This window comes from Bidens hawaiensis, unplaced genomic scaffold, assembly GCF_021521415.1.
Source record: "Bidens hawaiensis isolate Kalapana, Puna unplaced genomic scaffold, B.hawaiensis_p1.1 tig00042984_1, whole genome shotgun sequence".
NCBI lineage: Eukaryota > Viridiplantae > Streptophyta > Magnoliopsida > Asterales > Asteraceae > Bidens > Bidens hawaiensis.
In genome coordinates this window covers 51,037-123,125 of record NW_027505817.1, presented here as the reverse complement: position 1 = coordinate 123,125, position 72,089 = coordinate 51,037, and the positions used below count along the sequence as shown (strand labels likewise).

Genomic DNA, 72,089 nt, shown 5'->3' with positions numbered 1-72,089 from the left:
CCCCCTAATAATAATAAATAAATAGTCGTGTCTGTAGTTGAGTCTAATTAGCTAGTTAACGTAATTTAAAGAGTCTCGTGGGTTCGATATCCGGACTTACTTAGCTTTTCTAGAGTCGATTGGTTCACTTGCCGGTTAGTAGTTTAGTCGAGTTTTAGAGAGTCTAGAGTATTACTTAGTGTCTATATTAGCGTAATTTAGTTCATAATTATTAGACTACTTTTAGCACATCAAGTTTTTGGCGCCGTTGCCGGGGACTTTTGACGATTGCGTTCATTAGCTTTGATTAGACTTGCATGATACATCCGTGCTATTTGTATTTTTTTCTATTATTATTATTATTATTTTAGTCATAGGAGTCTAAGTAGATTTCTATTTTATTTATTTTTTTATTTTTTTTGAGTCGTATGAGTTAGGTTAATGTAGTTTTGTTTAATTATTTTAAATTTGTTTTTGAGTCGTAGGAGTTTAAGTAGTTTTTGTTTTATTTTATTTTTTAGGATTATATAGTCTAGTTTAATTGCATTAAATTAGTTTAATTTTTTCTGTAATATATAGTTTATTTCACTATTATCTGGTGCCCGTGATCCTTTTCCGTTGAAGTTTATCTTTGATGTGATCTTCATGGAGTGCTACTATGAACCTAAATTTTGCCTGATATATGATAAGATGGGGAATGTTGTTGGTTGTAAAGACTCATCTGGTGCAATGATGGATTACATACCACATCCAGAAAAGATATTCATTGATTTCATGCATGTCATCCATAACATTAATCCAAGTACACAGCTTTGGAATTTTATGGATGAGTTTCGGTCAAGCTTAAAGAGTCGAATTCACTTTAGTGAGCCGATGATAGAGTTTGAGGATGTTGGTTTGCAGAATCATATAGAGGAGAGTATTCCCTCTTGGGAGGATGAGTTTAGGGATGAGTTTAGTGAAGATTTGGGGGGTTTAGCTGATATTAATGAGAGACATTTTAACCCTGAAAGAGATATTGAGGAGCTTGAAAAATTGTTATTCGGGGAGCCGGTTGAGAAGCTAAATGTCAAAGAAGAATCACATGAGATATCCGAAGAATTAAAGAATAAAGAACTATATCTCATTGTGAAAAAAAATTGTTTATTTCACTATTATCTGGTGCCCGTGATCCTTTTCCGTTGAAGTTTATCTTTGCTGTGATCTTCATGGAGTGCTACTATGAACCTAAATTTTTCCCGATATATGATAAGATGGGGAATGTTGTTGGTTGTAAAGACTCATCTGGTGCAATGATGGATTACATACCACATCTAGAAGAGATATTCATTGATTTCATGCATGTCATCCATAGCATTAATCCAAGTACACCGCTTTGGAATTTTATGGATGAGTTTCGGTTAGGCTTAAAGAGTCGAATTCAATTTAGTGAGGCGATGATAGAGTTTGAGGATGTTGGTTTGCAGAATCATATAGAGGAGAGTATTCCCTCTTAGGAGGATGAGTTTAGGGATGAGTTTGGTGAAGATTTGGTGGGTTTAGCTGATATTGATGAGAGAGATTTTAACCCTGAAAGAGATATTGAGGAGCTTGAAAAATTGTTATTCGGGGAGCCAGTTGAGAAGCTAAATGTCAAAGAAGAATCACATGAGATATCCGAAGAATTAAAGAATAAAGAACTGCATCTCATTGTGAAACATCATCCGCGTGTGCGTGGTAAAGCTGACAGGTTTTTAGAAATACTCATTCGTGGATCGCCACGTAAATCAAGAGCCCCAAGAAGGAGGACAACTAGAGTTAGGAATCAAAGTGTGCCAATTTTGTCACATCCTCAGAATATCAATAATTGGGTGATCAAGCCGGATGCTTATTTTTGTGGCCACATGAGTTTGGGAACTAGTTTCCTTCTCAACTAGTTGTAAACGAAGAGTGTTGAAGAGCACTGATGGAAAGAGGATAAAGGAGAAGCCTCCTGATTGAGGTTTTGGGAACGAGTCTGGCTGAAGACTCTTTTATAAACTTAGCGCTTCCCGGGAGGAAATCCGGTACTATGTTTTCATTTTATTTTTATTTTTGTTTTGGTTTTACTTCTTTGCTCTGTCGGGTGTTTCTTCTCTTACTTGCAGGTTATTCCAATGTTGCTTATGAGATGGTCGATGAGATATGATTATAAATAAGTGTGGGGATGCCACTTGCTTCAGTATTGCCGCTTTTGTTCGTGAAAGATGACGTTATTTGAAGAGAGTTTGATGATTGGGTTCAAATTTGATGGGCAAGGGACAAGACTTACGAGGCATATCGTCAATTTACTAAGGGAGTCTGTTCCAATTCATTAATTTATTTTTATTTTTTTTTGCATAATTTTATTGGTAATTTCTTTTTCTCACATTGAGGACAATGTGAAATTTAAGTGTGGAGATGGGAAATTGATGTTTTTCGGCAAAAATAAAAATATGAAAAAAATATATATAAAAGAAAAAACGGGAAAAAAATGTCCCAAGAATTTAACGAATATTTTTTTGCACTATAATGGAAAATGATAGTATAATTGGAAAATGGTTTTTCAAACTATTTATATATGTGAGATAATATAAAAGAAAGCGTACTAAGCTTGGGATGTGTCGGTAGGCCCAACTAGTCTTCATAGGTTTTCCATTGCACATTCTTAATAAACCTAATTAATCTTAGATTTTGTGGGTTCTCATCCTAGGGGGGACAGTGAAACTGAAATTCGATAAGGTATAGGGAGTATTACCATAAGCTGATTACCCTAAGGTGGTGAGAATTGAATGCACTTTAAAATTAGCACGCCACTCCGTTTTATGAAAATAAATAAAGAGTGGTGGTGCCCGCAAATGTCCATTATACGAGCTTTAGTCTTTAGTTATATATTTTTCGGTAAAAGATGCCTAAGTGCACAATAAAAATAAATAAATAAATAAGTATTCCAAAAAGTTGATCTGAAAAGCAAAAGAAAGAGAAAAGTTAAGTAATGAAAAATGCCAAAAAAAAACATTCTCAAAAATAGAAAAAGAGGCCAAAGTGCACATACTAGACGAGACTGAGAGTTTACGTGTTACCAAGGGGATGGCAACTCTGAGGATACACTATTGGGACTCGAGGTTTTTAGTCGATAAATATTTTTTTTAGGGAATAAGTAGGACAAAGTCCAATAATATTTAGGTAATGCTGTCCAATAATATTTAGGTAATGCTCGTACGACCTCACTTAACCTATCATCCATAAATTCCATCTAAGTGTATTTTCTTCTTACCATTAAGGGGTTCTTATCTTACAGTGATATGTTGAACCAGTTTGCTTCAACTCAATTTTTAATTGTCTTCACTATGCTTGAGATGGGGTAGGTGGATCTTAATTCCAAAGGTGTGAGACCTATAGGTTTTTGATATCACATGAACTTAAATGCTTAATGTGCGTAGGGGCTTGATAGGCTGGAGGCTGGGTTTAGGACAACAATATCGGCAATCGCGGTTTTTACGTTTATCTAAGCTTTAAGATAACCTAATATGTTTTTAAGATCAATTTTTCCGATTATGATTCCATGGCAAAAATATATTTTTCAGGGACGAAAAAAGAGTAAGTGTGGGGATATTTGATGTGGCCTAAAATATACATATTATTACCAACACTTTTTAAGTGCTTTTGAGCCAAGTTTTTATTGAATATTATAATTATTTGGTTCATATGTGAGTTTAATGATTTTAAGAGTGAACGAGCTAAAACAGAGTATTTATATTACACATGAGACAGAAAAATAAAACTTCAAATAAAATTCATATATTATTATTGTTAGGACACGGATTTTCAGTATCCTCAGCAAAGATTATATTCAGAACGAATCCAGTATGCGGTATCCTCTTACGTAACTGGTATCCTAATTACATTATATAACTAACACGATATTTGCTACTTTCCATGTTTACCAGGTCAAAGACCGTTGCTTGATCACCGGAAGACTCGCACTTTTAGTTGATAGATCGTGGCATAAAAGGAAACGTGTTGATTGAGAGATTAATGGCTAATTAGATTTAGTCTAAGAGTTTCCTTAAATATAGGGCATATTGTTAGACTTTTTTCATTATAAATAGAGCTCTAAACAAATGATCAAACACACACTCTAGCACTCGAGAACTTACTAGTACTCGCATTCTTTGTAATCACGATCAAGTTTGAGCTCCACAATTGTAATCACCTTTATTATTAATAAACCGGTGGTGATAGTTTTCACTGCCCGGGGTTTTTTTGCTTGTTATCTGTAAGGCCCCGTTACCGGTAGCCCTACTTTCGTGTTGGATTTACTCATAAACGCAGTTCTAAATATCAGAGTTAATTAAAACATTCGTGGAATATAAAAGCTTTCATAAAACATTTCATAACAAAACACATCTTGTCTTAAAACATCATTTTGTCTTTCAAAATAAACAAACATTAGGCTTAAACGTCTTGAGTCTTCCGATGCCAGCTTCTTGTTCAGTGCCACGTGTCTCCTCAAGCGAGCTGCATCATCCTACTCACCTGCATGCTGTAACATCCCGAAATTTCCAAGTAATATTAATTATATTACTTAATATTAGAGAGAAAGTTTACCCGGGTTATTAGGAAATAAATAATAGAATATGAGTTGGTATGGGTCGGGCTAGTGTTGGGTAATGGATGTGGGTTGTGGACTTGGATTAATTGAGATGGGTTAAATAAGAATGGGATTTCAGGGATATAAATACCCCCAAAATCCCAAAAATATCTTCAATTTTACATCTATTTCTTCACACACTCAAAACACACACATTCTAACCGATCAAGATTCGAAGCCGAGACCCGAGATTTTGTTGATAGATCTGAGTTGGTAAGGTAAGAACAAATCCAACAAAGCTAATATTACTGAAAATGGTTAGGATTGGATGGGTTAACCGGACCCGAAACCCAAACTGCCCAAATCGGACCCCTAAAACGTCGGTTTTAGGCCGATTTGATGGTTGGGATTTGTAGGCGCCGATCATACGATTCCGTGGGTACCAAAATCGAGTTATTTGGCTAAGAAACGAAGGATTTATGGGCAAACAGATCTGCAGCGCGATAACTTCGCCTGCAAGATTAAGTTCGCCTGATGAACTTCGCCTTCAAGCGTAACTTCGCCTAAGGATAACTTCGCCTACGGCCAAGTTCGCCTAAGGATAACTTCGCCTGAAGCCAAGTTCGCCTAAGGATAACTTCGCCTGAAGCCAAGTTCGCCTAAGGTTTAACTTCGCCTGAAGCCAAGTTCGCCTAAGGTTTAACTTCGCCTGAAGCCAAGTTCGCCTAAGGTTTAACTTCGCCTGAAGCCAAGTTCGCCTAAGGTTTAACTTCGCCTGAAGCTAAGTTCGCCCGAGGGTTAACTTCGCCTGAAGCCAACTTTGATTAGAAAATAAACTATAAAGCGATAAGTTAAAGTAAGCTAATACTAGGCCACCGGATTAGATCAGACGAGTATTGATACGTGTAACTTGTACAGTCAGCCGAGCTCAGATAGAGAAGGGATTTACAGCTATCAGAAAAAGAAGCAGAATTCGGGTGAGTTTCTAGCCCCATTTCCTTGTTATGTTTTCGGGGCTGTGTGCATACTCGATGTGTTGTTAATACATTTATCCTAAGTGATAAGTGTATGTCATATGTGATATGTGTGATAGATATGAATGATTGTTTGTCGGTACGCGAACGATCTTCGGATATTGCGCGTACTGTCAGGTTAAAAATAAAGGTACGAATATTATATATCGTAGATGTATGAATATTTCAAATGAATACTTGTCGGGGCGTGAACGATCTTCGGATATTGCACATAACGACAAGGGGTATGGTTGTTAAATGAATGAGGTAAAGAATGCCTAGAGTGTTCTTATGTTATAATGTAAGTATGTGTGTATAGGTACACGAATGGCATGTGAGTTCTACGTGTGATATGTATGAATGATTGCTTGATGGTACGTGAACGATCTTCGGATATTGCACGTACTGTCAGGTTGTAACGTTATAAATATGGTAAGTATGATATGTATGTTTATGTGTATGACGTAATAAAGTTAATAAAAGAAGGAAATGACGGTTGTATGGTTGTATGGTTACGAAAAGGGTACCGATCCCTAATAATACTCGAGGTATGATGTATGGTTGTATGGTAACGAAGAGGGAATCGAACCCTACTAATATTCGAAAACCAAGGGACCAGACCCTTATAATATCTGTGATGTTAGGGACCAGACCCTTATAATATCTGTGATGTTAGGGACCAGACCCTTATAATATCTGTGATGTTAGGGACCAGGCCCTTATAATATCTGTGATGTTAGGGACCAGACCCTTATAATATCTGTGATGTTAGGGACCAGACCCTTATAATATCTGTGAGGATAGGGACCAGACCCTTATAATATCTGTGATGTTAGGGACCAGACCCTTATAATATCTGTGATGTTAGGGACCAGACCCTTATAATATCTGTGAGGATAGGGACCAGACCCTTATAATATCTGTGATGTTAGGGACCAGACCCTTATAATATATGTGATGTTAGGGACCAGACCCTTATAATATCTGTGAGGTTATAGGGCGAAAGGCTCTTTAAAACGTATGATTATGAATGTAAAGAAAGTATGTAAGTAAGAAAGAAAGTATGTAAGTAAGAATGAAGGTATGAGTACTTATGTGTGTATGAAAGAAAGTTATGAGGTTAAGTACGTATGTATGTAATAAGGTATTGTATGGTATTATGTGATTATCTAGAACTCACTCAGCGTAGCTGACTTTTAGTATGCACGCAGGTGAGCTTATTATAGAGTTAGCATGAGGATGACACACGGCATGGATTGAACGGCTGGCATCTGAAGAAAGAAGTAAAAATGTTTTGAATATAAAGTTTTGTGTTATGGTATCAAAGAAAAGATTTAATGTTTTGTAACAAATGATTGATGTTTTATATTCCGCGAAAAGTTTTAATAAACTCTGATTTGAAGGACTGTGTTTATGAGTAAATCCGACGCTAAAGTAGGGCTACCGGGTTCGGGGCCTTACAAGTTGGTATCAGAGCATAAGTTCGAGAGATTTAAGCATCCTACATGCTTAGACTCGAACAGAAAATGGGATTTAAGTAAGAAAGGAAAGAAGATGCCAGTCCAAGAATGCCATGTGTCGCTCAAGCAAGATCAGTAAAGGTAAAGTGTATGATTAAATGATATATGTTAATGAGAAAGAAAAGATACGTGAACGATAGGGATAGGAATAATTGATTGTTTGATTTGACTAACTGCTTAAGTAGAACCAGCACAAATAGACTCATAAAGGGAAGCGAATAGGACACGGAAAGCAACGTGATCAGCTAGTCACAGCTGGCCACTGTTATTACATGTTAGCCTTGCTATCCTTGTACTAGATAGTTCCTTGAGTGATGATGTTTGTGTTGTCCATTTAAGAATACTGATGGCTGGAGCTGGAGAAGATGTGGGAACTGGGGGTCGCACTGGACGTCGTGGCAGGCCTCGTCTTGTCCGGCAACCCTCGGTAGAAGAAGCTTCCCACACCGAAGATGAAAGGAGCGCCGCTGGAGGAGACCAGAACAACAACGAAGAAGTTCAACTTAGCCCTGCAGTTCAAGCAGCCATTGTTCAAGCTGTAGTTGCTGCTGTGAAGAACCTGAATCCTGAAGGATCTGCTGGAAGCCGTGAACGAACCGTTGAAGGGGCAGGTGGTAATAATAGAAAGGATGACGAGAGGGAAAGGGATGACTCGAGTGAGGTAAAGTCTGTGAAAGATGATGATAGGAAGAGGGGCCGAGGCGGTTGCAACTATAAGTCCTTCAAAGGTTGTGACCCGCCTAAGTTGACTGGTTTAGGAGACGCAATCGCTACTCTTCAGTGGATAACCGCCATGGATAAGGTTATCCGCATTAGCGAGTGCCGTCCTGACCAAGCTGTCGGTTATGCCACTCAATCTTTTGAAGATGAGGCTATGTATTGGTGGGAGAGTGTGGAGCAGAGGAAGACCCGTGAAGAGATCAAGGAGATGAGTTGGAATGACCTAAAGGACATGGTGATGAAAAGGTTCTGTGCTGATGCTGAGGTTGAGAGGGCCGAGATGAAATTTCTGAATCTAAAGGCGGACAAGATGACACATCGCGAGTACACCACTGAATTCAACCGCATGTCTAGGTTGGTACCTGACATGGTGAACACCGAGGCGAAACGGATCAAGTGCTACGTTAGAGGACTTCCCCAGAAGGTCCGCATGTTGGTCAGGGCCAACAAACCTGTTACCTTTGAGTCTGCGGTCGAGTTGGCGGAGATGGTCTATGATGATCTGGCGGCGGATGATGTGGAAGTGGAAGATGAGGAAAAAGGGAAGGGAACTAAAAGAGCTGGGGATGTCGTGGAGCGTGCAGGGAGAAAGACACAGAAGATGGCAGGAAGGGAAGCATGTAAGGTGTGCGGGAAGATGCACTTGGGGGAATGCAAGGCTGGTCCAAATCAGTGCTACCGATGTGGGAGGAAGGGGCACATCTCCCGTGAATGCACCGAGGACCAGAAGTGTTACAAGTGTGGTAAGTCAGGTCACATAGCTAGGGAGTGTGGAGAAGCCGTGGCAGTGGGGGAAGGAAGAGGAAACGCGTGAAAGGATGGTCTATTAGCTGCTGAGGAGGTTGCAGGAGAATAAGTGGCATGTCACAGTTGTTTTATGTTTAGTAGTTAAAGAGTGTTTTATGATACATTTGAACCTATGTTTGTTTAGCAAGCTTGAATGATTTCCTTTTATGTTATGAGGTACTTGTGACTTCTTGTACTTTTGTATGAACGATCTATGAATTTAACTTGAATGCATGTTGGTTATAATAAATAGTTGTGTGATGGTAAAGCGTCGCCTTAGGAGTTAGCGTTATTGTATAAAACAAGGTTCCTCGGGAAGGCGATACGAGACTTGGTACATCGAGGGCTTCATGGACAAGCTACCGTAATAGCTAAAACACATGATCACCGCTCGATGACTACAAGTCAGGAGTAAGAGGGATAACTCAGAAAGCGAAGGCGATTCAATAAAGCGTGTAAATGTAAGAAGTTTTCCTTTTATGGGGAATAAGTTAGGTTTCGGGGACGAAACCTCTTTAAGGAGGGAAGACTTGTAACATCCCGAAATTTCCAAGTAATATTAATTATATTACTTAATATTAGAGAGAAAGTTTACCCGGGTTATTAGGAAATAAATAATAGAATATCAGTTGGTATGGGTCGGGCTAGTGTTGGGTAATGGATGTGGGTTGTGGACTTGGATTAATTGAGATGGGTTAAATAAGAATGGGATTTCAGGGATATAAATACCCCCAAAATCCCAAAAATATCTTCAATTTTACATCTATTTCTTCACACACTCAAAACACACACATTCTAACCGATCAAGATTCGAAGCCGAGACCCGAGATTTTGTTGATAGATCTGAGTTGGTAAGGTAAGAACAAATCCAACAAAGCTAATATTACTGAAAATGGTTAGGATTGGATGGGTTAACCGGACCCGAAACCCAAACTGCCCAAATCGGACCCCTAAAACGTCGGTTTTAGGCCGATTTGATGGTTGGGATTTGTAGGCGCCGATCATACGATTCCGTGGGTACCAAAATCGAGTTATTTGGCTAAGAAACGAAGGATTTATGGGCAAACAGATCTGCAGCGCGATAACTTCGCCTGCAAGATTAAGTTCGCCTGATGAACTTCGCCTTCAAGCGTAACTTCGCCTAAGGATAACTTCGCCTACGGCCAAGTTCGCCTAAGGATAACTTCGCCTGAAGCCAAGTTCGCCTAAGGATAACTTCGCCTGAAGCCAAGTTCGCCTAAGGTTTAACTTCGCCTGAAGCCAAGTTCGCCTAAGGTTTAACTTCGCCTGAAGCCAAGTTCGCCTAAGGTTTAACTTCGCCGGAAGCCAAGTTCGCCTAAGGTTTAACTTCGCCTGAAGCTAAGTTCGCCCGAGGGTTAACTTCGCCTGAAGCCAAGTTTGATTAGAAAATAAATTATAAAGCGATAAGTTAAAGTAAGCTAATACTAGACCACCGGATTAGATCAGACGAGTATTGATACGTGTAACTTGTACAGTCAGCCGAGCTCAGATAGAGAAGAGATTTACAGCTATCAGAAAAAGAAGCAGAATTCGGGTGAGTTTCTAGCCCCATTTCATTGTTATGTTTTCGGGGCTGTGTGCATACTCGATGTGTTGTTAATACATTTATCCTAAGTGATAAGTGTATGTCATATGTGATATGTGTGATAGATATGAATGATTGTTTGTCGGTACGCGAACGATCTTCGGATATTGCGCGTACTGTCAGGTTAAAAATAAAGGTACGAATATTATATATCGTAGATGTATGAATATTTCAAATGAATACTTGTCGGGGCGTGAACGATCTTCGGATATTGCACATAACGACAAGGGGTATGGTTGTTAAATGAATGAGGTAAAGAATGCCTAGAGTGTTCTTATGTTATAATGTAAGTATGTGTGTATAGGTACACGAATGGCATGTGAGTTCTACGTGTGATATGTATGAATGATTGCTTGATGGTACGTGAACGATCTTCGGATATTGCACGTACTGTCAGGTTGTAACGTTATAAATATGGTAAGTATGATATGTATGTTTATGTGTATGATGTAATAAAGTTAATAAAAGAAGGAAATGACGGTTGTATGGTTGTATGGTTACGAAAAGGGTACCGAGCCCTAATAATACTCGAGGTATGATGTATGGTTGTATGGTAACGAAGAGGGAATCGAACCCTACTAATATTCGAAAACCAAGGGACCAGACCCTTATAATATCTGTGATGTTAGGGACCAGACCCTTATAATATCTGTGATGTTAGGGACCAGACCCTTATAATATCTGTGATGTTAGGGACCAGACCCTTATAATATCTGTGATGTTAGGGACCAGACCCTTATAATATCTGTGAGGATATGGACCAGACCCTTATAATATCTGTGATGTTAGGGACCAGACCCTTATAATATATGTGATGTTAGGGACCAGACCCTTATAATATCTGTGAGGATAGGGACCAGACTCTCATAATATCTGTGATGTTAGGGACCAGACCCTTATAATATCTGTGATGTTAGGGACCAGACCCTTATAATATCTGTGAGGTTATAGGGCGAAAGGCTCTTTAAAACGTATGATTATGAATGTAAAGAAAGTATGTAAGTAAGAAAGAAAGTATGTAAGTAAGAATGAAGGTATGAGTACTTATGTGTGTATGAAAGAAAGTTATGAGGTTAAGTACGTATGTATGTAATAAGGTATTGTATGGTATTATGTGATTATCTAGAACTCACTCAGCGTAGCTGACTTTTAGTATGCACGCAGGTGAGCTGATTATAGAGTTAGCATGAGAATGACACACGGCATGGATTGAACGGCTGGCATCTGAAGAAAGAAGTAAAAATGTTTTGAATATAAAGTTTTGTGTTATGGTATCAAAGAAAAGATTTAATGTTTTGTAACAAATGATTGATGTTTTATATTCCGCGAAAAGTTTTAATAAACTCTGATTTGAAGGACTGTGTTTATGAGTAAATCCGACGCTAAAGTAGGGCTACCGGGTTCGGGGCCTTACACATGCATACTAAAAGTCAGCTACGCTGAGTGAGTTCTAGTTAATCATACACTATACAATACACATAACTTATATCCTTTCATTCATACTTTCATACTTTATTTTATATTAACTTGCTTTCATATCTTACGTTATAAAGAGCATTACGCCCTACATTCCTCGAGTATTATTAGGGCTCGGTACCCTCCTTCCTCGAGTATTATTAGGGCTCGGTACCCTCCTTCATCGAGTATTATTAGGGCTCGGTACCCTCTTTCCTCGAGTATTATTAGGGCTCGGTACCCTCTTTCCTCGAATATTAGTAGGGTTCGGTTCCCTAGTTCTCGAATATTAGTAGGGTTCGATTCCCTCTTCGTTACCATACAACCATACATCATACCTCGAGTATTATTTGGGCTCGGTACCCTCTTTCCTCGAATATTAGTAGGGTTCGGTTCCCTAGTTCTCGAATATTAGTAGGGTTCGATTCCCTCTTCGTTACCATACAACCATACATCATACCTCGAGTATTATTAGGGCCCGGTACCCTCTTCGTAACCATACAACCATCCTTTCCTTCTTTTATTAACTTTATCACATTCATACACATAAGCATACATATCATACTTACCTTATACTTAGCGTTACAACCTGACAGTACGTGCAATATCCGAAGATCGTTCACGTACCGTCAAGCCATCATTCATACATTTCACATTATCCACATAAGGCATACACTTATCTCTTAGGATAAGCGTATTAACAAACATATTGAGTATGCACACAGCCCCGAAAACATAACACATAAATGGGGCTAGAAACTCACCTGAATCCTGTTACGCTCTCTGTTAATAGTTATTCCCTTCTTGAGCTGTGCACGGCTAACTGTATAATATTTACACGTATCAATTAACTACTACTACTCATGTTGTATTTCTATCTTTATATGACCCACAACGAACGGGGGTCCGGGGGCAGCGCCCTCTGGCAACGGGGTCTAATGGCGGCAACCCCTAGCAGGGTCCAAGGGGCAGAGCCCCTGGCTGGGGTCGAGCTGCCAGGTCAGCATGGAAAAATTTTATTTCCATTAACTGTCTTAACACATTTTTCATTAGGTTTTTAATTTATTTTCTAAGCGAACTTAACTTTAGGCGAAGTTAAACCTTAAGCGAACTTAGCTTTAGGCGAAGTTATCAGTTAGGCGAACTTGGCCGTAGGCGAAGTTATCAATTAGGCGAACTTGGCCTTAGGCGAAGTTACCAATTAGGCGAACTTGGCCTTAGGCGAAGTTACCAATTAGGCGAACTTGGCCTTAGGCGAAGTTACCAATTAGGCGAACTTGGCCTTAGGCGAAGTTACCAGTTAGGCGAACTTGGCCGTAGGCGAAGTTAAGCTTTGAAGGCGAAGTTAAGCTTTGAAGGCGAAGTTATCAGTTTGCAGGCGAAGTTGCCCAGTTCGTAGGCGAAGTTGCCCAGTTCGCAGGCGAAGTTGCCCAGTTCAGCTACGGGTTTGGTTTTTATCAAGCATTTTGGCGATTTTAATACCCTTGTTATGGTTCGACATCACCCACTAACGTTCCCTAACCATTTTCGGTCGTATATATATCCCGTATATACTATAAAGCTTGGATCTTTAAGCTTAAGGACATTCAAAAGGCTAAACGTTCAATAAAACGTAAACTTTAAAGGTCAAGAACATACCTTTTATACGTTCGGTGTGGTCGCGGTTTGCTTGGTTATCTCGTATATAGAAGATCTAATAATGGTTGGCTCGATTTTGGTCTTGGACGTCTCTCTCTCTCTCTCGGCCGAAATATGGTGTGTGTGTGTGTTTGGAGTGTGTTAGAGAATAAGATGGAAATGAAATGACGGTTTAGGGTTTTAGCTTGGTTTAGGGGATATTTATATCCCTTAAAGCCCATGGACCTAAGGCCCATTCTCATTTAACCTATCTCAATTAATCTAAGTCCATGATCCGTTCTTTACTCGATATTAATTAATTAATAACGCGAAATCACTAAACGTAACTTTCTTTATTCAACATTATAAATTTTAGGATGTTACATTATCTTAAGGATAACGGGTTTTTTCCTCGCAAGAAATCCTCGTCTTCAAGCACTTTTACGTTCATTTCATACAAGCACCTAGTCCCGATTACTAATTTGGTTACGAAATCATTGTTGTTAGTTTTTGACCAAAGCAATTTGGCGCCCACCGTGGGAACACAGTGCTTTAATCCATTAAATCCGTTTATTTCATTCAACTTCATTCTCTTTACAATGGCCTCACAACCAAAAACCAGTTCAGTCTTTGCTCCGGTGGTCACTACTGCTTCAAGTGTCAACCCAAGACCTCCATCACTGCCGAAGAAAAAAACTCAGCCCAGAGGAGAACTTCCACCATTCGCGGGATCCTCTACACGGGTAGACCCGGTTATTTCTAACAATGATATTTTTGCTTTGATGAAACAGGTCAAAACACACATAGAGCAGCAAGAGAAAACCAACTCAAGGCTATTCAAGGAGATTGAAGTAATCAAAAAGAAACCACGGCATGAGGCAACTCCAATCATGCCCAGGGTCCTTGATTTTAATTCTCCAGGATCATCTATCCTTCAGAATCTCGGATGCTTGGGGACACAATCAGCAAGGATTCCATCGCAGCAGCAATCAGGATACTAGGGAGCTTTTCCTTCGGTATCCTCGGAGTTACCCGGACCAACGAGGCCAGGGTCCATCAACATGCAGCCTCGCTCAATCGTGCCAACCGGCATATTCTCATCAGGATCCCTTATGGTGTCCTCGGAAGTGCATGTTGGAGATGACATCCCTATGCAGGCACCGTCTTATCCTGGGGATACCATCAATGGAGAAGTTAACCACCCAAGCTCAGGATAGCAGAGACCTAACCAAGATCCTGGTAACAATTTACTTAATTCTAATTTATACACTAACCATGGATCTGTGCGGGACAAGGGGATATCCCCCGATATAGCCAGGGAATTATAAAAGATGAAAGATATGATTTCCAGTATCCCCGGGATAATCCGTCCCATAGCTGAAGTTCTGGCGGGCAGTCACAAACTTTTCAGGTTCACGTGGCCCATATGCGACGTGGAGATCCCCAGGAAATTCCAGACGCCCAACATGAAACTTTATGACGGCACTACGGATCCTGAGGAGCATGTAGCTCAGTACAGTGAAAGGATGGAGGTCAACCCTATCCCCGCAAAAATCAAAGAAGCCTGTCTATGTAAAGGGTTTGGTTCAACACTAACGGGGCCGACCCTCAAATGGTTATTAAGTATTCCTTCCAACACTATCACTTCCTTTGCTCATTTAATTAACTTGTTTAATAATCAATTTTCTTGTAGTAGATCTTTTGAGAAAATGACAGGTGATTTATATAGAATTGTTCAACATAACAATGAATCCCTAAGGGATTACATAATCAGATTTAGCAGGGAAGCCTTGGAAATCCCCAACCTTGATATGGCAGCTGTTGTTGAAGCCTTCAAGATAGGACTTAGGAAGGATTCTCCTTTCTACGAAGACCTTGTCATGACTCCATGCAGGAATCTTGATGAAGTCAGAAACAGGGCGTTGAGATACATTCGGCTCGAAGATGATAAGAAGGCTCATGGAGGTTTTGGTATCCCAGAGTACGAGTCTACCAACAGGAAATCAGACTCTCCCTAAAAGTTCTTTAGGCCAAAGCCTTATTTCAAGCAGGATAATCCCAAGATCAACACTGTGGAAGAAGACGAAGATGACGAAGAATATCCTAAAATATCCGAATATTGTTTTAACATAGATATTGGTGGTGTAATTTGTGTCATGCAGGATCTAGGTGACAAGACTAGATGGCCTAAGAAAAATGAGAAGCCCGGATCCAACAAAGACAAATCAAAATGGTGTGCATTCCATGAAGACTTTGGCCATCGGACAGATGATTGTATAGCACTCCGGAAAGAGATAGGATACCTTCTCAGTAAGGGACACCTGAAGGAACTATTTGGAAGAAATAAGAACAAAAGTCAGGATCCTGTCAAGATACCTGAAAGGGCACCTTCTCCACCACCCGGAGCTAAGGTGGTATCCTTCATCTCGGGAGGATCTGACATCTGCGGAACCTCGCATTCAGCAGCCAAGAAGCGTTCTAGAGAAACAAAGATGGACAATGGAGAAAGACCTCTCCATACTTCCAGATTGACAACTCAAAGAATCATATCCTTCGATAAGGAGGATAGATATGACCTTGTGGATCCCAACCACGACGGTTTAGTAATCACTTTATGTATAGCTAACTGTTTTGTGCGCAGGATACTCGTAGATGGAGGAAGCTCTGTAAACATTATCCAGATGGATGCCTTGAAGAAAATAGATACCCCAGAAACGGAAATTATCCCGAAATCCTCAGTCCTTGTCGGATTCAGTGGCAAAACCAAGAACACCTTGGGAGAAATCAAACTTCCAATATATATTGAGGGAACTAACTCCCTACAAAAGTTCTGCGTTATTAACTCTCTGTCTTGTTATAATGTAATTTTAGGCAGGCCCTGGATCCACAGCATGAAGGCAGTACCCTCAACCTACCATCAGTGTGTGAAACTCCCAAGTCCTTGGGGAGTCATCAAAACTGAGAGTGATCAACAAGATGCCAAGGAGTGTTATGCTTCGTCAATGAAATGGACTACAAAGCCTACTCAAGCATAGCAATTACAGAAACAGTCGGGGAAGGTCCTGCAAGCAAGAGAACGGGAGGTAAAGGAAGTATCTTTGAATCCTCAGGATACTGAGATCAAAGTATTGCTGGGATCAAGTATTCCTGAGGATATTGAAATGGAGTTGATATCGTTCCTAAAGAAAAGAGCTTCTACCTTCGCCTGGAAACATGAAGATATGACAGGTATCTCTAAATCAATAATAACTCATAAACTTGGTATAGATAAATCTTTTAGGCCAGTACATCAAAAACAAAGAAAGTTTGCTCTTGAGAGAAACGTTATCATACAAGAAGAAGTGCAGAAGCTGCTCAAGACCAGAATGATAAGAGAGGTCCATAATCCTAGATGGTTGGCCAATCTAGTTGTGGTCCAGAAGAAGAATGGAAAGTGGAGAGTGTGTGTGGACTTCACGGACCTGAATAAAGCTTGCCCAAAAGATCCATTTCCACTCCCACACATTGACTCGATGGTGGATGCGATCGCTGGCCATGAACTACTAACCTTCATGGATGCATCCTTAGGATTTCAACAAATACAAATGGAACCTTCAGACCAGGAAGACACAGCCTTCATGACTCCTATAGGTATATACTGTTATACTGCAATGCCTTTTGGACTTAAAAATGCAGGGGCAACATACCAAAGGCTCGTCAACATAATGTTCAAAGACCAACTGGGAGACATGATGGAAGTCTACATAGATGACATGGTTGTGAATCAAAAAAGGCCGAGGATCATCTCAAAGACTTGGCAACAGAATTTGATATCCTGGATGAATACAACATGAAGTTGAATCCAGCAAAGTGTCAATTTGGGGTCAAAGTAGGAAAATTCCTGGGATACATGGTCACCAAGAGAGGAATAGAAGCAAGCACAGAGCAGATCAAGGCTATCCTGGATATCAAATCACCAAGAAATGTCAAAGATGTCCAAAGATTGACTGGAAGAATAGCTGCTCTCAACAGATTCATTTCAAGATCTTCAGAGAAGTGTTAACACTTCTATGATATCCTGAGGAAGAATCAAAAGTTCTAATGGGGAGAGAAGCAAGAAAGGGCATTGGTATCTCTGAAGAAATACTTATCCTCAGCACCACTTCTAATGAAGCCAGTTGATGGTGAGCCTTTATCCCTATACTTAGCCGTTTCTGGGAGTGCAATCAGTGCCGTCTTGGTCAAGGATCATGAAGGTCAACAACATCTAATATATTATGTAAGTAAAAGTCTACTAGATGCTGAATCCAGGTATTCCTATCTTGAAAAGTTAATTTTAGCACTTATAATGACTTCTACTAAACTAAGACATTACTTTGAAACTCATGCTATACATGTAAAAACTAACTATCCTATTAAAGCTGTCTTGAGAAAACCAGAAATGTCAGGTAGGATGGCAAAATGGGCTGTGAAACTTAGTGCATATGATATCTCATATGAGCCAAGGACAGCCATCAAATCTCAGACACTTGCCGACTTTGTGGCTGATTTTAGCCAGGATATACTTGGAGAAGTAAAAATGGAAGTTCAACAATTTGAGGTCAAGGAAAGTTGGACATTGCATACCGATAGTGCCTCCAACATAAGAGGAACAGGTCTAGGTACCTCTATCTATATCTTGTGAATTTCAGACTACTAATAATGAGGCTGAATATGATGCCTTAATAGTTGGTTTGCAGTTAGCTAAGGATATGAAGGTCAGGTATCTTCAATTTTATGTTGATTCTTTGTTATTAGCTAACCATTTTAATGGCTCTTATGTAATGAATGCAGAAAACTTAGTAAGATATTTAGAAATAGTTAAGAAATTAGTATGTGTTTCGAAACATTTGATATAGTATAGGTACCAAGGGAAGAGAACACTGAAGCAGATGCCTTAGCAAATTCGGCATAAGCTCTCAAAATACCAGATGATGTCAAGATACCTATCGTGCATATCTTGACTCCAGCAACAAAGGAGAACCAAGAAGTCCTGGAGACTTTGAATCCTGAAGATAATCCAATATCCTGGTCCCATCCCATAATGCGGTATCTTCAGGATAATAAGATTCCAGAAGGAGAAAATCCCAGAGCATTCCGAATGAAGGTAACCCAGTATATTATCGTAAATAATGTGTTATATAGAAAATCACTTGCAGGTCCATACTTGAGATGCTTGGAAAATCAAGAAACACAAGAAGTTCTCAAGGATATACATGAAGGCGATTGTGGAAACCACACTGGGGACAGAGCCTTAGCATCCAAGATATTAAGGACAGGCTACTTCTGGCCAACAATGAAGAGAGATGCAATGGATTTCTCCAAGAAGTGTGATGCTTGCCAAAGACATAGCAACATATTACATCAACCAACTGAACCATTATATCCTATCATCTCCCCATGGCCATTTATGAAATGGGGAATGGATATTGTGGGAAAGCTGCCCAAGGCTCCTGGTGGAAAGGTCTTTATGTTGGCGATGACAGATTACTTCTCCAAGTGGATCGAAGCAGAGGCATTCGTTCAAGTTAAAGAAAATGATGTGATCTCATTTGGTATCCCGGCGGAGATTGTTTGTGACAATGGCTCACAGTTCATCGGTAGTAGAACAACCAACTTTTGTGAAAGTTGGGGAATCAAGATGGTAACTTCAACTCCAGTACATCCTCAAGCTAATGGTCAAGCAGAATCCAGTAACAAGATCATCATCAACAATCTGAAGAGGAAATTGGGTCCAAGAAGGAAAAATGGGCTGAGGAACTACCATTTGTTCTTTGGGCCGACAGGACCACTTCAAAAAATGCAACGGGACAGACACCTTAATCCTTGGTGTTTGGGGCCGAAGCTGTTACCCCTACCGAGATGATGATCCCTACAGCAAGAACCAACATCCAGGATACTGAGACCAACAACCAAAGTCTTGCCGAAGACCTGGATACCATTGATGAAATCAGAGATCTTGCCAGGATCATAATGGCGGCGTACCAACAGAGAATAGCCAAGTCCTACAACAAGAATATCATAATTTGAAGATTCCAAGTAGGGGACATGGTATTAAGAAAGGCATTTCAGAATACCACTAACCCAGCAGATGGAAAGCTAGCTCCGAAGTGGGAAAGTCCTTACCTAATAGATTCGGAGGCAGGAAAAGGGGCCTACAGGTTAATCACTATGGAAAGTGTTCCTATACCAAGAGCTTGGAATGCTATCCACCTCAAGGCGTATTTTTGTCAGTATACTTAACTGGTATGTTGGTATCCTCAAGATGAAGGTATGTTTCCTTATCTATTCTTACATTTTTTAACTCTATTATTTCTAAATCAAGTTTACTAACTTAAGCATCGGAGGGGTGTTAGCCAGGCTAACACCCACCCCTCATCAAGAGTTTAGTGTTTTGCAGTTATCCTAAGGATATATAATTTTGACAACAGTCAGAGGCTGATCACCTCCCACACGAGTATGATATCCCTGATATCCCCTAAGGTTTAAAGGTCTTCTCCTTTCCAACGAACGCCAGGGTCGCACGAAAACGATATATCTCAAAGGTTTTAAAGGTCTTCACCTTTCTAACGACACCTGGAGCGCATGATGATTCGGATATAGTTCGAGGCAGGCTGACCAGACCAGCTGACAATCCTTATGTTGTTGGCTATATACCGGATCCTTAAGATAAGTGGCAGACGTGTCACACATATGGTTTATAACATTTTCATGTTATCTAAGGTTTATAACACGTTCATGTTATCTAAAGTCTTGGCATAATCATGCCCATGCGTTTGGGACCTTCCCCAGTTTTATCTCAAGTTTAGACATTTCCATGTCTCTAAAGTAAAGGCCTAGTCGCTAATAAAAAGGCTTTATCGCCAGTTAATGGGCTTTGTCGCCAGAATTATCTAACTTTGTTTTGACAGATCGCTAAATCTAAGAAGGTTACTAAGTCACTTTTAACTTAGTAAAATCCCAGAAGCTTGATACTTAGAAAGATCAACGGTGGGGGACATCACATGTAAGCCCATTAGATTTATAAATGATCTCCACAAAGGTACTCTTTACACATAGTTTTATCACTCGATTTATACTTCAAAGTATAATCTTTTGGTTTGATTGTGATAATTCACGCAAGACATAAGGATATGTTATCCTAAAGTTATTTCATATCAATTCCTAATAAGTCTTTTAAATTGTGTTTTCTAAAAACATAAGAATATTTTATGTTCAGGATATATGGTCCTCAGGACATTTCAATACAAGATCTTAACAAATACCTTTTCTGAAATTATAATTCTCTAAATATTCGAGAAGCTGGCTATTAGGATACGTTATCCTCGAAGTAACTTATTTCAGAAAATTAAAACGACATTCCAACTAAAATTTACAAGTTACTAAACACAATACTTAAAGCCAAAAGATTATGTTATTACTAATCATAAGTGCAGGAAATTAGAAAGGAAACACCCGGGTTTCGTCATGAAAAGAAAGATCCCTCCACCCGAATATTGCCAGATGTTCAAAAGTTAAGATAACATGGGCTTCGTCTTGAAAAGTCAAGATCCCTCTACCCATGTATCCTAATATCCTAAGCATACTATTGTTCAAGACAGAAAAAAGTATATTGTTCAACAACCATTACAACCCAAAATCAATCCCATAAACAAACACATAAAAAATTGAGCTCAAGCCTTTTCTTTGCCACTATCATCGCCCAATTGCACCTCGCCACCGATCGCCTTTTCCGCTCCCTTGGTCACCACATCCACTGCCTCCTCCGCAACCTTCTCCGCCCCGCTCAAACCAGCTTCCTCCACCGTTTCTCCATCAAGCTCAGCCAATATCTTCTCCCAACCCGCTACATCCCAGAAGGGAGTATCCAGACCAACATCCTTCGCCTCTTTAGCCATCCTGAGCCAGGATTGAAATATGGAAACAGCAGCAGACTTTTTCGCCCCCTCCATAGCCTCGTAAACCTTTACCAAGCATTCAGCCTCTTGATGGACCAACTCCTTCTTGGCCAGTGACAGCTCCAGTTTCGCGTCTTCTAGCTCTTTGGTCTTCTTATCAAGAAACCTGGTTTTTGTGACTCCTATCTTCATCAGTTCGGAGATACGAGTGTTGGCTTCATGGAGTTCGAGGCTCATGGTGGAAAACCGGGAGGAAAGATACTCAAGACCCTACAAGGATGGAGAATCCTCAATACAAATTATCCTCAAGAAATAGGAGTTCATGACAAACTAAAAATATACCTGCTGAGTCTTATTCATGGCATCATGGAAGTCAACATCGTGCACGGAAATGGATTCAATGGTCTCTTGACTCTTCCGCTTCGTAGAGCCCTTTGCGTGGCTGCCTTCAGGTCGAGGGATAGAGCTAGGGACATGTTCCTTCTTGATAGTACTTCGGGTGGATACCATGCTGTCAATATCTTCAAGAACAAAAGCAGAAGCCGACTTGCCTACAAATACACAGGTTAGTATCTCTAATCCTTAAAAATCACATTAACATCTCGAATATTTCTTACCAGACATAACGGAACTTGAGGATGGAGATGGTTTTTGAAAGCTTGACTGGAAATGAAACGTCCTCTCTTCCTCGTCAATGAGAAAGAAAGAGGCAAGCTTATCCTCGGTTTCTCCGGTGGGAGGGGCAATCTCGAAGAACTTCAAAGCTGCAGAAAACAGAAATATCGGTCACAAAGATGTCAATGTATATCTTCAAGATAAAGTATCCTACTTTTGGAAACCCATAGATAAAAGAAGATTATCAAACTGTGGGATAGAATCTCTCCTAACAAAAAAAAATTGTCTCTTCCACTGGTCATTGTTCTGGGTGTTTTTCAGAACAAGCAGAGTTCAGCCAGATTTGGTTTTAAAAAGGTATCTTGAAGATCCATGGCTACGAAGATCGTACACGGACGCAAGCTCAGAAAGGGTAAAGTCAAGAGCATGATCAGTGATCAATCTCTCCAAAACGAACAAGGTCCTCCAAACCATCGGCATGGTTTGGGCGAAACTAAGACCCGTTCTAGAAAAGAACTCTGTGGTAATGGTAGGAAATGGGTATGAAAACCCAATTTTAAATGGCAAAAACGGAAAACAGATCCAGGTTTTTGAAGCGTGGTCAGAAGAGAGGGCGGAATCGAAAGGTCTAAAAACTGTTCGCAAAGGAAAACATCCTCGAGACCGCAGATTAGCGATATCGGCATCACCAAAAATTCATATCTAACTCGCTGGACTAGCAAGGAGATTTTGCGACACAAAATCCTCAATACTGGAAGGACGAAGCTTCGGACTCATGATTTGAGAAGAGAGAATAGAGAAAAGTTACCTGGATAATGGAAGAAGATGGATGGAAATATTATTTATCCAAGTAATTAAAAGGCCAGCCTAGGGTTTACCCAAAGAACGGATGAGTGACACATGCATCATCGATCTACCACACATGCCAAAATTTGAAATTCAAATTTCAAAAATTTTACAGCTGTAAGCCATATCTACAACTGTCAAATTTGGGGACAATTGTTAGGGCATGGATTTTCAGTATCCTCAACAAAGATTATATTCAGAACAAATCCAGGATGCGGTATCCTCTAAGGTAACTGGTATCCTAATTACATTATATAACTAACATGATATTTGCTACTTTCCATGTTTACCAGGTCAAAAACCGTTGCTTGATCACCCGAAAACTCGCACTTTCAGTTGATAGATCGTGGCATAAAAGGAAACGTGTTGATTGAGAGATTAACGGCTAATTAGATTTAGTCTAAGAGTTTCCTTAAATATAGGGCATATTGTTAGACTTTGTTCATTATAAATAGAGCTCTAAACAAATGATCAAACACACACTCTAGCACTCGAGAACTTACTAGTACTCGCATTCTTTGTAATCATGATCAAGTTTGAGCTCCACAATTGTAATCGCCTTTATTATTAATAAACCGGTGGTGATAGTTTTCACTGCCCGGGGTTTTTTGCTTGTAATCTTAAGGATAACGGGTTTTTTCCTCGCAAGAAATCCTCGTGTTCAAGCACTTTTACGTTCATTTCATACAAGCACCTAGTCCCGATTACTAATTTGGTTACGAAATCATTGTTGTTAATTTTTGACCAAAACAATTATTGTTATCACTTTTCTTTAAAGTTGATTCTACAAATTATAATGATTTACGTATACTCTAATTGATATAAAAGAAAAACGTAAAGTTAATGTATAAAGGAAAATACAATTTGAAGTTGGGCCTTGGAATTCGTCTAAACCCAACTTGTGAATTTTAGTTGTTTGAACTTATTACTTGCTTGTGTACTAAATTATTTTACATTAACTGACATTAGGCCCACAGGGAATCTTGAGGAAAGAAAAGAATACCTAATATTTTGATATAAAAAGGAATTTTTGGACAAAACAAGGGAGGCCGACATCATATTTTCGATTATTTTCTTTTGAGGGTTTTTGGATGTAGAGGATAAAACTTTGGCGTAAAGAAGTTTTCTTGGAGGTTCTGTTTGATTGGAAGCTACCGCAAGTCAAATATTTTAGAGAGCGTCTGGGTTCAACACCTACTCATCCAAACATCATTATTATTCGGTTTGAATATATTATTTTCGTCATGAATTTATTATTTGAACCTTATTTATTTGTTTTGTTCTTGAGTATGGTTGTTGGTTAAACCCCTAGACCACCTAGGTTTATGATGAACTTTTGTTGATATTAGATTTTTGTTTGGACTTAGTTTTTGTTATGGTTTATGATTAAGTAAGAGGTTTATTGTTATTCGTTCGATGCATATGTGTGCTTAGGATTGTTTGGTGAGTTTTATTGTTTCACAGTTTCCTTGGAGATTGTTTCATATGATAGGATTCTGTTAGGTCATCTGTTGTGTGTTTTTGACTAGTTTGTGGTTGATTTGCAATAAAGCCATAGGAACAATATTAATAAATCAAATAGACCTAAGTGTGCTGCTAATCTAAATAGCTGTAAGGTTATAGATTATATGATAAGTCTTGGTTGTTTAAGATTGCTAGATTTAGTTCTTCGTAAGGAGTCCGTCTAGGTTTGATTTTTTAGCCTTGTTTATCTAGTCGAGTGAATGTTTTAAACTACCTTCAATTTCCGCGCTGTAAGGTAGGATTTCGTATGGAGGTACTTGTCATAAAATAAGTTTGCGACCGTAAGGGAGTCTAATTAACTGGTATTTTTAAGAACTTAATAGAAATCCATAGGTGTCTTCTTGAGAAGGGTCATGGGTCCTGTTCGGGTTTTCTATAAGTGACTATTTTATGATCCCGGTTCCATAACATAGCATTTTCCTACTTTTTGATAATTGATACATTAGGGATTCTAGCCTAGGTGGTTGTTTGTCATCATTTGAATTAAGTCTAGGTTTAAGTCGTCTTTAAGTCTTAGTGATTATTTTAATATTAGTTTTTTTTTTTTTGTAAAACCCCCTAATAATAATAAATAAATAGTCGTGTCTGTAGTTGAGTCTAATTAGCTAGTTAACGTAATTTAAAGAGTCTCGTGGGTTCGATATCCGGACTTACTTAGCTTTACTAGAGTCGATCGGTTCACTTGCCGGTTAGTAGCTTAGTCGAGTTTTAGAGAGTCTAGAGTATTACTTAGTGTCTAGATTAGCTTAATTTAGTTAACAATTATTAGACTACTTTTAGCACATCAAGTTTTTGGCACCGTTGCCGGGGACTTTTGACGATTGCGTTCATTAGCTTTGATTAGACTTGCTTGATACATCCGTGCTATTTGTATTTTTTTCTATTATTATTATTATTATTATTATTATTATTTTAGTCGTAGGAGTCTAAGTAGATATCTATTTTATTTATTTTTTTATTTTTTTAGTCATAGGAGTTAGGTTAATGTAGTTTAGTTTAATTATTTTAAATTTGTTTTTGAGTCGTAGGAGTTTAAGTAGTTTTTAGTTTATTTTATTTTTTAGGATTATATAGTCTAGTTTAATTGCAGTAAATTAGTTTAATTTTTTCTGTAATATATAGTTTATTTCACTATTATCTGGTGCCCGTGATCCTTTTCCGTTGAAGTTTATCTTTGTTGTGATCTTCATGGAGTGCAACTATGAACTTAAATTTTGCCCGATATATGATAAGATGGGGAATGTTGTTGGTTGTAAAGACTCATCTGGTGCAATGATGAATTACATACCACATCCAGAAGAGATATTCATTGATTTCATGTGTGTCATCCATAACATTAATCCAAGTACACCGCTTTGGAATTTTATGGATGAGTTTCGGTCAGGCTTAAAGAGTCGAATTCAATTTTGTGCGCCGATGATAGAGTTTGAGGATCCCGGTTCCATAACATAGCATTTTCCTACTTTTTGATAATTGATACATTAGGGATTCTAGCCTAGGTGGTTGTTTGTCATCATTTGAATTAAGTCTAGGTTTAAGTCGTCTTTAAGTCTTAGTGATTAGTTTAATATTAGTTTTTTTTTTTGTAAAACCCCCCTAATAATAATAAATAAATAGTCGTGTCTGTAGTTGAGTCTGATTAGTTAGTTAACGTAATTTAAAGAGTCTCGTGGGTTCGATATCCTGACTTACTTAGCTTTACTAGAGTCGATCGGTTCACTTGCCGGTTAGTAGTTTAGTCGAGTTTTAGAGAGTCTAGAGTATTACTTAGTGTCTAGATTACCGTAATTTAGTTAATAATTTTTAGACTACTTTTAGCACATCATGGTTACCACATCGTTAATGTCTTGCAAGAGCCTGAAAACTAGAAGAAGCTAAAACAAGGCAGCATGGAACTCATCGTTAGTGATGGGAAGAGAGTCCAAGTTCTTGCAACTGGCACATATCGTTTTGCTTGTCCGTCTGGCCTTGTAGTTACTTTGGATAATTGTTTGTTTGCACCTGGTTTGACCAGAAACATTATTTCAGTTTCTATACTATTTAAACAAGGATTTAAGTACGTTTTTAATAGTAATGCTATTTCTGCCTACTTGAATGATATCGTTTATTTTGAGGCTAACCCTCGAAATAGTATTTATGAGGTTGATGTTCAAATAAACAGTAATGTATATAATCTTTCTAAACGTATCAGATCTGGCATCAATGATACATTTCTATGGCATTCCCAACTTGGCCACATAAGTAAGGCACGAGTTAAGAGACTCCAATCTGAAGGGATTCTTGAATCCACAGGAGCAGACTCTTTTGATAACTGCGAATCCTGTTTAGCTGGCAAACTCGCCAAATGCTCCTTCACTCACAAGAATGAACGAGCAAAGGATCTGCTGGGAATCATACATACTGATGTATGCGGTCCCTTCAGAACCATGTCTAGGAATCATGAAAGATATGCCTATGTGTATCTCATGAAACAGTAGCATGAAACCTTTGAAAAGTTCAAAGAGTTTCAAAACGAAGTGGAAAACCAACTCGGGAAAACTATTTAAAATGCTTCGATCAAATCGAGGCGGAGAGTATCTCAGCTCAGAATTCATACATCATCTGAAAGAGCGTGGAATTTTTTCACGGCTCACTCCTCCCAGCACACCCCAACACATTGGCGTGAGCGAGAAGAGAAATCGAACCTTGCTAAACATGGTCCGATCAATCATGTGTAGAACTGACTTGCCTCACTCCTTTTGGAGCTTTGCCCTTTTGACCGCCACCCACATTGTCAATCTGGCTCCAACTAAAAAGGTAAGCAAAACCCCATATGAGATATGGCATGGGCGAAAACCCAATTTATCTTTTCTTAGAGTATGGGGATGTGATGCTTATGTCACTAATGATTTTGATGATAAGCTCGATCCTCACGGCATAAAAGCTGTTTTCGTCGGATACTATAACCAAAGCGGATATTATTTCTTCCATCCTGATACAAATGTGATTTCTATTAAAAGGAAGGGCCACTTTCTCGAGAAGGAAATTCTCGATCGAGGAACTGGAGATAATATTGTCGATCTTGAAGAAATTCAAGAACTACAAACTACCGCTGAGGAAGTTGGAACGTCTGATCAACAAGTTGTTGTTGTTGATACATCGCACATGAACACAAGCGTTCGCAGAAGTAATAGGACTCGCGTACCAAACTCTAGATACCTATGGCATCTAGATGGTCCCGAGGTCCTCTTAGTAGCCGAGTCAAGTGACGAACCTACTAATTACAAATCTGCTATCTTAGATCCGGAATCTGAGAAATGGCAAGATGCCATGAACGCCGAGATGCAATCTATGCGTGACAATCAAGTCTGGAACTTGGTTGAGCTACCCCCCGATTGTCGGGCAGTAGGGAGCAAGTGGATTTTCAATAAGAAGAAAACCGATATGCATGGAAATATGCAGACTTATAAAGCACGGGTAGTCGCGAAAGGTTTTAATCAAACTCAAGGTGTTGACTATGATGAAACCTTCTCTCCCGTTGCTATGACTAAGTCAATAAGGATATTACTTGCCATAGCCGCGTACTATGACTACGAGATATGGCAAATGGATGTCAAAACTGCTTTTCTTAATGGACATCTTTCTAAAGATGTCTATATTTTTTAGCCTGAAGGTTTTGTCGATCCTAAATATCCTTACAGGGTGTGCAAACTGAATAAGTTCATTTATGGACTTAAACAGGCATCTCGCAGCTGGAATCTTCATTTTGATGAGAAAATCAAAGAGTTTGGTCTTATCAAAAATGAAGATGAGCCTTGTGTTTACAGAAAGGCTAGTGGGAGCACTATATTATTCCTCATCCTGTATGTGGATGATATACTGATCATTGGAAACAACATCCCTATGCTTAAGGAAGTTAAAAACTGGTTGGGATCTTGTTTCACAATGAAAGATCTTGGTGAAGCTGCTTATATTCTAGGAGTTAAGATCTACCATGATAGGTCTAAGCGGCTTCTAGGGCTGAGTCAAAGTACATACATAGACAAAGTAATGGCACGCTTCTCTATGGACAACTCCAAGAAAGGAGCTCTCCCCATGGCTAAAGGAACCGTGTTGAACAAATCGCAATCTTCGGAAACGGACATTGAAAGTAAGCACATGCAAGCAATTCCATATGCTTTAGCGATTGGTTCTATCATGTATGCTATGTTATGTACTAGACCTGACGTCTCATATGCACTGAGCATGACTAGTCATTTTTAGAAGAACCCTGGCATTGCCCACTGGACTGCTGTGAAGAACATTCTAAGGTACCTGAAAAGGAAGAAAGACATGTTCTTGATGTTTGGAGGAGTGGAAGAAGAGTTCACTGTAAGGTGTTACACTGATTCTAGCTTCCAGAATGACCGAGATGTTTCTCGCTCACAATCTGCTTGGCTGAATAAATTCATAGCCCACCTCGATCTGGTTCCAAGTTTTCTGAAACCGATCGACGTAATATGTGACAATACAGGGGCCATTGCTCAAGCCAAAGCGCTCAGATGTCATCACAGGGACAAGCACATTCTAAGTAAGTTCCACTATATACGGGATATATTGGAACGGGAAGACATCATAATAAGCAAAGTAGACACAGATCAAAACCTAGCTGACTCATTTACTAAACCGATGGCTCAGGACAAGCATGATCATCATAGAGATGCTATCGGTCTTAGATTAGCTAGTAGTTTGTTTTGATTTAGTATTTGGATGTATAAACATTTCAAACAGTTATACTTTAAGTTCTCTTTTGATTTAATGGTTAAATGCAAATGCTGAATAATATAACTGTGTTCGATTTTAATACGTTTAATCCATGAATATTGTATTCGAAATTATCCGTAGTCGGTCAGACTCGTGGGAACGATTCCGAATTAAGACTATTCTGACTTTGGACTCAAGGAGTTGACTTCCAAACTCACAGACCTCATTATGAATGACGTTGGATGTAACTCGCATCAAATCATCTTCATGGATCTTAGTCATAAGATGTTTTGATACTGGTATACTCATTTAGTATCCCCAGACATGAGATACATATTAGAACTTTCGTTTACTAAATGTTATTCTTTGATCAGTGTCAACTGCTGTCGCGTAACTGCCAGCTATAAAGGCATTGGTTGGGAATAATCTGAAGTTCAGTGGGAGTTGTATCTATTCAAGATGGGATTCTGTACTCTTACATGATGTGTAATAGTTAGACATCTTGGCGCCTTCGTTGATTCAAACTGGTAAAGTGTGAGGCCTCACCCAAACTAACTGTGTGTTTGATTGGACCACTTTAACTCTTGATCGAGAACTATAATGATTGAACGCCATATGAGATTGAACCTGATCCATGTCTCATTGTTCAATTGTTGTCTTATACAGAAAGGATAGATGACAACGATTACCATAAATTCGTTATCTTGCAATAGTGTATTCCAAGATTATTTTGTTTAATGAATTTAAAATGTTATAACCTGTTGGGGGCAGCTATGTGTAACTAGAGCACCGCTGACTGTCAGTATTGAGTAACTTAACCATAAACCGTCCAAGTGGGAGACTGTTGGAATTATGGACCGGTTCGGTAAGTCAATACGGCCAACCGGGTTATGACCCGTGAGAGTTACACCGTGAGGTAACGAGCCATTGACCCGCTTAAGTTAGTTAACTGGGTTAGATACTTTAACGAGATGAAATAACATGGAGTGGGCTTTTGATCAAGAAGTGGACTTGTTGGCCCATTAGGTTTATAACTAACTAAGTTGGTTAAACCTAAATATAGGTTATATAAACACATGATGTTATGAACATAACTTTAACCCTAAGCTAATAAACAAGTCCATCTTCTTTCTTCCTCCACAGACACCATAAGTTTTTCATCCTTGAGAACAATTATAAAAAGCAGTTATAACTAACATATTATGTAACATCACAATAATGAGTCGTGGAAACAACCCGACCATTACAAAAATTCAGGATAATAATAGGTACACATACTCAAATTAATTGGCCTGACATTCTGACCTTGCACATGTGATAGCCTCATGACACGTCAACTAAGTGACACTGATTTTATTACGTGTAAAAAATGTGTGTCATAAAAACTATCATCTTTTATAAAATTTGAAGCAAGGATAACACCTTTTTGTGTGTCATCTTTTAATGCCATAACAAAAAAAATACGGAACACACGTTTAAGTATGTGTGTCGTCTCTTGGTGTTACTTTATAATTTCTAATGGGGTGTTTGACCTAACTTTTATTTATTAACTTATGTTTATATTTTAAAGTAGCTTATAGCTTATTTTCTATTATTTGATAAGCTCTTTTAAGTGTTTGTATTAGCTTATATTCTACAAGTTGATAAGCTCTTTTTAAGTGTTTGTGCTAACTTTTTTAATTTAGCATTTGTTAGTAAAATGACCAAAAGGGACATGGTTACATATTATCACATAACTTATATTTTATATGTATATACCTTTTTTATGAGTTATACCATCATTTTTGGATAAATTTATATTAAGGATGACGTAAAACTTCTACAAAAATACATTAATATTCAATAAACATTCATCTTGGTTTCGTTAGATCTCCTGCAATCATATCTCTAACTGCACTCATGTATAAATCATTTATTCTACGTTGTGTGCTTGTGTCTTCATATATTTCATTAATGTCACTAGATCCTCGACTATCAAAACCATTATTTGGAGAGTAAGATTCTTGTTACGCCTTATTAAATTCTTCATCACATGTATCTTTTCTTCTAATATAATTATGAATTACCACAGATGCTAGCACGATCTTCACTTGTGTCTCATAGGTGTAATTGACATGCATATGTTGTAACATCTCCCATCTAGCCTTACATTCTCCAAAACTTCATTCAATGATATTTCTCAACAATGAATGATGGTAGTTAAATATCTCTTTAGGTCCTCTAGGAGCATGACTAACATCCGTTTTTCCACGACGAAAGTCTGGTATATGATAACGAATGTTAGTTCCTTTATATGAAGCAAGATAACCTTTAGTATTTGCCTCTTATTAATTATCCACCGTTTACCTCTTATTAATTATGCCTCTCATCATTCTTTAATTTGTTACTCTAATTGTTAATCCACCGTCATACCTTACACCACAAATAACCTAAAAACCCATCTTCCAATAAACTTCTTCAAATTTCGAGCCGATTCCTTCACACAGGGGCGTTTTCTTCCATCGAATCAACCTTGCACAAAACCTATTTCTTCACAAACATACATCAATTCCTTCACGCACAGCCGTTACGGGGATTTCTGCACAAACGCAGACCTAGTTATTTGCTTGATTATGAATTCAAAGAACGCGCAGGTATAATTTTGTGTTTATTGTAATAATGTGAGTTTATATTTCAATATATGTTGTAATTTGTTGCGAATTTGGAGTTTTGTGTTTGAATAAGCTGTATGAAGGTCTAACCTGTGTAGAACGTACACAATATGATTTCTTATTTCAACGATTTTTGTTATAGTTTTCGAATACTAGATGTTAACTTTGTTGTTTGAAGCTTGAAGTTAAGAATTACTGCAGTTTTTTTCCTTTTTAGGTTTTGAATTTTGAAGCGTTAATTGAGGAATGAATACTCTTACTAGCTTGCTGGAATTTTGTGTGAATTTGGTTAAATTAGGGTTTAGTTTCACAGAGTGGGCAATACATTCAAATTTATCGTATGTTTGGGCCTGTGGTTAGGTTATTTGTAATTTAGTATAAGAAAACTACTTTATGGTGCTATTTGGTAAAGACTTCCACTTGTACAAAACACATAAGTTGATTTGTTTTCTGTGTCTTTTTTGGTTTGTTATTGTGAATTTTGGGGAGAATTCATAAGTATGTTGACAATTTTATGAAATTCGGGTGGCAATTGGAATTATGGTTCAGTTTGAAGGGACGGGGAAGATGAACAGCGAGTGAAATTGTGTAAAGTATTTGCAACTTTTCTTATTCTTAATGTCAGTTATGATTATTTGTTTATGTTTTTTGGGTATGTGCTTTTGAGGGTCAATTTTTAATACTTTTAGTTTAGTTAGTTTCAACCTCTAGTTTTAGAAAATCTAAGATCACGTATTGCAAATGATAGCGTCATATTACCGGTACCAAAACATCTTTGAATTATAGATTTTGGAAAAATGGACAAAAGTTGAAGTGGTGATGATTGATATATGTTATAAACATGACGCATATGCTTTGGTTTACTGCCGCAAGCTGCGCCATCTTTATCTGAGTTAGAGCAATCACCACCGAAGGAAGTATTAAAATCTATGCAACTTTTTGTAAGTGTAATTGTAAAGCCATAATTGCTAAAACATCATGACAAAGAAGTTAAGCCTCTTGTTGCTGCAGCCTGCATATACATGTGAAATAATCAGAGTAACTGCTCCAGAAGCACCATATGATGATGACGTGCTAAAGGTATAATTTATTATTACTTTTACTTCATCTAACGACTGTTTTTGCACACTTCAAGATATCTTTCATTTGATTGTAAGCATGTTCGAGACAAGTTACTATATTGGAAATGTATCTAAATATAGATTGCGTATTATGGTATTGGAACTTGAAATGATTTAATCAATGAAATGCTCACAACATTTTTTCTTTTGTTGCGGGGTTTGTTTTTATTACTTGATGTATAATTTTGATGATCAAACTGGAAATTCAAACAAGTAGCTTAAAATTGGTATCCAATTTTTTTAATGTGTGCAGTGGTGCGCATTCTGATTTGGTTATCACATCAATGAAGACAATCATGGTGGTTAAAGATAAGGCTAGAGCGTGGGTTCGACAATTTTCAAAATTTGATAAAGTTGAGATAAAAGCTTTGGAAAAAATATTGGAGCAGAAACAAAGGTTTGTTTGTTGTCAAGATAACAGGCGGCCACGGGTCATAACGCACTCTTCGCACAACAAATCCACTTTGAAGTTGACTTATTCGCTCGGCCAATCGTCGGAATGTGTACGAGATACCATAAGGGCCCAATATCTCAATAGCACCTTTGTCTAAAGCTTCAAATGAAACTTCATATCCGAAATGCAGGAACGATCTGACTAACATGATTTTCTTTGATAAATGCACACTTAAAATGGTTAATTTGAATTTTCTTTAGTTGGATTGCAGGTTAGAGTTACGAAGTATCTTTTTCTTTAGAAGATGTTTAAGGTTCGGTCCTTTATTAAGTGACAAGTAACAACCGCATGTTAGGCTTTGTGGGCCACATGGAGCAATGATATTATACAAGAGGGGAGCTAAAAGAGATCAACAAGAAAGGGCAAAAAGTGAGTTTTATAGTTTGTTGATCATAATAAATTTATAACTTTCTATTTAATAACTTTAAGTATGTCTATGTGTGTAGGTAATGTATGACTTGAAAGATAAAATCTAGCAAGTTGTGTTCCTAGGATTTCAAGGGTGTCCACACAATCATTCCATACAGGTCAAGTTTACTGAATGCACTAGTATTTGTTTGCCAGTTTTGCCTTTTTTATGTTACCCCATATAGGTCAGACCTGTGACATGAAAATTTTAAACTTGTTGTATGATGCTAGTAGAACACATATGGTTATTGTGAGCCCATAAAACGGTGTGCATAAAAGCAAATGAAGTCTAAATCACACATGTCTAATTGATACAGCAGAATAAGAAATGTGGGTGTGATTGTGGGTTTTATTTTTTCCATATTAAAGAGAAATCTAGATAAAACACAAAAAAGTTTTAAAGAAAATGTTTTATAAAGAAAAATGATTTAAACAGCGTAGAACATATTTCATGTTTGTAGATTTTGCGGATTTAGTTTGGAGAACGGTATGTTATTGTATATGGTGGAACTGATAAGCATTTGATCTTAGTAGATTTAAGAAACATAGTATGTCTACTTAATGGATTTGCAGAACATATTTGCCCATATTTTTTACATTCTTGGAGGGCAGCTTATAAATTTTCTTTCGAATGCAGGGTATCAATCAATGGGTTAAAAATACTGTTTCAGGTGTCATATCTGGTGCCTGGTGACATTTGCAATGGTATATTCTAAATCTTGCATGTATTTAAAAAGAACCTTTGATATTTTTAAATATCCAAAATTTAGATCTTTCATTATTAATTATTATTATTATTATTATTATTATTATTATTATTATTATTTGTTGACTCTTGCATCAACATCCATGGGATATTTGATGGATGATTTTGTCAATGTTGTAGAGTTATTTGATGCTACGGTCAAGTTGGCTGTTAAAATTAAGGTTGCTTCTATAAGTTAGAGATACTCTTATCTTACCACTTGATAACTAATTTTGACTTTAGGTCAGTTGACTAGTTTTCCACTTTAAAGATTGAAGAGCTCTTTAAATTGATTGCATCACCAGAAATGAATATAATTAGGCTTTGAGTGTAAATAAGCTTAAAAACAAATCTTGTAGGCTTGACCTCGAAAGTCCATAAAATAGACTTATGTATTCTAGAAAGCTCTTATTGTACTGTATGTGAAATGAGTGTTACTTTGATTTTAGAGGTCAAACATGTTAAGTTTCAACTTTCAACCCAAACATTTTGAGAAACTCTAACAATAGTCTAAATATCATCATGTGGGATTGAAGCTTAAATGTTAAATCAAGTAGTTAGGCTTTTAATTATTTCTAGTTCTAATTATTTTCACTGATCCAAAATTTTCTAGGTTAGGAGGACAGATGAATACACAGATGCTAATATGGATGAAAATCGTGAAGAATAGTCGACTTTTATGGCAAACTTCATTTTTCGGTGAAATTTTGTATCTATGTTAAAATGTTTGTAATTTGTATTTTATAAAATATTGTATAAAATGGTTCTTTTTTGCTAAATATGTTTGTTATTTGTATTATGAGACGTTAACTGTCATTTAATGTGAAAACAGTAATCTTATACACAAATATTTTTTTAAACACATAAAACATGACACGTAAATACATGTAAAAAATGTATGTCATGAATTCAAACATCTCATAACTCTATCAACAAACATCTTTCATGTCTTAAAAGTTTAATGTTATCAATACTTTCAAGGTTAATGTACACCAAATTCAATGTTTTCTAATTAAAAACCAAAATTAATGATCCCAGTGGTTCAACATCTTTTTTTTTGTCTACATACCAAAACTAGAAAAATTCTTTTGCAACCGTGCAAATTAATTCTATGATATTTCAAAGGTTCTATGAAATTGGGTGCAAATAAAACGTTTGTCATATCTTATTCAATATTTAACATTAAAATCATTTTGATGCCCTAAATCTCTCAAGTGTATTAGGGTGGACTGTACGAGTTTAGGAAGTATATCCGAGTGTTGCGGGACCTATGAGAACACCGGCGCCCACCCCGGTCGCATATGCTTTCTTTTAATCTCGTTAGAGAATAACTTCCCACACCACTGACAGTTTAAACTTCATATAAAACTACTAGTATGCTTTCTTTTCTTTTTTCTTTTTCACTAGAAAACTAGGCAAATTTCTATGCCAAAAAAAGGCCCGTAGGAAGGTTTTCTAATTTTGGACTTTTGTTACTAGTTACCATTTTTCTACAAGTTGAGCTTACCATTTCCCTACTAACTGTAGGCACACATACACAAATATGCAACATGCAGTCACACGCATTCAAACATATACGTACGCACAATACACTCACATGGGGAAATTTGATTTCCATCGGAAACTGGTAGCAAATTTGCGACAAGTTTCCAAGGAAATTGAGTTCTTCTTACAAAACATTAAAATTTTCGTAGGAAAATGATCATAACTTTTTTTCGAAGAAACTGATTTCAATCAAAAGTTAAATCTTTCTTAGGAACCTGGTCGCAAACTTGCAACACAACTCATAAAAATATTTATTTTTGGAAAATTTTTAAATGGTTAAGGATTCGTTGCATGTCAAGCCCTGGTAAGGTCCTTCGCTTTGCATCGAATTGAACCACATGCTCTACCGCTTGTGCAGGTCCCCATCAATTCCTTTGGGTTTCATTCTTGCTAACGTACTCCCCATGCGGGATACTAAACGTGTTAGCTACAACACTGCACGGGTCGATACGCACAACACCTAGTATCCATCGTTTACGGCTAGGACTATTGGGGTATCTTATCCCATTCGCTCCCCTAGCTTTCATCTCTCAATGTCAGTGTCAGCCCAACATAGTGCTTTCACCGTTGGTGTTCTTTCCGATCTCTCTGCATTTCACCGCTCTACCGGAAATTCCCTCTACCCCTACCATACTCTAGCTTGGTAGTTTTCACCGCCTGTCCAGAGTTGAGCTCTGGGATTTGACGGCGGAAATAAAAATCCACCTACAGATGCTTTACGCCTAATCATTCCGGATAACGATTGCATCCTCTGTATTACTGCGATTGCTGGCACATAATTAGCCGATGCTTATTCCCCCAGATATCGTCATTGCTTCTTCCTTTGTCCCCAGGAAAAAAGAAGCTCATGATTTGTTGGCCTTTTCTTCTTCCTTCTTCCCTGGGAAAAAAAAAGCTCAAGATTTGTTGGCCTTTTCCCTCTACGCGGCATTTCTCCTTTAGGCTTTTGCCCATTGTGGAAAATTCTCCACTGCTGCCTCCTATAGGAGTCTCAGTTGTGTCTCAATTCCAACGTGGCTGATCATCCTCTCTGACCAAAGACTGATCATCATCTTGGTAAGATATTACCTCACCAACTAGATAATCAGACGCGAGCCTTTCCTTGGACGGATTCCTGCTTTTGCTCCTCAGCCTACAGGGTATAGCAGTTGTTTCTAGCTAACGGTCCCAAATTTCTAACAACACAACTTGTAGGAAAACGGTCGCAAATCGAAAACCATTTTTCAAGGAAAATAAAATAAATTATTGGAAAATTAAAATGTCATCGTGTAGAGCCCATTTCGATGTTTTTAAGTCTTTTGTACTTGTTAGTTTATTTTTCTTTTATAATTTGTTAGCTTTCATTTATTTTATCAAATGTATGTTTGGGCCCAAGGCCATATGTAGTCAAAGCCCAATGGGTCGAAAATAATTAAAGGTTGCATGGCATACCTTCCACTATAAATAGTGGAGGTATGTCCATGCACAAACCAACTCTTTGAAAAACTCTCTCTCTCTCTCTAACCTTATCCATCCAACTACTATAACATTTCCTTATTTAGCAAATAACTCAAACACAAACAAGATCCAAGATCATGGTTAGTTGTAGGTGATTTTCACTAACCTACAACCTAGATTGATCCAAGAACATGCTATGAGATCCGGTATAGGGACCTACAATTGGTATCAGAGCTTTCGCTCTACTAGTTGAGGTTCTTGGGTCACAACCTTGGATTTTGGTCTTGTTTTGGAGTTTGAAAAGTGTGTTTAAGTGTCCTACCAGTTATTCAGGGTGTTTAAGACTTTTAAACTCAGTAAAAAGGGTGTTTTTGTGAATATTTCATGCAAAAGAGCGTGTTTCACGATTTTGTTTCTCAGATACCAAATCGCAATCGCATTTGAAACACAAAATCGCATTCGCATTTGTGTGTCAATCGCAATCGCATTTTATTGCACAATCACATCGCATTTGAAATCCGAATTGCATCTGGATCCAAATCGCATTTGGAACCCAATTGCATTCACGCACCTTATCCCAATTTCATTCGCACACCCTATCCCAATTGCATTCGCGTACCTTACCCCAATCGCATTACTGTTTATTTGCGATTACAATTCACAGCACTTCGAATTTTTAGATATTTTTGCTGATTTCAAAACTATTTTGGATTGGTGTTTTACTAATCAGTTTATAAAGATGTCTTACGATCCATAATTGTTAAAGAGCTTCTTGACACTTGAAAATGAAGCCAGAACCGCCAACAAACCACCTAGACTCTTCAACTTTGAAAGCAACTTTGATGATTGGAAATGGAGGTTCAAGAACTTTATAAGAACAAATGACTTTGCGATGACAAGGTCTATAGAAAATGGACCTCATAGAATAGTAACAATGACTCTTGATGGACTAGTCGATGATCCTCCTGAAAGTCTCACTGAAGTTGATACACAAAAAATGCTTAAAGATGAAAAGGCATATGGCTATCTCATTATGTGCTTATCCACGGAAATCACTCAGACCTTGAGAGAATGCACTACTGCAAAGGCACTTTGGGATGCTTTTGTGGAGAAATTTAAAGGGAACTTGGATATTAGAGAAAGCCGAAAGGAAATGTTAAACAGGGAATTCAATATGTTCAATCATGTCCAAGGGGAAACACTTTCATCACTCCTTAACAGATTTGAAGCATTGAACACTAAAATGAGAAATGCTGGTATTTTGTTGGGAGTTGTCTGAAATCAATAAGAAGTTGTTAACCTCATTGCGTTACACATGGAACATCAATGTAACTACCATCAAGAGAACTACAAATCTGAACACAACTCTCATGCAGTTAGTGTAACATCTAGGAAAAACCCATACTTATTTTGGGCCAAATATGTCAACTTTAAAAGTTGCAGGATTAAAAATATTCACAAGATAAGTCATGGGAAAAATGAAATGAGAAAAATTAAGCTTTCTTATGCTAAGGAAGTAAGAAAATCCATCCCACATGGAAAGATGAAAGAAAGAGGAAGCATTCCACATAGGTATAAATAAGAAAGAGAACTTTCATCCCACATGGAAACAAGAATAGAAATGGAAGCTCTTTATAAGGAAGAGAGTTTCCATAGATATGTTCTTGTATGGCTAACCACTCTCCATAGTCCTAGCGGAGGATGCGAAGTACCCGACGCGCACGCGTACGGACACGGACTCGGACTCGGTTAATGGGCGTAATGTGGCGTTTTGATGGCGCACTTTGCACTTCGCACGCTCTCATCGCTGCCAGCCACATATCTTCACGCGACGCGAAGTTTTAGGATATGGTTTCTTCGCGCGACGCGAAATAGCTCTTCTGCATGCATGACATGTGGCAGCACGAGGTGACACGTGTCAAGACGTCTGATGACTCAGCCACTTTATGCAAACATCTTCTTCGCGCGACGCGAAGTTGCAGAATTTCAGCTATAAATAGAGGGGTGTTCGGCACATTCCAACTCACACCAACCACTTCACTTTTCACACGCTTTACATCGTTTTGCGAGCCGCATCTCGTAGTACGTGCCAAGCTCGAAGCTCTGACAGTCTAAGCTCTAGTACGAGGTATAAAGTAGAAGTGCCGCTTGTTTAGTCATAGGCATTTAACTCCACAGAGCCGTGAGAGGTAGGGGTTCTGATTAAGTTACTATTTTATTGTTATTTAATAGCTTAGACCATAGTCGGGGGTATAGCCCGAACCTTGATCACTGTTAAACATAATATAGCTTTTCATAAGCAAAAGTTATAGTCAAGTTATTGTTTCTTTATGATTAAGAAACGTAATCACCTACATGTAAAGGGTATAGTTAAAATAATATTTCTTTGTGATTAAGAAATATTCATTCACAACGGTTATAGTTAAGGTAATGTTTCTTCTTGAAAAAGAAACCTGCTATAGATGTTTCTTCCTGAAAGAAGAGACGTGGCATAAAAATGATAAACAAACAAAAGGACTAAAGGCATAAATGTTTTATACAAATAAATGATTTGCCAATGTTAAAGCTATACAAAACAGACTACGAGTCTAAAGCTAGATCGTTGATCTAGATATTTATACAAATGTTAATCTCGTACTATAGGTCTGAGATAATAGTTAATCAATCAATCATAAAGCTGAAAACAAAAACAGGAATCAGTAACATAAACTAATTTACAGACAGGGGTCAGTAGCAGAAACTGATCAATAAACAGGGATCAGTGTCAGAAACTGATTACAATCATAAAATGTGAATACGCCCTAAACTTTTACAACTCTTATAGAGTCTGAACTGTTTGCATGGGATTTACGAATCCTTAAAACTTTGTGTTACAATAATAAGAAACGGGCATGCTCGGATTAAGAGTATACATGTGGTTGGATCCATACATACATGGTGACTCGGAGTTCCCTGAGGCCATGCATATCATCAAACATGCCTCTGGAAGTCTACGGGACTGTTCAGAGAAATGATATTGTGGATATGATTAATTGTACATGTACTTAGGGTAATTTTATACCATTTGAGTTGGGTGCCAAATGAGTGTTGTCACAAAGGTATTGTTGTTGTTTACACAATGGTATTGAATTGAGTCAGCGTCATTCACCGGTTGTGTGCTGACGTATTTTCCCCCACATTTCAGGGAATTTTAAAGAATATAACTGACAAACGAGACATACTAAAAGATTGGAGACATAGTCATTAGAGGTGATCTGATGGCTCAGATATTTTACTCAGAATTTTATATAAAGATTTATGTTTTCAAAAGACATGTATTTAAATCATCAAACGGGTATTCAAATTTTGAGGTTTCAATATAATAATATTTTATTAACAAGGCTTCCGCTCATATTTTGTCAAACGTGATTTATGATATTAAATGGGTATTTGAACCCATTTTTTATTAAAAGAATATTATTTTAAAGACTTCCGCTAAAAACAAACCCGCAACTCTGATAATTTTCAAAACAGATACCAACTAACGGTTGTTACACCCAGGCCCTAAGTCGGGGTGTGACAGGTTGGTATCAGAGCCATCGATCTTAGAGAATTAGGTATTAAGTATACCTAGGATTCGATAAGAAATAAGGATATATTGAAAGCATTGATATTTAATTGAGAATATCAACTGATATTATCACTGAATGATACAGATAGGATTTAATCCTATTATACAGATATTGGTTCAAACACAATAGGTACTTGATTAAAAGTATCTAAAATGCAATCACTGAATAATAAACTGTTACGGATAAGATAGGAACACAATCCTATTCCCAATCTAACATCATACAGATGTCTGATCGTAAATCTAGTCAAGGATCATTTCGACCTCCGTCAGGAAAAAGAAAAGGGTGTATAGGGACAGCCTTACTCCCGATCCCTGTACCCAGTAGTGAAGACTCACATCAGACAACCATGGAGGAAGATTCAGATTCCTTCAATTCTAATATCCCATTAGCTCAGATCATTCTGAATCAGCATATGCATGGAACTGGATTAAGTAGATCCAAGCAACCAACAATGCCGAAAGGAAAAGAAGTAATGACTGATCAGGAATAAAATCCTCAGGGGCAGGAATATTTCAATTATCCAATAAATCAAGATCCTTACTTTGCTCATACTCGAGATGAACATCGGAGAACAGATTATAATTCCTCCGAAGGAATGTACAACATCATAGATGATTCAACATGTTATGGAGTCGATGTTACAAAAATAGACGAAGCAATGCTCAACGATATAGAGATGGAAGAAGAAAAGGAAAAAGAAAATGGAAAAGAAAAGGAAACAAATGAGAATACCAAAAAGGATAGCAAGATCAAGAACTTGATTGTTCGCTGGAAGAAATAGATAATAAGAACCGTAGTTATAAACTAATGTAGCTATAATAATATTGTGCACTGTTGTAAACTACAATGTGATAAATAAAATATATGTTGTGAATTCCCCGAATATTGAACTTATCTTTAAAATTTTATTGTAGTATGTCAAGAGAAGAAAGTACACACTCTCAAAACAATCCTTCCAAGAAAATTGGAAGTAAAGAGAATGCTAATAGTGAGAACAAGGAACTTCCCACTCAATATAAAGAAGAATTCCAAAAGATGATCAAGGAAGCTATGACTCCAGTTCTTGAGGCAATCAAGGACATTTCTACGAGTCAAAGCCAACAAAATCTGATAAGAAAAGTCAAAGTAAATCTGTACATTCAAGAAAGGAAGAAGCTTATGATAGCTCTGCATCTGACAAAATTTAAGGGACAAACCTCGAAAGAAGTTAAAAATTCAAAAAGGATGCAACTTTAAGAGTTTCCAAGATTATAATCCTAAGGAATTTTATGCAAACTGGGGTGCTATAGCCGCTTTAAGATGGCTAGAGGAGCAAGAAGCAATTGTTTTCATTAGTAAGTGTACAAGTGAAGAAGCTATCCAATATTCTTCTCAAATGTTCAAGGGTGAAGCCCTTGAATGGTGGAATAACTTGATTCAGAACAAGGGTCGAGAGACAATGTGCAGTTTAAGTTGGGAAGCATTCAACGACCATATTATAAAGAAATTCTGTCCACTCCACGAGATGGATCAGATTCAGACCCAGCTATGGAATCACAAAGTTGTTGGAACAAATCTCAGGGAATAAAATACTAAATTCCTTGAATACTACTGATTGGTTCCACATTTAGTTACTCCGGAATATAATAAGATAACTCGTTATATATATGGGTTACCAAGAGAAATAAGAGACTTGGTAAGATCCAATATGCCACAAACAATTGATTCGGCCATGGAAGTAGTCGGATATTTGATCAATAATATGATAAGAAACCAAGAGGAAGAAAAGAAAGAAGAAAAAGAAATCAAGAAACCGAAAGATTTCGAGAAGATAGCAAAAGAAGGAAATACTTCAAAATCCACTTGTAAAACTTGTGGAAGAAAACATTCTGGGAAATGTCAACTAAAAGGCACAGATAAATGTGCATACTGCAATAGAGAAGGACACACAATATAAGAATGCAGAAAGAAGCTAGGAGTATGTTTTATACGTGGAGAAACGGGCCACTTCAAAACAAATTGCTCGAAAAGAAAAGTTAATCAAGACTGACACTAATGTCAGAAGAAAACCAGAAAAACCTGACAAACGATCAAGTCAAAGATCATATCAAAAGATTGTCAGATAGAATAGTTAATTTCTGTACATTTATTTGTAACTCGTTTGAAATGAGAAATTTTTTAAACCGAGAAAGGGTTTTTAATTCCCTAAGTTATAAAAGAAATATTAGCATACAGATTTTGTTAATACACAAGAATTCTCATATTCAGTATCTCTAAAAGAAAAGACAATCGAGTATCTGAATTTAAAAGCTGACATTCAAAACCGATAACATGCTGATTTGGTTTATCATCTGACAGATTCATCCAGTTGGATGGACTATCTCTATTAGGCCAAAGCGTGCCATACTAAAGGTCGTTTGTAAATAAAAAGTATATTATTATAAAACGACTATATACTCTACTAATAGGTCAGACCTAAGAGTCTGTTGCACTGAATCAGACTTAAAGTCTGCTGATCAGACCACGAGTCTGCTGAACTAAAACAGACTTAAAGTCTGCTGATTAATCAAGAAACACTATCTAGATACTTATGCAAGCCTATTACAAATATAGGTTAATAGCATACTGAGGGAAAGGATTCTGAACATCACTGATGAAGGATAAATTAAATGTCGAGAGATATTAAAATATACAAAGACAACATATCATTGAAAAAAATCTCTGCTCGATCACAAGGTATTCAAGAAATACTATTAATGGAATATCAACAGGGATTGATCAAAAAGTCAAAGGAAAAGAGCTTGAGAATGTTTACAAAATATGATTGATAGCATGTCAAATATGACGGTACTGTCAGAATACAAGATTTGGATCAAGAGATGAAATTGATTTTACAGATCGAATCCAAGAAGCAATAGAGCTAACATTGGTAAATATTTGGAATACATAAGGTAAGGTAAACAATTAAACACAATTGGCCACTGTGTTTAGCAATTTATAATTACTTATGATATTTGAACTATTGACTGATTACATAAAATAAGATGTAAAGTTAGCATAGATCTGAAAATTTTCATCATTCTGCATTGACAGTTAAATTCGAGAATCAAATTTGATAACATCTTATCAAGAATTAACTAAGTAAGAACATCCAAACCTAAGAAAAACGAATCTTGAGGATGAGATTCATTCCAAGGTGGGGAGCATGTAACATCTAGGAAAAACCCATATTTATTTTGGGCCAAATATGTCAACTTTAAAAGTTGAAGGATTAAAAATATTCTCAAGATAAGTCATGGGAAAAATGAATTGAGAAAAATTAAGAATTCTTATGCTAAGGACGTAAAAAAATCCATCCCACATGGAAAGACGAAAGAAAGTGGAAGCATTCCACATGGGTATAAATAAAAAAAGGGAACTTTCAACCCACATGGAAACAAGAAAAGAAATGGAAGCTCTTTATAAGGAAGAGAGTTTCCATAGATATGTTCTTGTATGGCTAACCACTCTCAATAGTCCTAGCGGTGGGTGCGAAGCACCCGACGCGCACGCGCACGCGCACGAACACGGCCTTGGACTCGGACTTGGACTCGGGCAATGGGCGTAATGTGGCGTTTTGATGGCGCACTTTGCACGCTCGCAGAGCCGCATAAGGGCCGCTTTAGTATTTTTGGATAGTGCAAGGACTGAAAATGAAAATATGAAATACCTTCCTTCGCGCGACGCAACCAATCATGCTGTGGCAGCACAATGTGACACGTGTCAAGACGTCTGATGACTCAGCCACTTTATGGCAGTTCGCGTGACGCGAACATCTTATTTGCCCGGCGCGAAGTTGCAGAATTTCAGCTATAAATAGAGGGGTGTTCGGCACATTCCAACTCACACCAAACACTTCACTTTTCACACGTTTTACATCGTTTTGCGTGCCCTATCTCGTAGTACGTGCCAAGCTCCGAAGCTCTGACAGTCTAAGCTCTAGTACGAGATATAGAGTAGAAGTGGCGCTCGATTAGTCATAGGCATTTAACTCCACATACCCGTGAGAGGTAGGGGTTCTGATTAAGTTATTATTTTATTGTTATTATAATAGTTTAGACCATAGTCGGTATAGCCCGAACCTTAATCACTGTTAAACATAATATAGCTTTTCATAAGAAAAAGTTATAGTCAAATTATTGTTTCTTTATAATTAAGAAACGTAATCACCTACATGTAAAGGGTATAGTTAAAATAATATTTCTTTGTGATTAAGAAATATTCATTCACAACGGTTATAGTTAAGGTAATGTTTCTTCCTGAAAGAAGAGACGTGGCATAAAAATGATAAACAAACAAAAGGACTAAAGGCACAAATGTTTTATACAAACAAATGATTTGCCAATGTTAAAGCTATACAAAACAGACTACGAGTCTAAAGCTAGATCGTTGATCTAGATATTTATACAAATGTTAATCTCGTACTATAGGTCTGAGATAATAGTTAATCAATCAATCATAAAGCTGAAAACAAAAACAGGAATCAGTAACATAAACTAATTTACAGACAGGGGTCAGTAGCAGAAACTGATCAATAAACAGGGATCAGTGTCAGAAACTGATTACAATCATAAAATGTGAATACGCCCTAAAATTTTACAACTCTTATAGAGTCTGAACTGTTTGCATGGGATTTACGAATCCTTAAAACTTTGTGTTACAATAATAAGAAACGGGCATGCTCGGATTAAGAGTATACATGTGGTTGGATCCATACATACATGGTGACTCGGAGTTCCCTGAGGCCATGCATATCATCAAACATGCCTCTGGAAGTTTACGGGACTGTTCAGAGAAATGATATTGTGTATATGATTAATTGTACATGTACTTATGGTAATTTTATCCCAATTGAGTTGGGTGCCTAAGGAGTGTTATCACAAAGGTATTGTTGTTGTTTACACAATGGTATTGAACTGAGTCAGCGTCATTCACCGGCTGTATGCTGACGTATTTCCCCCTACATTTCAGGGAACTGTAAAGAATATAACTCACAAACGAGACAGCCTAGAAGATTGGAGACATAGTCATTAGAGGTGATCTGATGGCTCAGATATTTTATTCAGACTTTTATATAAAAAATTATATTTTCAAAAGACGGGTATTTAAATCATCAAACGGGTTTTCAAATTTCGAGTTTTCAATATAATAATATTTTATTAACAAGGCTTCCACTCATATTTTGTCAATCGTGATTTATGATATTAAAGGAGTATTTGAACCCCTTATTTTATTAAAAGAATATTATTTTAATGACTTTCGCTAAAACATACCAGCAACTCTGCTATATTTTCAAAACAGATACAAACTAACGGGTGTCACACCGAGGCCTTAAGTCGGGGTGTGACAGTTAGCCTCCACCATCAGATTATTGGAGACGCATGATAAGGTCTGAATGAGCAAACACGCTAGTTCTTTAAATCATGCAGGTGTCTCCATAGGTTCAGGGGTTGGATCAGCTTTTCTAAGTCAGACACATCTTCCCGTTCATGCAGTTAATGCGGTAAAAGGGGCTCAATCTACAGTTCAAGCTTATCAAAACAAAGCTTTCATATAATCTGTGAGTGCATCAGGATCGTCAACATCAATCTTTGTACGGGATTTGGTAAACCAAGTTGTTAATCAAGCTCTAATGGCTCATGGCATCAACCAGTCTTCAAGCAGCAACTCAAGCAGTTTAATTCACTCCTCCATGCAAATTGATGATTTACATGTTCCACTATTCCATGACTTTATGGCCAATCATGAAGAGTTATTAAAAAGAAAAACTATTGCCTCCATTTTTCAATCAAGGAGACTTACCAAAAATTAATGAACAAGACCTTAAGAAAATGGATATCAAGTATCAAATGGCCATGACAGTTCACATGGCCACAAACTTCATGAAGAAATATGGAAAGAATAGTTTCTAGGATGCAAATAGCAACAACATTGAGTTTGACAAAGACAAGCTTCATTGTTTCAAATTTAACGACATGGGGCATTTTGCAAGAGAATGCACAAACCTATGAAAGCCTGATGGAGATGTAAAGATTTGTGGATGTGTCTAATGAAGGGAAGGATAATGGTTATGGAGCTGGAGGGGAAAAAGGTTAGGCAGAGTAGCTCATCAAGTCAGGGGGTTCAAAGAATTGGCCAAGGAAACATGAAAGAAAATAGTAAGGCTCTGCTTACTTAATCGGAGGAATCATCTGATCCTGACTGGATGAATCAAATGGGTGAGCTGATACTGCTGATGAACTTTGCTGGGATGGTGTTTATGAATGGGAGTGAAGCTTCAACAAGTGCTGCAAGTGGAAGCAGTCCATTAAGCCCTATCATTCCCGAGGTACACACACACTTATGCTCACAATTATGTGTTGATAAATTTGAAAATATATAGCCCATAATTCTAGTTTGTTAAGAGAGAGCGTTGGCATTAGGTACCAAAGTGACGAGTATAAGAAAGATGAGAAGATATTTACAACTAAAATTAAGACTCATCATGATGACATGGAAAACCTATATCGAAAGTTATTTGAAGCAAATTTGCAAGTTGATTCTCACAAAAAATGAATAACTAGTTTAAATGCTAAAATTGAAGAACTTGAGCATGATCTTTCCAACCAAAAGATAATTGTTGATAAGTTTGAAATGGCTTCTGATAAGTTAAACGGTATTATTGGTTCACAAATGGGGGTGAAACAAAAGGCAGGTATTGGATATGAATTTATTGCAGTTCCACCACTATTTAATGACCCACTTTAGTTTCAACACCCCTCCAGAAGACGAAACGGTCTATGGAATTGGTCATGTACCAAAGCCTTAGATATTATTTCCTGTGGTTCCTAAGCTCGTTGGTCTAATTATTGAACCAGTTAGTTCTAATGGTAGCTCAGGTTGTTAGAAGGTGGTGTAGAAGAAAAGGATTCATTAGAGAATGACATTAGTTGTCATAAATTTGAAGTTTTAATTCACTTTTTTGAGTGTGATGTGAATTCAAAATAAAATGTCAACTCTGTCTGTACTGATAATAATTATGTTTCCGTGCAAAATGCATTGAACTCATCTTCGAATGTTAACGTAGATTGTGACGATGTTGATGTTGGCATTGTTTACAATATTTTTTAATGAAAATGCGAATGTTAAATTAAGATATTGATTATGTTAATTTGACTAATGATTCTAGTGTTGAAAACTGCATAAATTTCATTGAGCTTGTTGACATGAACATACCAGTTATTCATCATCAAGTTGTAAGTCTGAGGATAATCCTATTAAAACCAAAGTCTTTGAGAATGAAAATCAAACTAGTACCTCTAGTACATATGTTCCTCCAAGTAAAAAATTATTTTCTCAAACAACTAATCATTTAAGAAATCCTCAGTTATACAACTTTGTTGACAACACCTACTATGATCATAGAACATAAGCTAATGTTGATTCTTATTACACTAATGCTTTTGAAGATCGTGGTCAGAAATTTGATAGAAAACACAATCATGATTCATTCTTCCAAAGGTCACCTACTCCACATAGTCACCGGTCTCATAGTTCTGATGAGCATTATGGGATTTATAGTAGAAAATGTTGTTTTGTGTGAGGCAACCCATCTCACCTTGTAAGACATTACAAGAAATGGCATAGGCAACAAAAGAATATGCAAAAGCATTTTAGTCAGTCTCGATCATCAACTGCTAGCCGTTTGGGGTCAAGGACCGATCAAACTTCAGTGATGCAGTGAAATGGACATGAGATCCAAGATAGATAAAAACAAGACAAAGATAAAACATTTTTGGATAACCAAAAAGGAGAGATCAAAAGGGGATCCAAAGACTGTGAAGTCTAAGGATCCACCAAAAATAGGTTTAAAAGAAAAGAAAAGAAATCCCAAAATTTGAAAAATCCGAGGAATTTTTTTGAAAATAAAGAAAACAAAGTCCAAACCGGTTAAAAACAAGGAACATGTTTGGGTTCCTAAGGACTGTTCTTCAAGTGATGACTCACTAACGAACAAAACGTTTTCAGGAAATAAAATAAAGTTTGCAGACTTTATTGTTAACCTTTGTCTTGGGAACCCATGTCTAATTAATTGCTTATGCGTGTAGGGCTAGTCAAGGAGGCCTGTCAACAGTATTTGGTACTTAGACAGTGGCTGCACCCAACATATGACGGGAGACGAATCATTGCTTTTTGACGTTCAACGGTTCGAAGGTGGATCAGTATCTTTCGCTGGTGACATGGGTGCGAATATAACTAAAAGAGTAAAGGTCTCTAACATCACTTTAACTTTTTAGGATGTCAATTTTGTCGAACAAATCAATCACAATATGCTCAGAGTTTCCCAAATATGTGATAAGAAATACTCTACCCAGTTTACTGAGAATGAATACTTCATGTTGAAACAAGTTTTAAGGTCCTAGAGAAATGGATTCTGATGCATACTCTAAGGCATAATGATGCATACATATTGGATATGAGAAGTTCGTATACACGAAAAAATGCCTCATGTTTGATATGCAAGGCCTCGGAGAACGATTCATCACTTTGGCATCACGTCTTGGTCATGTTAACTTTAAGAATTTAAACATACCTATCAAAGGTGAGCACGATTGGGGTTTTCCTATAAAAAAATTTTCAACTATTGAAATATTTATTTCATGTTCCAAATGTAAACAGCGCAAACTCCCTCACAGGCCCAAAACTGTTAATTTTATAGATTCTTTTAAGACCCCGAATCCCAGGAATCCTACAGTTGGTAATCACATCCACAAATTCACAAAAATTTAAAACCAAACGATTCTTTGTATTTAAAACAAGTTCAGAGTAAATAACAGCGGAAAAGTTTAAGTATTAAAAATCCCAAACACGGGTGCAAGTTTGCAAAAATCAAATGTATATAAAATATTCGTTTTATTTGAAATCTTCATCTCATTAAAATCGTTTCAGAGTAGTAAACAGCGGAATAAATAACATCAAAATTCCCAAAACCAGGGAAGTGACCAAAATTAAAATTTAAATACTTATGGTAATAATTTAAAAGAAACAGTTTGCGTTATTAATTCTTCGACTAGATGTGCCTTCAACCGTCCGAGTAGTCTCTAGCACGTCCAAGCGGAAATCTCTAATCCTCAACTTGAAAGTCAATCTAACATACACACAAAGTCAGCTTGAGCTGAGTGAGTTCAAGTTTTCAGAAACAATAATTCATACTTTATTTCAAAGCTATAGTTATAAACAATAGAGAAGGTATAAATAAAATAAATTATATATAATTCACCAAGTAATACAATCATTGTCGAACACACGTACATGGGCCTCTCCACCACGAGTCAAGACTCGAGTAATATATTTGACCCGGACGCGGTAAGACCTTAGCATGTGACACGAGCCTCTCCACCAGGAGTCAAACCTGAGTAATATATTTGACTCGGTCACAGCTTATACATCCGAGCACGAGATACGGGCCTCTCCACCACAGGTACAACCCGAGTAATATATTTGACCCGATCTCGGCTCATACATCCAAGCACGGGGTACGGGCCTCTTCACCACGGGTGCAACCCGAGTAATATATTTGACCCGATCCCGGCTCATACATCCAAGCACGTAATACGGGCCTCTTCACCACGGGTACAACCCGAGTAATATATTTGACCAGATCACGGCTCAACATCCAACGGGCCTCTTCACCACGGGAATTTAAAACCCGAGTAATATATTTGACCCGCCAAAATGATGATCACGTCACACGGGCCTCTTAACCACGGGTACAACCCGAGTAATATATTTGACCCGGCCGTGAATCACCATGCACACACACAACAATAAGCCTACATACATCATTCTTAGTCACGAGAAACTAAATATCATTACACAATCATAGGCTATAAGGTACACATCATCATACGTACATACATACCTCCATATATACATACATATATATTCCTACGTAAATATACATATATATCATCCCATACGGGAACTAAGTAGATAGGTCTACTCATATTCAATTACTACCAAGTCTGCTAACGTCCTCGAGTCTAGACCATCAATAGTGTATGTAACCTTAAGGACACAAGACCATGAACGAGTTTAAAATATCCTAAGGCATATAAAATAATTCAAATATAGCTTTCAAAATGCACCATCACGAGTGAGACCATGTAAAACTATTCAAATCATTGTAACGAGTAAAATCGTTTAAAATTGTATTTCGGTGTGTATGCTAGCCCAAAACGTAAAAGGGTAAAAAGGGCATCATGAACTCACCTGAATCAACCGAACACCTGCAATGAGCTAGGAAATCCCTAAGTGCACAATTACAAGCAAGGGCCTGTAAATTATACACAACGCGTTACTAAACTAGACTGTAAGAACACTCTAGCCTAATGGGCCGTTCAAGCCCAACAACTTGGCCCAAGGCCCAACACTTTGGACCAAGGCCCAACAACTTGGCCCAAGGCCCAACACTTTGGCTCAAGGCCCAACACTTGGCCCAAGGCCCAACAACTTGGCCTAAGGCCCAACGATAATCAAATCGGGTCGAATGCGCGCGAAATAAACCTTAAAACCATTTGTTAAACGAATCAGCCCCGAATGGACCAAATTCCATTTTAAATCTTTTCATTCATCAAGATTTTGTCACCCGAGTTGATAGGGTTGACGGTTCCTTTTTACAACTCTTACTTTAACGTTTAAACGAAAATTCACGCACCGCCGACTCGATTGACGAAGCACTAACCCCAACAGCCCCGTGCATCAAAAATATAATTTTCCCATAGCCCTTAAACTCCCCTAGGGCTGTACAAACTGTTCGGTCAGTCATCCGATCGTTTAACGCATCAAACTCAACAATTGCCAATCCTACACCCGATAAACCCTAGTTTTCGAACTAAAATCGATTGACCGACCTAAACACCTCCATTGGCCATGAAATTTTAGTATATTGTAAGTGACATACCTAAGAATATGACGGAGTACGAACTTCAATTATAACAGCCCCGAAAGATGCGAGAAAGGGCAGCCACCGGTTAAGCCTAAAACGAACTTATTGATCAATACGAATATAACATGCAGATTTTAGCATGCAAAGATGTATTTTATTACATAGGAAAACCATGGAATTAAATTATTAAATTTTTACCAGTGTTACATAAATATCTTAAGTTTGTAAAAATATTTTTATTATATTTTTCTAGTGGACACAAAAATCATAAAAATTCTTATAACGCAGAAAGGTATGTGCAGCTATTTCAGCTGCGCAACAAAATGTTTTTATTTTTATAAAATTCATTACCGAACCAAATTAAACGATTCCAATTGGGTTTGGTTCCTAACTCAAAACACTAACTTCCAGAAGTAAAACCAACCAATTTGGACTTGTCGAGAAAAGGTTATGACGTCGGGAAGACAGACCAGAATCCGTCATCCCGCATCAGCTTTGACACTCGATTTTATAAATTCATAAAAACTATTTAAATCTCGTCCAAAAATTACGTATTATACCTTTCTGGAAACTAGACTCAAAGTAGAACATCATGGAATCAAGAATCGATCAAAAACAGTGGATTAACATCGCGTTACAGACCCTACAATAAACGTATACTAATCTGTCAACAAGCTGTTATCATCAAAACTCAATCTTAACGACCAATAAACGCGTTAATATGATCAATTAAGGTGTAAAAGACATGGGGAATCATAAAACCGACCTTGAATTGAAGTTTTCACGGCTTAAACTTGGCTGGGCAGAAGAAAAAACGAGCAGGGGGGGTCCAGGTCCGACGGCTGCAAATAGGTTTAGGGTTTGAGTTTTCTTTTGTTTTATGATATAAAATAGTTACATACAAGTCCCTCCAAATTGAAGTATGTAGCAACTTGGGTGGAAAGTTAAGTGAGAACGTTTACGAGGTTTGCAAGGAGCTCCCGGGAGAATGCCGGGTCAAGCCCGAAAGGTGTACATAACACTACAAGGCTAAATCTTTTGTCGGAATTCACGGACGTTACAAGTCTATCCCCCTAAGAATGGGATTCGTCCCCGAATCCCGCTACAGAGGAACAAGCGCGGGTTGCGACAATTTAAAACATCACATCATCCACCGAACGGGTATAAATAGTACCCCCGCTAATGACTTCGTACTACCTCCAAGTCAAACGATCACACACGAAAGCACTCGAGAGGGAGATAAATAGACAGCGCAATGCAACACATAAAAAGATCACAAGGTTACCTGAAATGGTGTCCGTGTCCTCCTTTGACTCCTTCGACGAGATATTAAAGGCACTCGCCTTAACCTTCGGTTTCACTTCCATTTTCCCCTTCGAGGAAGTCCCCTGCTCGGACTCCCCCACCCTATTGGTATGACAATTCGACGCTAAATGTCCAGACCCCCTACATCGGAAACAAATCAAAGTCGGGCACTCATAACTGGCGTGTCCAGTCTCCCCACAACGAAAACATGGCATTGCCCCAAACCTGCATTCCCCCCGATGCGGCTTCCCGCACTTCCTGCATTCATCGCTAAACTCCTTACTCCTACGGTCCGACGTCTCCATCCTTGCTTTCTTCCCAACCGACACATAATCATTGCCCCCATAATGTTTGCCGTTGGAGTTAGAGCTCGGTTTACAATTTTTTCCAGTTTCAGTTGGGTCACCATCTCTCTCTGCTCATACAATGTACCTGCTAGGGTAACCACCGAATGGAAAGAGCTCATGCCGGTGGTCACCACACTCCTGCGAACATCTACCGGTAGACCCTTCACGTACTTTTTGATTCTTTTATCTTCAGGTGTAACTAAATCGGGACATAGGCGAGCCATTTGGTTGAATTTTGTAGTATACTCTCGGTGTGACATATCACCCGCTTCTAAAACCAAGAACTCCTGCTCCATCTTATCTAATTCATACGGAGGGCAAAAATGATCGATAACCAATTGTTTCAACTCCTCCCAAGCCATTCTCCTAATAGAACGATTACCCATAGCCTGAGCTAGATTATCCCACCAACACAGCGCCTCGGAACAAAACGAGGTAGTAGCATAAGTTACCATATCCTCCTCTCTGCACTTACTAACCCTCAATACGGCTTCCATCTCCCTAACCCGTTGATGAGCTGCCAACGCATCTTTAGTACCGTCGAAAGCGGGAGGGTCGCACTTCTTGAAATCCTCATACGAACAGCCTCTAGAAGGCATCCTAAACGCACGAACTTCTTTCTCCTTCTCACTTGACACCACCACTTCGTCTTCCACCTGAGTTTCTTGTCCATCTTCCTGTTTATCTGCACTCTTCCCAATCATATACTCTTTTGCAACCCTAACCACCTCAGCAACGATCTCGGGAATCATGCTCTGAAGAACCTGATAAACCTCATCTGCGATGGCCGCGCGAATAGCAGGACCTAAGATGGGGTTATCCCCTTCCCCTTGAACCGGGGTTTCCTCCTGCGGGTAAACAGGAATCTCACTCTCGGCCTCGGCACGCGGCTTACGACCACGGCCGCGAACATTCGGCCGACCTTTCTTAGCAGAATAAGTATTAACCATGACTTATCCCTACAAAGACAGAATTTTAACACGGTCAAGTACAAGTGGTATTTAGAACATGGAAGGTAAGGGTAAACTGCTAATAACGTTGATCAAGTGTTATTAATTGTTTACTTTACCCGCCCATCCTAAGCACCCCCTGCCCCTAACCATATTAGCGTCCCGTCTAACATTCAAGCAGATATGCACATAGTAGTACTCTAATACTTATAAAATGAATAATAATATATAAAAAATGTACCTCTTGGCGTGCAGCTACTCGCGGTTGGCATTTCTAGTCCTTTCTTTTTCAGTTCGAGTCCAAGCATTCAAGAATGCTCGGATCCCTCGAACCATGGCTCTGATACCAACTTGTAAGACCCCGAATCCCAGGAATCCTACAGTTGGTAATCACATCCACAAATTCACAAAAAATTTAAAACCAAACGATTCTTTGTATTTAAAACAAGTTCAGAGTAAATAACAGCGGAAAAGTTTAAGTATTAAAAATCCCAAACACGGGTGCAAGTTTGCAAAAATCAAATTATATAAAATATTCGTTTTATTTGAAATCTTCATCTCATTAAAATCGTTTCAGAGTAGTAAACAGCGGAATAGATAACATCAAAATTCCCAAAACCAGGGAAGTGACCAAAATTAAAATTTAAATACTTATGGTAATAATTTAAAAGAAACAGTTTACGTTATTAATTCTTCGACTAGATGTGCCTTCAACCGTCCGAGTAGTCTCTAGCACGTCCAAGCGGAAATCTCTAATCCTCAACCTGAAAGTCAATCTAACATACACACAAAGTCAGCTTGAGCTGAGTGAGTTCAAGTTTTTATAAACAATAATTCATACTTTATTTCAAAGCTATAGTTATAAACAATAGAGAAGGTATAAATAAAATAAATTATATATAATTCACCAAGTAATACAATCATCGTCGAACACACGTACACGGGCCTCTCCACCACGAGTCAAGACTCGAGTAATATATTTGACCCGGACGCGATAAGACCTTAGCATGTGACACGAGCCTCTCCACCACGAGTCAAACCCGAGTAATATATTTGACTCGGTCACAGCTTATACATCCGAGCACGAGATACGGGCCTCTCCACCACGGGTACAACCCGAATAATATATTTGACCCGATCTCGGCTCATACATCCAAGCACGGGGTACGGGCCTCTTCACCACGGGTGCAACCCGAGTAATATATTTGACCCGATCCCGGCTCATACATCCAAGCACGTAATACGGGCCTCTTCACCACGGGTACAACCCGAGTAATATATTTGACCCGATCACGGCTCAACATCCAACGGGCCACTTCACCACGGGATTTTAAAACCCGAGTAATATATTTGACCCGCCAAAATGATGATCACGTCACACGGGCCTCTTCACCACGGGTACAACCCGAGTAATATATTTGACCCGGCCGTGAATCACCATGCACACACACAACAATAAGCCTACATACATCATTCTTAGTCACGAGAAACTAAATATCAATACACAATCATAGGCTATAAGGTACACATCCTCATACGTACATACATACCTCCATATATACATACATATATATATTCCTACATAAATATATATATATCATCCCATACGGGAACTAAGTAGATAGGTCTACTCATATTCAATTACTACCAAGTCTGCTAACGTCCTCGAGTCTAGACCATCAATAGTGTATGTAACCTTAAGGACACAAGACCATGAACGAGTCTAAAATATCCTAAGGCATATAAAATAATTCAAATATAGCTTTCAAAATGGACCATCACGAGTGAGACCATGTAAAACTATTCAAATCATTGTAACGAGTAAAATCGTTTAAAATTGTATTTCGGTGTGTATGCTAGCCCAAAACGTAAAAGAGTAAAAAGGGCATCATGAACTCACCTGAATCAACCGAACACCTGCAATGAGCTAGGAAATCCCTAAGTGCACAATTACAAGCAAGGGCCTGTAAATTATACACAACGCGTTACTAAACTAGACTGTAAGAACACTCTAGCCTAATGGGCCGTTCAAGCCCAACAACTTGGCCCAAGGCCCAACACTTTGGCCCAAGGCCCAACAACTTGGCCCAAGGCCCAACGATAATCAAATCGGGTCGAATGCGCGTGAAATAAACCTTAAAACCATTTGTTAAACGAATCAGCCCTGAATGGACCAAATTCCATTTTAAATATTTTCATTCATCAAGATTTTGTCACCCGAGTTGATAGGGTTGACGGTTCCTTTTTACAACTCTTACTTTAACGTTTAAACGAAAATTCACGCACCGCCGACTCGATTGACGAAGCACTAACCCCAACAGCCCCGTGCATCAAAAATATAATTTTCCCATAGCCCTTAAACTCCCCTATGGATGTACAAACTGATTCGGTCGGTCATCCGATCGTTTAACGCATCAAACTCAACAATTGCCAATCGTACACCCGATAAACCCTAGTTTTCAAACTAAAATCGATTGACCGACCTAAACACCTTCATTGGCCATGAAATTTTAGTATATTGTAAGTGACATACCTAAGAATATGACGGAGTACGAACTTCAATTATAACAGCCCCGAAAGATGCGAGAAAGGGCAGCCACCGGTTAAGCCTAAAACGAACTTATTGATCAATACGAATAAAACATGCAGATTTTAGCATGCAAAGATGTATTTTATTACATAGGAAAACTATGGAATTAAATTATTAAATTTTTACCAGTGTTACATAAATATCTTAAGTTTATAAAAATATTTTTTTTATATTTAGTGGACACAAAAATCATAAAAATTCTTCTAACACAGAAAGGTATGTGCAGCTATTTCAGCTGCGCAACAAAATGGTTTTATTTTTATAAAATTCATTACCGAACCAAATTAAACGATTCCAATTGGGTTTGGTTCCTAACTCAAAACACTAACTTCCAGAAGTGGAACCAACCAATTTGGACTTATCGAAAAAAGGTTATGACGTCGGGAAGACAGACCAGAATCCGTCATCCCGCATCAGCTTTGACACTCGATTTTAAAAATTCATAAAAACTATTCAAATCTCGTCCAAAAATTACGTATTATACCTTTCTGGAAACTAGACTCAAAGTAGAACATCATGGAATCAAGAATAGATCAAAAACAGTGGATTAACATCGCATTACAGACCCTACAATAAACATATACTAATCTGTCAGCAAGCTGTTATCATCAAAACTCAATCTTAACGACCAATAAACGCGTTAATATGATCAATTAAGGTGTAAAAGATATGGGGAATCATAAAACCGACCTTGAATTGAAGTTTTCACGGCTTAAACTTGGCTGGGCAGAAGAAAAAACGAGCAGGGGGGGTCCAGGTCCGACGGCTGCAAATAGGTTTAGGGTTTGAGTTTTCTTTTGTTTTTTGATATAAAATAGTTACATCCAAGTCTCTCCAAATTGAAGTATGTAGCAACTTGGGTGGAAAGTTAAGTGAGAACGTTTACGAGTTTTGCAAGGAGCTCCCGGGAGAATGCCGGGTCAAGCCCGAAAGGTGTACATAACACTACAAGGCTAAATTTTCTGTCGGAATTCACAGACGTTACAATTCTTTTCTTTAGCTATTGCACATGGACCTATGTAGACCAATTCATCCTTTGGCAATAGGCCGAAAAGCCTATTGTCTTGTTGTTACTAATGATTTTTCACGTTTCAGCTAGACTTTTCTGTTAGAATAAAAGGATGAAACATCTTAGTTCCTAATCAGATTCATGACCCTTGTTGAGAACCAAACCGACAAGAGAGTCAAATGTATTCAAAGCGACAATGGAACAGAATTCTGCAACCGAATGGTTAATGATTTTTATCACCCCAAAGGGATAGACCATCAGCTCAATGCTCCATACACTCCGCAACAAAATGGAGCCGCTAAAATACGCAGCAGAACATTTATTAAAGCTACAAGAACAATGTTGTCAAATTCAAAGCTACCTCTACTTTTCGGGGGGGGGGGGAGCAATTAATGTTGCATGCTTTATCCAGAACTGTGTGCTGATTAATAAGTGCTTGAAGAAGGCTCCATATGAAGTCTTCTACAAAACCAAGCCTCAAGTCAACTATTTCAAGACTTTAAGCTGTCCATGCACTCTGCTTCATACGGTTACCAATTCAGGTCCAAAGTTTGCTAAAAAGGCAGATTAGTGTTATTTTGTTGGATATTCTTCTAACAAAACCGCTTATCTAGTTTATAACAAGAAAGCAGAAGTGATTATGGAATCGTTCAATGTTGACTGGCAAGAGCTAAACCCGACAGATGCTCGCATAGGTCCAAACTAGATGTTTGATTATGGTTACTTGTTCAACTAGTTTCGTGTTATGTCTACCCCTCCGGTTACAGTTGCTCCAGCCTCAACTAAAATACCTCAGTCTATGTTAATTCAGGCTCTCATAGACAGCTTTGATAATGTTAATGTGTCTGGTGGTCCTCAAGTCAGAAATGTGCTACCTATAGCTCCTCAACCGACTGTAGTTAATACAGCATCTCAAGCCGCAAATACAACCAATGTAGTTCTATATGAAGAAGAATCTGACTTAGATTCCTCTAATATGTATGCTGACAACATTGAAAACAACATTGATCCCACTACCTAAGAGCATGTAGTTGATCCCCATCAGGAGCCAAGTGTGGTTGATTCCATACCTACACCTCCTTCTACTGAAAATGAGGTACTTGCCACTGCTGGAGAGACTGTTGCAAATAAAGTTCCCTCTGATGCATCGAATACTGTTGATTCTACTTCAATTCCAGTAATAGTTGTTCCATTCTTGGAAAATCTTTGGGACGACCCCATTGCTTCTGAACATGTGGTTGATCAACCAGAAAACATTCAACCAGCCAATGATATTCTAGCTAATGCCCCGAGGGTTTTTCATCCTGTTGAGAATCTAACTGTCGAGTTGCAAGTGGATCCGATTCCTAGTTGGCTTTTCATAAGACAAATCCGACCGATAACATCATTGGTTCTCCATCTACCGGCATCTAGATAAGGAGCAAGTCTGGAACTATTAACTGATATCTTTTTACTTGTTTTATTTCTTAAGTTGAACCTAATATTATCGTATTCTCTTAAGGAGAACTCATGCGTTGAAGCTATGCAGGAAGAATTTCTACATTTCAAGAAGCTTAATGTGGAGGCCGGTAAGAAGCTGAAGAACAAGAGACCGGTTGGTACCAAGTGGGTGTTTAGAAACACAAAGGATGAAAATGGGTGATTATAAGAAATAAAGCAGGGCTGGTGGTGTAAGGTTTTTCTCAGCGTGAAGGTCTTGATTATGATGAAGTATTTGCCCCTATTGCTAGACTTGAGTCTATTCATATCTTCTTAGCCTATGCATCATACATGAATTTCAAAGTTTATCAAAAGGATGTGACAACCGCTTTCTTGTATGGAAAAGGGAAGGAAGAGATTTATTTTAAGCAACCACTAGGGTTTGAGGATACTGATCGTCCAAACTATGTTACTGTCTTGAGAAAGTTCTCCATGGTCTCCAACAAGCACCTCGTGCTTGGTATGCTACTTTGGCAGAACATTTATTAGGGAACAACTATATTAGAGGTGTTATTGATCAGACACTCTTTGTTAAACCAGTTGGTAACGATCTGATTCTTGTCTAATTGTATGTTGATGACATTATTTTCGGGTGAACAAATGATGATCTGTGTAGAGAGTTCTCCAATGTCATGCAGAATCGGTTTGAAATGAGTTCTTTGGGAGAGATGACGTTCTTTTTGGGCCTACAAGGTGAACATAATAAACATGGAATTTTGATTCATCAAGAGAAATATGTTCATGAAATTGTTCAAAAGTTTGGGTTCAAGGATGTTACACCTTTCGCCACTCCGACTGCTACAAGACCAGTGTTAGTTCGGATCCATCGGGAAAGTCAATCAATCAACCCCTTTACATGTCCATGATTAGCTACCTGATGTATCTCACCAAAAGTACGCCAAACATCATGTTTCCTGTTTGTCAGTGTGCCAGATATCAATCAGATCCAAAGGAGTCCCACTTAACCGCTGTCAAACATATCTTCCGGTATATCAACGGAACACCTCATTTTGGGTCTTTGGTATCCAAAAGATTCTCCTTTGGTGCCGCATGCTAAAACTAGTAGTGATTATGAAACATGCAACTTAGACAGAAAGTCAACTATAGGAGGATGCCAATTCTTGGGTGACCGCTTAATCTCTTGGCAATGCAAGAAGCAGGTCATAGTATCCACCACCACCGTTGAATCAGAATACATTGCCACCTTCGCTGCTGCTCACAAGTTATATGGATCCAGCATCAGCTACTGGATTACAATTTGAATTTTTTTAACACCTCAATCATGTAATAACGATGTAGCGGTTGTATTGTTCAAAACCCTGTCCAACACTCAAAGACAAAACATAGTAACATTCGAATGCATTTCATTCGTGTGACATTTCGGATTTTTCCAAACCCGTATTTGTTTACGTTTAACCCGACCGGAAATATTTTAGATCTTTAGTATTAATCAAAAACAAATATTTGTAAGTATTTAAGTTGTTAAATGTTCATTTATTACCCTTGGACTTTAGATAATGTTCATTTCCTATTTAAATCCATAACAAATTCAATAAATGACCAAACATTAAACCACAAGGACCAATATCGTCAAAAGTCAAACCTGCCCCTCTTGGACACCCGGAGCGCTACGTGGCCGACTCCCTCACCACCATCGCGCGTCGCGGTGGCATCACTGTGCAGAATCTGAGTTCGTTTTCGTTCGTTAGCTCGTTTATGACATGAAATCGTTTATTTTAATTTTATGCACGTTTGAGTGAATTAAGGAACAAGTAATCATAATATAACTAAAATACATGTTCATATACTTAATCCCTTGTACAAGAATGAAATCTACTGACTTTATTATTGATTTGATTATTAAAACTCGATTCGGTTTCCTAAACGGGCCAAAAAGCCCGTAATTAGATCGATTTAGTGTATCCTATATAAACATATCATTATTTCTCTACCACAAATCATCCCTAAACCCTAAAACACTACTCTCAGCCATCACCCTCCTCTGAACCTCCTCAAACTCTTCGGTTTTTGATTATTTGTTGAAGATACAACACTCGGAGTTTGACTTTGCTTATGCACCAACCTTTGACTTCCGTTTCTCATCATTCCTTTCACTTTCCGGGTAAGTTGTAAACTGTAAAATCGTTCATACATATTCCCTAGTCAATAACCTTCAATCAATTTCGGTGGTTGAAGGGTGTTGACTGGTCAATTGCTTTAAAACCCGATAAAGGGTAAAACAGTCAACAAGTTTGACTTTGCATTTTCTCATGCTTCTGGTCGGATTCAATGTTCGATCCAGAAAACTTTTATTCATGAAACATGATTTTAAGGCTACTTCCCAAAACCCGACTTCCGACTCGCTGTTCGAATTCTGGTCAGTACCAGCTCGCTTAAACGTTTAATTCAACATAACTAGAGTCCTACTCATCCGTTTGGATTGATTCCAGCGGCATTAAGTTCGTTTTTATTTATAGTTTTATATCACAAAGTTTCAGATTCTGATCAGTTATCTCGTTTGACGCGTATTGGACGACTCGCTTATCCGTTGACTCGTTTATTCTTAATTGTACTCACTTGCCTTTAATCTAAGGTGAGTTTGATCATTCCCATTTTTATACACTGTTTTCTAATGTTTTGGGGACATATGCGTACTTACTAATATTTTCTATTATATATATATATACTTAAAATCACAAACATAACTATTATGTGAACATCAATTGAATGCTATTTGCTAATTGCTATATGTTTAACTGTTTACTTGATAACTTTCGGAGAGGTCCAACATATCCCCTTGTAGAGGGTTCTCATTAGTATGATCATACGACAGTCTTAGTAACCGGAGCCCGATTCGCTTGGTGAAGGTAAACCGAAAATTTAGTCATTGTAATCAATGCCCGATTCGCTTGGCAACGATTCATTGGCACACGAGTACAACTTGGTTTTGGTTTGTTAAGGTTTGATTGATTATTACCACATAGATTGGTTTGCGCATTTAACACTTATCATTTATTATTTATTTATTATATAACTATTTGTTGTGTCAAAATTGGTGATCATCTCACTCAACATATTTGTTGACAAAACTCCATTTTCTACGCATATGCAGGTTGTCTGAGTTGAAGGATGAACACTTAGAAAGACCTTAGGGTTATATTGAAGACAAACTTGAATTAAAATGATTGTACTTATTTATTTGAGTGGTTTTTTTGTATTTGTTTATTGTGTATATTATTTGAATAAAATAATTAATTAGATATTGTCATTTATAATTATTATAGTATCTTCGAGCTGTGAGCAATCGGATCACGCCCCGGAATTTCCGCCTTAGGTTGGGGTGTGAAAATTCGTGACTGTTATGATCATAAACTTGTCAATATTGAGCAGGTCCTCACAAATTACAACTTTATAGACCTTTTCACAAAAGCTTTTGATCGTGCCCGATTCAAATATCTTACAGAATCGCTTGGCATGATCCGTTTTTATTAAACTTATCTATCCTTTTTGTGTATAAATTTGTAAATATTTTTCAAACATGTCGAAAATTTAGAGGGAGAAAATGAGTTAAGTTTAACTCACCAAAAAGATTGCCTATTTAGTTTATGAAAAACAAAAATGAGTCTTTATCTCACCAAAAAGATTTTATATTTTCTTTAAGAAAATTAGAAAATGTTTCAAAAAGAAAGTTCTCCCGTTTAGAGGGAGTTGAAAATTTTAAATTTTGAGAAATTGATCTGACATTTTAAATATGATAAGATATTAATCCTGATGCTCCTAGCATATGAAAATAGTAGATCAAAAGCCAACAAGATCATTGCTTGATGTATAGATAGGCTTCACAAATGAGTAAGGTCTGTGTGATATAAACTAAATTATCCGTCTGTGCTAGTGGTTATACATTCATGAAGCGGTTAAACGTCTCTACGTAAAGTCATATCTATGAAGACAGAAATGTAAGTAACAGGTCATACTCAAGCCTCTCTTTATTTGATCAGTGTTGTCTTATGTTGTCGTGTGTTTGCACTATGTGCCAGAAAAGGAAAAGAAAAGAAATTAAAAATATTAGGTTTTTAAATTTCAACTTATTTTTCTTTTATTTTAATTCAAGCCTTGGACTTTCTACGTTTATAGTCATACAAGATCTGATTGTTATGGCCCTGGATCTTCTGCTTTGTTTTCTTTTCTTTCTTTTTGTTCAAGCCTTGGACTTTCTATGCGTGATAATATGGTATTATCGATATGATTGTTATGGCCCTGAACTTCTGCTATATTTTAATATTTCTAGAAATTTTTAAAAAGTGCAAAAATTGTGTCAATAAGCGTACTGTGATCAGATAAGGCAGGTTTAAGTCAAGTTGAGGTGAAATGTGAAAGCAAACTACGCTTGAGATTTGATAGAGTCTGTAATTTGTTGGATTAAATGGGGACCACATGAGCACTATGTTTAGTCCATACCTTAACATATTACTATGACATCAAAATACTTGTTAAGTTTAAAGTAGACAAAATATATCTATAATCAACTTTGATTTCTTGGCACAATAATGTTTAAATAGAAGTGTGATCTAGGACATTAATGGTCGATGTGATTTCATGTTGTGATCTTTCTCAGAAATTAAAAATGTTTATTATATATATTTTATATCTCAAATATTTTTTTACCTTGTTTTAGTTTCAAAATTTTTCATTTTTTTGTTTAGTTTTATTTTGTTTTGTTTTAATTTTTATTTTAAAATCCTATTTTAAGTTATTTTATTTTAATTTATTTTTAACTTTATTTTTTTATTTTTTGCCTTTTAAGTTTAGTTGCTTTACGCCAAGTTCCTCCGTGCAAACGTTGTCAAATAAGTAGACTAACAAAATATAATTTGTATATATTTTATATGTTCTGGTTCGATGTGTAAATATTTTTCGGGTTTAAAAGGGAAAATATTTTTAAAGTTCAGGGGCTGATAGTGAATATTATTCAAAACTCGAGAGAATTTGATCCTATCATGAGATAGGTTGACACTATATAAAGGAGTTACCATTTTCTCTTTTATTCCTATCACTTTCAAAAACTCAAAACTCTCTCTCTCTCTCTCTAGAACAGACTTACAAACCAAACACAAATCTGCGTAAGTTTTCTTTTTTTGTTCACACTTGATTCATCCTTTGTATCATCAACATGGATTCCTCACCCAAGGTATTTGATCGATTCAAACAAAATCGATGTGTTCTTGTATGTCGGTTATAGCCGAACGATTTTTGGGTCCAAAGGACCTTGATATGTTGTTTGTTATCAAAATCAACCATTGATTCTTGTTATTGACATCATGAAGGACAACTGTACTGATTTAATTGAGATCTTGTATAGTTTTCATAGTTTTTTTTTTTTTGAATTTTAAGGGTTATCAGACTATTTTGATAAATCAGGTTACTTAGCATTTAGTTTTTGGATGAAACTAATACAGAAGTGATATTCGACATAGGGGTCCTTAGTTCTAAGTGGAATTCTATTGTTAGAAAATCTTAAGTTTCGTGAACCACAATCACATTCATATGGGAATCGCAATCGCGTTCACCTTGTGAAGCCAATCCCGTTCACCTTGTGAATCGCAAACGCTTTCACCTATTGAATCGCATTCCAATCCTAATCACACTCACATTATTATATATAATAATTAAAAAGTTTGGCGACGCAATCACGTGATTGGTTCGCGTGGCTTCACGTGGTTGGTTAGCTTTTTTTTATTTTTATTTATATTTTATTTATATTTTGCTTCTATTTGTAAAACACGGGTATTTTATAAAATACCTGTGCTTTACAATTATAAACAAAAAATAAATAAAAATAAAAAAGCTGACCAACCACGTGAAGCCACGCGGACCAATCACGTGATTGTATCGCCAAACTTCTTAATTATTATATATAATAACTAGCTTTAGATCCCGTGTCACATACGGGATGATTTAAATTATAAAATTACAAGTAAAACAAATAATTATATAACGTATATGAAAAAATGTATTGCATCTATGCTTATATCTATATTGTGTGTACATAAATTAATTTTATATATATCACACAATAATTTTTTTAAATGAACTTGATAAAAAAAAATGTCCGTGCAAAAGCGTACCCGATAACGCTCTTTCTATTGAAAATTTCATTCTCAGTGTTATATATGTATAATTGAAAGAATTTTGGTTATTAACCAATTTGTTTATTAACCAATTTTGGGAATAAGACTTCTTATACAATTGTAGTTCTAACCACTCACCTAAATACAGAATAAGTGCTATCTTTATTGATATATTTATCGATTTATCACCCATCGAAGGAAAGGAGAACATTAAATTGTAACGACAGATGTTCTTCAAAAACTATGTTTTTCTAAGCTACACCAAGAAAAAGATTTTGATAAGTTTCAGGGAGCTTTTCGACTTTGTCATAATGACATCATAAAAAATAACATGCTAACTTATTCTATTTTGTGAATATTTTGCTTCATTTGAGCAAAGTCTTGCATGGCATGCTTCCCATATAACGTTCTGATCACCATTGAAGGAAAATTTAATGTTTACACAAATACTTCAAAAAAAGTTAGAAGTATTGATAGGTCTGAGGGTGGCATGTCGAAAGTGTTCGCAATCTTTTCTTAAATTTTAATAGTCGAGGAAAAAATAGTCAATTTGCTAAATGCCGAAGCTTTTGATTATTTCCGAAAATGCCCTTGAAAATAATTTTGAAACCCGAATCATGTTTAAAATTCTAACTTTCATCTGTTTGATATTTTCAAGTCAACACTTTGAACCCGTAACAAATTTGATAATAAATCTATTTGCATTCTCAAACTTTTAAAAATACTTAGATTTCTCATGTTTGACCCGTAACAAATTTTGATCTAAATATAGTTAACTTATACCAAACAATCTATTTACCAACTTTTAACCCATAAAAATCAAATTTAAGGGTCACAAATAACCCGAAATAATCCTTGATAAAAAATAACTAAAAAAACTATATATGATAAACTTTGTTATGTCTGAAAGTGATTGGTATATATACTATTCTTACATTTTAACATATATATAGTTTACTAAATTAACCGAAAAATAAATGGATAGTATAAAGCATAGATTTATAATTTATAAATTTATAAATTTATATAACAATTTACAATAATAATAATAATATATAAATTGATTGATTTAAAAAATATTGATCGACTTTTAAGCATATATTTATAATTTAATGATTAAAAAATTACTTTGTAAAATGAAAGCATATTCAAATTTTGTTTTTCTATACAATCTTCTACCATATACATAGTACAATATTTTAATGATAACATTTGAAATTATATTCTTTTCAATTTTTGACAAACATGGTTTGTTGTTGATTTTTAGATTTCACCAAGTATTTTGGAATACATGGTAAAATAATATGTTAATATTTATTTTTATAAAAATGTATAGATATAATATATATATAGAGTATAAAAGGAAAGTGAATAATTATTGATCTATTACATATATTAGAGTCAATTAAGATATTAGTTTGGAGGGAAAAGAATTTTGAGAATTAACAAAAGATGACAAGGTAGATATGGAGATATCTCTATTACATATATTAGAGTCAATTATTTTACTTTATTAGAATAGGTAGATATGGAGATATCTTTAACCTATAATGCTTATCATTTCTGTAAGGGGTTTTCTACAGACACCCCCCAAATTGCTAAAAAACCGACTAATACGCCGCGCATAGATTGGTGGGATTTTCTAGAAACACCTACCAAATTTGTCTTATTATGTTTTTTTTTTCTTTTTTTCTTTTCTTTTGTTATTATTATTGTTATTTATCATTATTATTATTAATGTTATTTATTTATTTATTATTTATTATTATTCGAAATTTGGCAAAAGACGTTCAGTTGCAGGGCTTATTTGGGAATATTGACATTTCTAAACGAACTTTCAATTTCTTGGTTGCTTTCGATATCGGCATTTTGAATCAGTTGCAGGGCTTATTTGGGAAAATTGACATTGCCAAAACGAACTTTCAATTTCTTGGCTGCTTTCGTTATCGGTCTCGAAACTCCTCTCGATTTCTTCAAACTCCAACTGTCTTGACCGTCGGCCACCACCACCAACCATAGTTGTCTTCACTTCAACACATATTTGTTATCACTAAGCTTAAGCTTAAGTTTAGTATTATTTTTATGTTTAGATGAGGGTTTTGTAGCCTAATATGCTTCATATTGAACAATATGACACAATATCACGACCGTCTGTTTTTTTTTGTTTTGTGATGGCCGGTGAAGGAATGAAAGCTTCTTGAGAAAGGGCTTTCAGTTGTAGGGTTTATTTGGGAAAATTGACATTGTCAAACAAACTTTTAATATATGTATAATACTATTATAGCAACTTACCTCAACATTTTGAATTAGTGACGCAATGTTCTTAAGCTTTCTATGAGTTCATCTCTTTATGCTAAGCTCCCTACATCTTTTCTTAAACATTGTCAAACCAACATTCAATTTCTCCGACACGTACGCAATTCCGGTGGTGTTGGCTGGACGTGACTTGATGGTGTGTGCGCAGACTGGATCCGGTAAAACGGAGGCGTTTTGTTTTCCGATTATTAGTGGCGTGTTGAAGACGAAAGTGAAGGAAAATGGTAAGTTACCATCATCCTAACAATCCGACAAGCTTAAATATTCATCGATAGGGTCGATGCTCGGAAGGGATGTTTGAAATTTAAAAATAATAACAATAACAGGGGTCCTTATAAGGGGCATAATAGGCCGAGTATAGCTCTATATACGGCGTATTAGGCCCCTTACAAGGTTGCGTCTGCCTCTAAGGGGCCTAATATATTATTATTATTTATTTATCATTGTTATTAGTTATTATTATTATTATTTGAGAAAATTGACAGTATGGAAGGAGAAAAGCGTTGTTATTTGTATTATTATCAAACCAACATTGTCAAACAAATTCCAATGTATGTGTGTGTGCATCTATATATATACATTGATACATTGTCTTGTATAAATATGTGTGTGTGTGTGTGTGTGTGTGTGTGTCTATACATATACGTTGATACAAATGCTATTACGATGAGGTATCTAGATGTATCGTAGGAGCTGTCCTGAACCAAGACTGGCTTATCTGTTTATACTCGTTTAAACGCTACTGGTTCCACGTTTCTTTCCCAATTACGGTCCGACGTCGGCATTGGGAAATCCCCTTCCAGTTTGATATATATCTGTGACACCTCCCCAATTAGTGTTGCCTATGACCACTGGATTCGGAATCAAGTCAGGACCGACTCTCAATGGGAAATAAGATTCGGTGTCACTGCCGCGTAGGTTGACTAACACACACCCGTATGTTTCAGTAACCAGGTGCCCGTGAGCGGGTACGCCGAACCAACGTTTCAGCGGGGCCGGTCTAACCGTGTCGAAGTATGGAAGCCTGGAACGAACGCCCTTTGCCAAATTTCGAATAATAATAAATAATAAATAAATAAATAATATTAATAATAATAATGATAAATAACAATAATAATAATAACAAAAAAAAAGAAAACAAATAAAAAAAGAGAAAAAAAAACATAATAAGACAAATTTAGTGGGGTTTTCTAGAAAAACCTACTAGTACACCGTGTATAACTCTATATGCAACGTATTAATGGGTGTTTTAGGTGTATGCCTAGCAGGACCCTTTCTGTAAACTTGAATATTTGTATAATTACACGCGTCAAATATACATATGAAAAGTGAGTGATGGACACTCTTTTAGAAAAGTGTAGTTTGAAATGACAGGGGTCGCCATCATTGATTATTAAAATTAGGTACCAATACCATGATACGAATTGATTTGAGTTGCTGATCCGAAACGAGTTAACATCCTAAAGTTTACCATGGCTTAACATCCTAAAGCGTACATGGGCCCCAAATTTGGAATCGCCTCTTATTTTATGACCCAGGTTTCAAGATTAATGTAAAAAGAATTAGTTAAATAAAAATTTAGCAATGGCATGATATGTACATTTCGTCAAGATCAACATATTAAATATTTAAAACTTGTCGCCTAAACTGCATTAGCTGTTAGCACGACGTAACTCGTTCGCACGACTCACCTATGTAAGCTTTCGAGTTTTAGCCTGGTATTCGTATATATGCCCTGCATAAATATGTAAGTAGGTGTTGGAGTAAAGCGCGTGCAACTTATGAAGTTTTCGGCTTCTTACTTGTAAGTCACTATTAAAAATGTTTTGTTCATCCACGTACGTGATCGACAAATGTCCTTTGTCAAATTAATTAAAATACTTAAATTTTAAACACACAACCTTTTAATCATTATAAGTCCCATTCACCTTACATTTATTTTGGACAAATTTTAGGACGTTGCAAAACTCTTAATCATATATTTTGTAGTAACCGAAGAACCACTTTTCCACTAAACTTAGACCACCAATAAATAAGAATTAATTAATGTAATGGCTATGATTTTCCTAGGAACCTTGTATTTTAATTTATCATATGTTCTATTGTGCGCATGAAGAGAAGTTAATTTATATGGAGGTACATATTCTTGTCTTTCAAAGCATTCACATCGAAATTCCAATATCATCTTTAACCATAAATTTTAAGGAAAAAAATATGGTTTTAATCAAATTTTGCACTTCATTCAAATCTTTAGAATATGATCTAGAGGATGAATATCATTACAGAACTCTTAAATTATTTAAAAACTTAAAAGAACTTTTAGAGCACTATTCACTTCATATATATTCGTTTATATTTCTTTGTGAGCCAAAGAAAAAAAATAAATAAATAAGTATTATCTAATTGAATAAAAATTAAAATGAAAAATCAAATGTATGAGATTTTTTAGAAGATGAACAACTTATATAGATGAAAATAAGGATTCCGTCTTGAATTCTCCTACAATATTATAACAAGTCAGTTTGTGTGAACAGTAGCCAAGAACCAATACAATTGGCTGGTTTTTGAAACCGGCATAGTAGCGATTATTAATATTTGATTAAACAATCAAAAAGCTACGCTTTTGGCTAATGCTATGCTCATGCTAATGGGTGGCAAATGTAATCGTATCTAACTTTAACTAATTTAATGCTATCCTACTCAAGTTGCAGATTAAAATTTTTGGAATCAATTTAGCATCCACCTTTTTCTGGTCATTGGTACTTTATTTTCTTTGTGCTCCAACGCAGATCATATTGTTTCAAACATGAAGGAAATTGACAAAAGTTTCGTGCCCTTCAATTCCCTAACTAAGGCCTTATAATTCCCTGAATAAATGCCAAGACCTTTGTACCCTACAAACTAGGTCCATTGTGATTCTAAGTACGTCTAGTTATTCGCCACAACTGATTACCAAATAATCATCCAATTGATACTTGGTCAATTCCAGATGCAATGTTTGGTTATTTAAAACATATGTTGAAACTTGAAATCATGATATCTAAAATATTTCAGATAATACAGACCTTTTTTTTACTCCATAAGCAATTTGCTCAATAGAAACCTGACTATTTGTATTTTTATTTTTATTTTTATTTGTAGGTGGTCTAGAAAATTGATACGGTTTCTAGAACCTTTTTGTAACATGTTTAGTTTTCAGGTAGTTCGCTAACCAGGATAACAAATTAACTAAGTTTGCTTGTAGAGAGAGCAGGCTCAACAGTTCTCTTAATGACTTATATGATTGGTGATTACTGATTACTATTGGGTTTTCCATCGAATTAGCGACAGTTTGCTAGAAATATGCTACCAACGACACACGTAATGTCTACTCGATTGTTTTGTTATGCAAGGTCCTATTAGGCCATAACATGTATGTAGTTTTTTTTGTTTGTCCTCTTGTAAAGCATGTACCGATCGTTGATACTCTTTGTGATTATCGTTATAATCTACACTTTTAGTTGGCATAGATATATATGCTTTGTAATTATTCGTTATTCCGGACGACGTTACGCTACAATAAATCATTTTGTTGTTAAATATACATGGCGATACACTAATGGTTGTGGTAATATTTAGTTTGTATAGTTTAAAATCCAAATAGGTCCTAGTACGTCGCTATATTAAATATCTGTTACAAATAATCTATACTATATATAATACATAAGAAATGAACAAATTAAACACCTAATTTTAAGTAATTTACAACTTGTAAAGCATAAAGTACACTTTCTATGAGGACAAACTTATCCATTAGAAAATATGCATAAAAATAGTTACAACATTACCCCCTCAACTTTACTTAACTTTTATAAATTTAAGTAATAGTTACAACTTTGAACCTTCATATTTACCCATGTATTCTTTTTTATTTTAATTGTAAACCATTTTTCCACCAACGATTTTTCAACGGGCGTAACTTTAAAATACTTTAATATATATATTTTTTAAATTGTACCATAAAACTGAGCATTTAATTGTCTTTAATTTGGTTATAGTATTGCTATAGTTTTTTCAACTAAAAAAAATTAACACGTTATTTATGGGCGTTCGCAATTCGGTTTTAACGATTTCTAAGTTAAACTGTGAGCCAAAC

General features: G+C 37.0%; 1 protein-coding gene and 1 pseudogene across 1 annotated transcript; one reads left to right on the top strand and one right to left on the bottom strand.

The window, feature by feature from the left end:
• Nucleotides 1–35,985: 35,985 nt before the first annotated feature.
• LOC143615457 (18S ribosomal RNA) lies at nucleotides 35,986–37,074 on the bottom strand (annotated as a pseudogene).
• A 1,131-nt stretch (nucleotides 37,075–38,205) lies between these two features.
• Nucleotides 38,206–38,550, top strand: LOC143615455 (uncharacterized). The gene has a single exon (XM_077088578.1). It carries the CDS (start codon nucleotides 38,206–38,208, stop codon nucleotides 38,548–38,550), a length of 345 nt encoding a protein of 114 aa, XP_076944693.1.
• The last annotated feature ends 33,539 nt before the right edge of the window (nucleotides 38,551–72,089 follow it).

Excerpts from the sequence above, each read along its gene's own strand:
- LOC143615455 (XM_077088578.1), top strand. The coding sequence starts at position 38,206 with ATGACTCTTGATGGACTAGTCGATGATCCTCCTGAAAGTCTCACTGAA.